This window comes from Henckelia pumila, chromosome 2 (assembly GCF_033568475.1).
Source record: "Henckelia pumila isolate YLH828 chromosome 2, ASM3356847v2, whole genome shotgun sequence".
Taxonomy (NCBI): domain Eukaryota; kingdom Viridiplantae; phylum Streptophyta; class Magnoliopsida; order Lamiales; family Gesneriaceae; genus Henckelia; species Henckelia pumila.
Genome location: NC_133121.1, coordinates 47,342,755 through 47,414,843, shown reverse-complemented (window position 1 = coordinate 47,414,843; position 72,089 = coordinate 47,342,755). Strand labels below are relative to the sequence as shown.

At 38.6% G+C, this 72,089-nt stretch overlaps 2 long non-coding RNA genes across 2 annotated transcripts; both read left to right on the top strand.

Moving 5' to 3' along the window:
• Nucleotides 1-28,734: 28,734 nt before the first annotated feature.
• Nucleotides 28,735-64,890, top strand: LOC140884904 (uncharacterized). Its single transcript, XR_012150756.1, has 3 exons — nucleotides 28,735-28,953; nucleotides 64,244-64,350; nucleotides 64,620-64,890. It is a non-coding gene; the product is annotated as an uncharacterized lncRNA (long non-coding RNA).
• Nucleotides 51,306-53,985, top strand: LOC140882835 (uncharacterized). The gene is made up of 3 exons (XR_012150279.1): nucleotides 51,306-53,564; nucleotides 53,663-53,730; nucleotides 53,825-53,985. It is a non-coding gene; the product is annotated as an uncharacterized lncRNA (long non-coding RNA).
• Nucleotides 64,891-72,089: the final 7,199 nt, after the last annotated feature.

Sequence of the window (72,089 nt, the reverse complement as noted above, 5' to 3'; positions counted from 1 at the left end):
ATATCTGTTTTCAGACGGGACACCTTGCTAGGATTTTTCCTCAGCGTAGTTCTGAGCGACCTCAAAATGTTTATTATTTTCAGCCACCTCAACAGAACTGATTGGAATTAAGCAGGATTTGAATCAACCTCCGAGGCAACAGGCCTTAGTCTCTGCATGAGCGAGAGGATCCTCAGACTCATGCTGTTCTTGACGATGAGTTTGTAGAGGTTTCTTTAATGCTATCTCTACTCTCTGAGCTTCTGAGTATCTTAGGGTTACTTCTTAGCGGTTGAGAGGAGGAATATCTGCGGTAAGGGTAGTTCGGAATTATGAACTTTGTTTTGATGGGTCATTTTTGAACTGGATAGTATTGTACGTTTATTATCGGATTTTGGCATAGTTGTCTGTATATATGCTTTAACCAAGTGCAGGACAACCGTGTTATTGTTTCCAAAAATTTGTTCGATTCAGATCTGAGATATCAGATGAATGGAATCGTTTGGTAGGGATTCTCGATTCAATTTTATTTTGTTATCTATTTTGTCGATGACTTGTTGTTTACAAATCGTGAAGGGAGATTCTTGATGTTTGCAATTGATGTAATAAAATCTAGCCCCGAATTGGTTGTTGTACCAGTGGGTAGAAAGTTGCTGATGTCTTTCCGGAGGATATTCATGGATTGCCTCCGATTCGTGAGATCGAATTCAGCACTGAACTGATGACAAGTACTCAATCCTTATCGAAAGCCCGTATCGTTTGGCACCGGTCAAACGGAAAAGAATTGAACGAACAGCTCGAGGATTTTATTGCCAAGGAATACATCAGACTCAGTGTCTAGCCTTGGGGCACCCTAGTTCTTTTGTGCTCAAGTGGGATGGATCCCTACGACTCGGTATAGATTACCGTCAGTTGAACCAAGTAATGGTAAAGAACAGGCATCCATTGCCAAGGATCTATGAATTGTTTGATCAATTGCAGATTTATTCTGTGTATTCAAGAGATAGATGGATTTTAAATTTTTCAGAATGAGGTATGGCCACTTTGAATCTTACAGCCATGCCGTTTGAATTATCAAACGCTCCTGCAGTGTTTGTAAATCTTATGAACCGAATCTTCCAGAAGTATTTAGTTTAACTTGTAATTATTCTTATCGATGATTTTATTATATATTCAAAGCGTAGTACTAATCTTTCAGAATATTTGAGAGTTTTTTGCAAATTTTTCATGCCAAGCAGTTGTTAACTATTCTAACGAAGTGTGAATCTTGATGGGATCGAGTTGTCCTTGCGAGTATATTATTTCTGGAGATGGAATTTCTGTTGATCACTGCAAGTTTGAGGCTATTATGATTTGGCCGAGGCTGACACCTGTATTGAAATTGGAAGATTATGAGTTCTATCGCAGATTTATTGGGGAATTCTTATCGTTGTGGAGCCGATTACTCAACTAATTCCGAAGAATGCGCTTTTGTCTGGACGGGATCTTTTGAAACAAGTTTTATTGAACTAAAGAGGATATTGACCAGCGCTCCAGTGCCCTTTATATCTTCAAATATTAATGAGCTTTCTTTTATTACGAACTTTCTTATTGAGGTTGGGATTTATTCTTATTTGGAGGAAGCGTGTTAGCTTATGCTTTGTGGCAGCTGAAACCGCAAGAGACTCAGTGTTCGATCCCTAAGTGGAGCTCTCAGTAATCTTATTGCTTGGAAGAGCTAGCATCACAATTTTTTTTACTAGGAATCTTTTCTGATCTTGAGAATCAAAGTATTTGTTTCACCATCTGAATTGATTATGAGACAAAGGAAATGATTTATTTTGTTGAAGGATCTTTTTTTTTTACTGTGAAATCCTTTATATTTGAGGAATTTGGATACCGCAGCTGATGTTTTGAGCCGAAAGATCTATTCTCTATTTTATATACTATCGATGTTTCTCTTTGATCGATGATTGCTACACTTCCTTTTTAGAGTCCAAAGTATATAGGAGGTCTATCAGAATTTTGGCTTTCACGCCGAATCAGAATCGATTGTGAAGATCATAGGAGTACGAAATCTGATTCGATTATTCAGATTTTGATGGAGAAAATTCAGATCTGGTCATAGTTTGAGTTTCAGGTCGGTGTTGATGCCGTATTTGGGAGTAATAGTTTTTTTGTGCCAGATGTTTCTGATAGAGACAAATTATCTTGAGGTTGGCACGTTCCAGTCTTTACAATATTCTTTCAGATGACCAAAAGGAATATGAGGATTGAAGAGTCATTTCTATGTGTAGCAGAATAGAGGAAGACCCCTGGGACTGTTGTACAGTTTATTCTATTCAAAAAGGTAAGGGGATTACTTTTCTATTGATTATGTCCCAAAGTTACCGATCAGTTTGAGTTTGATATGCAATCAGGGTATGATCCACCGATTTCAAAAATCTGCTACTGCGTTCTGTACAGAATGAATTCACACGATCAGATGATTGAAATTTTTTATCGGAAAGTTTGTCAGATAGTATGGCTTTTCGAAGTATGTCATTTCAGAGTGAGATTTTGATCACTTCTCACCATGGAATCAATCTTGAAGAAACTTTTGATCATGTTCAATTTCATTTGAGTTCAGCTTTATATCCTCAGAACGACGGACATCCAGATCAGGCGATTCAGATTTTAAAGGATATTGTCGAGCGGTAGTACTTTATTTTGGTACTAGTTGATGAGTTTTGCAAACTATTTGAAGTTCTTGTACAATGACAGCTATCAGATGATTATCTTGATGGCTTTTTCTTTCGATGAGTTGTACGAACATGAATGTAAATATATATTGTATTGAGATGATTTTCTGGGTTCACTGATTTGGGACAAGATTTGGTTCGAGGTTGGATGGATAGATGTGGATTGTTGAGACGAAAATGGAAATAGCTCAGGACAGATAGACTAAGTATTCAAATTTCAGACGCAAACCTCTAAATCTTGATCGGGGGAAACCAAAAATTTCAAAGGGTTTCGCCTTTCAGAGGCTTTGTCAGATATGAGAAAAGAGAGAATTCACCTCTGAGATCGATCAATTATCACTAGAGATTGGAGATGATAGGCGATCTTGCCTACAGCCTTGCCTTTGTTCCGTCTCTTTCTGGTATTCATGATGTGTGCTTGTCTCTTGTTGCTGAATTACAGATTTTCTCTTGTTCTTTAACTGATGAGACCAAATTAGATGAGTCTTCGTGTTGCTTTGAAAGGCGACCGATTTCGAATTTTTATCGAAAAGAGTAGTAACACCGAACCAACAGTTTTAGTTTGTGAAAGGACAGTGGAACTGATTCGAATTTGAAGAAGTGACTGGGGGGACAGAGTTCGATATGATGCAGCGATTTTCAGAAATATCCTGAGAAGTGAATTCTTATTGCAGTCTTTGATTCTATCTCTATCATATGAGATTGTACCGTATGCGATTTCGAGGACAAAATCTATTCTTAGAGGCGGAGAATTGTAACGTCTGATTTTTATCTTAATTGAGTTTATTTGAGATAATCGGAGATTATAGAATTCGAGAGCCGATTTGAATTTGATCAGGGACTAATTTTCAAATTTTCGGAATTTTCAGGGACTTAAATGAAAAAATAGGATTTGTTATAAAATCTTTGCTTAGGAGTTGACTTGTCTTTATCCTTCTTCTTCCTTCTCTTCCCCTCTCCCACTCCAACCACCATGAAAATGCCCCTCAAGCTCTTCTGATTTCTTTTCGTGCTCGATACGTCCGATATAATTTCAATCTGAAGATATATTAGCAATCACCGTCTTGAGAGCTTCGTTCTGAAGTAAGTTTCTTTGAATTCTACCAAACTTGAATTTTTGGACGTTGTTAGAATCGATTGATTTTCGGAGACGTTGTTCTTGATCTTGCATGTATCGTTATTTCGAAGACGGATCAGAAAAAGAACGTCGTTCGGATTTGTTATGATTTTTGGAGTTTTATTGAAAAATGGAGTTTGGAATTGTGTTGAATTTTGAATTGTTTTGATGGATTATTGATATTAGGCGTGTTGTTGGATCGTTATTACTGATGTCTGTGTTTTCGATTGATCGATTTAAAGTCGTTATGCCATCAGTTTGAGATTTTCGGAATTTTTTTGAAGTTGGAATTGAGTCTTTGAATCGTATTGAGTTGGATTGATTGATATTGAACACTTTTTATATCCGTACAGATGGGACTGAAGTAGATTGAGTTCAGATTTCGTAGGATTGGATGTGTCAAAGAATTGATCGAGAGTGGGTAACGAGTTTACCTTAATCGTCGAATTATGATTGAATGGAATTTTGATTTATAATTCTTGTTTTGTAGCTTGCCGGATTTCAGCTACATCAAATCTTGGAAAGAGGTATAAGATGACATTGGATGGAATGGAACGATTAACTCGAATCCGGATTGATTCGAGTGTCCTAAAGAAATCACATACTTGCATGTTTCGATGAATTATTTGAAATTTATGATTGAATGCATTACAATTTCATATGCATTCATATTGAGCCAATCGATTCATTTCATGATTGATTAGACGTTCTGGGGGTTATAGTCGAGTGGCACTGGTAGGCGATTTACTACAGTGGCCGATAAGCTCTCTATTGAATGCTCCAGAGTCTAGAGGATTAAAGTATACATCATCCACCTCGAAAGGGGAAGTCGGTGAGATGGTTGTGATATTTTTGTATCCTCGGGATCCCAATTTGAGAAAGAAATTCATTTGATTACCTGATTGGATAACTTTGGAAACCAAAGACATGCATTGCATTTTATTGCATTTCGAAATGAGTTATTGTTATTCATTTTATTGATACACTATGTGAAAGTGCATGTTATGTTGTTGATATATTATTTGATATTGTCTGGTTTGTCACTTTTACTGGGAATTGTATTCTTACCGGATTTATCCAGCTGTTGTTGTGACGCCTAAAACACAATCTACTAAATTGCATGCATTAATTTAATAAATATTAGGATTTTATTATTTTTAAGTTTAATCGATTTAAATTACTTATTTGATTTATATGTTAATAAAATATTAAGTGTTTACAGTTTATTCATTTAAAATATTTTATTATACTACTTAATTTTCTTTAAATATTTTAAAGGTTTAATCTTGCATATTTAAATTATTTTAATTCTAATTGTCTTGTTTATTCTTTTAAATGATTTGAACCGTTTAGCTTATTTGTTTAAATATTTTTGAGTGTCCAACTTATTTATTTTAAATAACCTAAGTTTAGCGGTTAGTTATTTTAAATTATTTTAAATGCCTAGATTATTTATTTAAATCCTTTTTAATTGTCCAAATAATTTTAAAAGTTTTTAGTGTTGCTTTTGTTTTTATTTAAATTACTTTTAAACGTTATTTTAGTTTGTTTAAAAATTATTTTAATCGTTCTGCTTGTTATTTAATATTTCACTCATTTCCATGACATTGGAATATTTAAAGTGTTTAATTCCGGGTTTTTCAAACTTGAATATTTGCAGGAATTTGGACCTAACGCTTTTACTCGCACCATTTAAAATATTACCTATTATATATTATACATGATATTTCTTGCCCATTTAAATTTCATGTTTCTCGGCGCAAATCTCTATTTTTCCTAGCCCAATCTTGGCCAATTAAGAACTACCCATACCAATTTCATCGGCCCATTTCTTATTCCCCTTCTCCAACCTTTAGCCGATAAACCCCTTTCATTCCTCCTCTCCATCTCCTCTCAAGAGATCGGCGTTCCCTCATTCTATATCCAGTCTTCGGCCGCCACAACAGAGAATTTTCCCGGTGAAGTTTTCGTCTAGGCGAGCTGAGCAAGCTTCATTCCACTTATTCCATCTCGATTCTCAATCGGCCATGTTTACCCTCCCATTTCTGATTTTTTTCTGTCTGAGGCAAGATTTATTGGTTTCTTTGGCCACCAAGTAGATTAATACGATGTGTGCTTGTTTTTCTTGCTTGCATTTCGATTTTTATTTGGATGTTAAGAACCCACTCGATTTCTTTCTGATGTTCGGGAGGGCTGCGATGTTTCTTCCTCTATTTGTTTTGCTGTTCGATCCTTTCCAGTTTCCTTCATAGTTGTACGTGCTTATGATCCATCTATATCATTTTTCTGGTGTTTGATTGTTGTTGAGAATAAAAGTTATCTGTTGAATGTTCGCATCTGCCTCAGTTCGAGTTTCCATCGTGATTGAGCTTACTTGATTCGATTTCTTGTGCCTCTTGGATAGGTGATTTAGAGGCTGCCATGGTTGAGATGTAGCTCACACGGTAGCGCTTAGGTTGTGTTAGATATGTCTAGGTGAATGGACTGTTGGCTGGGTGCTGGAGAGTTAAAAGGGTCGGCCCTAAAGTAGGGACAGCTTCTCGAACTGAGAATTTGTTCTAGGGCAGGGGCTAAGCTTGAGCTGGGATTTTTTGTTTGTGAGGGGGTCGGTCTCAAGGGTTTTGGTGAAATCAGGAGGTGGTTTAGGCGTAGTGTATAGGTCGTTAATCTGGGTGATCAAGGTGTACGTGCCTTGGAGGGAAGATGAGTGTTGAATAGGAAGATGTCAAGTATCGGGGGCTATCAGGAAACCTGTCATACAAACATTGTTATACTCGGAATTTGGCTAAGGGTACGTGTTTGGGATTTGCCTATGATGCTAAAGAAATGTCGTTCCAAACGGAGTCTAATTCGGCTAAGTTTTGGGTTGAGTTCTAGGCTATGAACATTAAGGGCAAGAATTTAAGTGTTAAGTGCGCTTCCTGAAAACATTATTGTCAGAAATTATTGGGTAAGATTTGTACCTCGAGGATGACTTCCTAGTTAAGTATAGAGTGCATGGGAACCGTGTTTTCAAGCGGAGGTCATTTTGATTAAGAAATGAGTATGTAATAACCATTGCAAGTGTATTGCTCGCGATATATCCTAAGTGCCAGTAAGTAAAGTTTAGATCTTAGCTATGGTTTGCCACCTAAATCACCATCCTTGTCAACCATATTTCATCAATTATTTGCGAGTCGAGTAATCGAGTAATCATTTTCAAAGGAAGTCTTTTCCATAAATTCATGCTAAGTCCCTAAATCACCATCCCGGTCATCCATATTCGAGTCTTTTGCATGATTATCGAGTAAATATTTACAAGTACATTACATCTACATAAGAATGCTTAAGTCCATGAATTAAGAAGAAAAGAAAATATTTTGAACAAAGTGAGATGGTTGTGACAACAAAAAGACATGTATGGACGAGCTGGGAGACGTCCTGACTTACCATACGACCAGACGTGTATGGAAGAGTTTGGGAGAAATCCTGACTTCCCATACCACAGAAAGATGTGTATGGACGAGTTTGGGAGAAATCCTGACTTCCAATACCAGTCAGGGGCAAGGCGAGTTTGGGAGACAACGTGAATTTCTTGCGGCATAGTGCACTGCAGCCATGATCATGATCGAAACCAAAGCCACAATTCAAGGATCTAAGTTCATAGTTACAGATCAAAATTTATATGACTATGTTTTAGTTCAGTTTATTCAGTTCAGTTTATTCAGTTTCAGTTATGCATGAGGTTCAGATTAAGATTAAGAAAGTTTCAAGTTTAAAAGTATGAGTTATGTGTGAGTTTGTTGCATGCATTACATCTCATTCTCATATATCATTCAACTTTTCGTTGCAAGTTTCAAGGTATATTAAGTACAAGTATTTTAAGTATTAAGCATGTACTTTTAAACCCTTGTTATTTCACCCCATATTCTTGATGGGCCCCTAGGCTCACTACATCTATTTGGTGCAGGTATAAACTATCATAGAGATTGAGAGGCAGGACTATCGAGCGGACTGCAATGCGGGCACGGCACATCCCTCCGACCTATGCCAGTCTTCCGCAATAGTTTACTTTAAAAGTTTAAAGTCTTTCATTTTTTTGTGTTGTTTAGATAAATGTTATTGTAAGGATTTATAGAATTATTTGTCGGCATGTAAATATGAAATTGCTTAATCTTTTGTTGTTTGTAATGTCGAATATTTTTCTTTGGTTCTCGTTCCTTTCTCGGTTTAGTTTATTTAGTACTGTTGGTTGTATTTTGTTAGTTGTTGCTGTCTGTGACAGGAGGGTTTAAATATAAACATATAGGTCATGCCGAAATTTTTAATTAATTTTTTTTTTTGAAAATCCGTATTTTATTTAGTTTAATTTAAAGTAGAACTAGGGTCGTTTCAGTTGGTATCAGAGCATGTTTCTGGTTGGGTTGTGCCAACTGCCGGTTGCAAGAAAATCGAGAAATATCGCCTCAAAGTCTGTAAGTTTTAATGAATTTTATATGGTAGTCGTTGTTGATTTATTACTTTAAATGTTTTGATGTCACATTCTTTTTAAAATATTTTCAAAACTAGATGTTTAATTTATTTAATTGTATAGTTTAGTGTTTATTTTTGTTTAAAAACATCTTTTATAGTTTAAAGTGTACTATTTTGACTATTTATTTTTATAGCATGTGGTCCCAAGTTAAACGGAGTTGGTGTATTAATATTTCTTTCAGTTTTGGGCAGTACGTGGTTGTTGTTTGAGTTATTAGGTAGTACTATTAATTTTGATGAGTTTGTAGGAGTTTGCTAGAAAGTATTAAACTTGCGTATTAGGAGATATTAATTGATCTGTCCTTGTTGTAATTTATTCTCTTATGGATGTAATTTAGTCAGATAAAACTAAGTGAATAGTTTGCTTAGAAATTGATAGAGGTATGTTTTTCAGTTAAGTTAGTGAATCGAACTTGTGTGAAGACTTGTGTTACGAACTTGGTTTTATATTATTATGGATAGTTGAATTTTATTTGTTTATTTGGGCAAGTATTATTTTTGAAAAATAGTGAGTCGGTTACTATGAGCCTTTCAATTTTGTGAATTATTATTCCGACCATTAATTTCCTTGTCCTTCAATTGTGCATGCATCCATTGCAACATATACTTTTGAGTATCTGAAATTTCTTTGCACTTCCTTTGAGCATTTATGGATTCATATGACATTAATCATCGTTGAATTCTGCCACTTTGGTATTGGTTGAACTTCTTAGAAAAATCTTGTTAATGTTTCAAACTTCTTGGATTTTCTTCGGTTCTAGAGCCACATATTGATGTGAGTAAGATCTACCTTGACATTATTTATGGTGATCTACTTATGTTGTGGCTGGCATCTGAAGATGCCTTAGGACCGTTGTTTCCCCTTGTGTGGACTTCTCTCGACCGAAGTCACACCGATTGCCTTGATTGTGCTTTTATTGTTTGAAATGATTTCATTACCCATGGATGAAAGATTACGAGATTTGGATCTTGTTGGCTCATGTTCTTCATTCATAGAGCCTTCATTATTATTCATGTAACACCCAGTATTTTTAGTACGTAAATTTGCATGCATAATTAGGGATTTTATTTATTTAGAATTTTAGATTATGGGTTAAATATTTATGTGAAATTATTTGTGCATGTTTTAAGTTATTTTTAAGCATTTAACCCATAATTAGTGATTTTCATGAATTATGGAAATTTAATTATTTTATCGCGTAGACGGGACCGTGGACGGACGAGATGACAAATTTCTACCCAAATTATTTTATGAGTCTTTTAGGAGCCCAAAAATATTATTTTGAGTTTTATTTCCTCAAAATTATCAGTATTTAATTTTATATAATTTTAGGAGTCCATTTTTATCCAAATTTAGCCAAAATATTGACTTTTAATTACCTTTAAAATTCCCTAAAATAAATATTTCGGGATTTTAATTAATTGTTATGTTAGTTAGTATTTTTAAAAGTTAAGATTATTTTATTTATGTTATTTTTAAATCTGTTTATTCTGTGCATATATGTATGGGCATGTATGTACATTTATTTTACTTAGTATTAAAAAAAAAAAATTTCCACATATGTTATTTTAGAATGTTTGGGTCATTTCAATTGGTATCAGAGCCGCGTTTTTGGAGGGGTCATCACTGCTATGCGAGCTCAGAAATCCACGCTACCAGTCTGTAAGTTTTAATTGCTTTTAGTCTGATTTAGTCGTATCATGTTTAAGACTTAAGCATTTATGTTAGCAGAAAATCTTTAAGTACTTAGTTATGAATGTCGATTTATGTAAAGAAATATGTGGTGGTGCAGAATGCCTTCGAGACCAGTGAACAGGCGTGGAAGATCCCCACCTCCGCAAAACCCTCTATCAGCATTGGAATAGGCCAATGCAAACATGATGGCCGAGATTACTGCTCTATTGGAGCAGCAGGCAGTACGTTCGAGACTGTCCCACGATGAGGACTTGGCGGAGAGGTTCCAGAAGAAGGGACCTAAGGAGTTCGCAGGTGCCACAGATCCACTCATTGCTGAGGGGTGGATCCGTTCTTTGGAGAGCATCTTTGCTTACATGGGTTTGACTGATGCAGACAAGGTGAGGTGCGCAGTGTACATGCTGAAGGGTGATGCAGACTTATGGTGGGAGAGTGCATCACGGGGAGTGAATCTGACTACTTTGCGATGGACAGACTTCCGGAGGATGTTTTTCTCCAAGTACTTCACTGAAGACGTGCGCAGTAGCATGATTCGAGATTTCATGAGTCTCCGACAGGGATACAAGACAGTTGTGGAGTACATCCGACAGTTCGAGAGCGGCTGTCACCTTGTGCCGCTGATTGCTGACAGTGCACCTGAGAAGATGAGACAGTTTATTGAGGGGCTCAGGGCAGAGATCAAGCATGACGTTCGTATGGCGGACGTCCCTACTTATGAGACGGCGGTCAGTAGAGCCTTGCGTTCGGAGGATGGTAGGAGATAGATCCACAGGAAGCAGCAGGGTAAGAGGCAGTTTCAGTCTAGATATCAGCAACCATCTTCGCAGCCTCCTGCGAAGAAGCAGTTTACTGAGCCGTCTAAGGGCCCAAACCAGCAGAAGCCACAGCAGTAGAGACAGCAGCCTAGGGGCGGGGCCCCTAATGCTGGAGGATATCCTACTTGCCCGAAGTGCCAGAAGATGCATCCAGGACCATGTCTTCTAGGAGCGGGTGTCTGTTTTCATTGTAAAGAGCCAGGGCACCAGATGGCCAATTTCCCGAGGAAGAAGAACACTACAGGGAGAGTGTTCGTGATGCAGGCTGAGGAGGCAGACCCAGATACCTCCTTGATCACCGGTATATCTTACCCCTAGTATTTTATAATTTCTTCTTTTGGTTAAGAATTTCGATTTTTCTTTGTGGAATAATTTGTTATTTGGGATTTTTCTATCTGCATGTTAGAATAGGAAGCATGTTTTACTTGTGATTAAAATTAAGGGTTATTAGTGACTCATCTTTGGGGGAAAAGTTTAGTAGTGGTATGAAGTTGTTGGGATTCTTCTGCGTGCAGGAAGAATTCTAGTTGGAGGCAACTCCACGTTTGCGTTGCTAGATTCAGGGGCTACGCATTCGTTTATCTCCCTAGAATTTATCAGACGGATAGGCATCACACCTGAGGTTGCCGACAGTGGTTATGATGTCACTATGTCGTCAGGACATATTACTATTACCTCTAGTGTCATTCGAGAGCTGGAGTTGGAGCTGCAGGGGCACTTTATTCGCGCAGATGTAGTGGTTTTGCCGTTGAACGGGTTTGATTTGATATTGGGTATGGACTGGTTGACAGTCAATGGAGCTTCGATTGATTTTCGTCGGAGGACGGTGTCAGTGAAACCGCCGAGAGGCGACCCATTTACTTTTCATGCATCTCAGAGCAGTGATATTCCTCAGGTGATATCTCTTATTCAGGCGAGGAAGCTATTGAAACGGGGTTGCCAAGTTTTCCTAGCAAGTGTTGTCACGGCCTCAGAACCAGCCAGTAGATCATTATCAGAGATAGAGGTGGTTCGTGATTTTCCGGACGTCTTTCCGGAGGATGTTGCATGGATTCCACCAGTGAGATAGGTGGAGTTCAGTATCGACTTACTGCCAGACACTGTGCCTATCTCAAAGGCACCGTACAGACTTGCTCCTACCGAGATGAGAGAGTTGAAGGAGCAGATTCAGGAGTTATTAGAGAAAGGTTTTGTTCGTCCTAGCTTTTCTCCATGGGGAGCTCAAGTGTTATTTGTGAAGAAGAAGGATGGCAGTATGAGACTGTGCATCGATTATCGAGAGCTCAATAGAGTCATGGTGAAGAATAAGTACCCACTGCCGAGGATAGAGGACTTATTTGATCAGTTACAGGGAGCTTCAGTGTTCTCCAAGATCGATTTGCGATCTGGTTATCATCAGCTGCGAGTTAGAGAAGCAGACGTGTCCAAGACTGCTTTTCGGACACGTTATGGGCATTACGAGTTCTTAGTGATGCCATTTGGGATGACCAATGCTCCACCGGTTTTCATGGATCTCATGAACCGGGTATTTCAGCCGTATCTTGATCAATTCATCATAGTCTTCATTGATGATATCTTGATCTACTCTAGGAGCGTTGAGGAGCATAGGCAGCATCTACAAACAGCCTTGCAGACTTTGAGGGAGCATCGTTTGTTTGCCAAGTTCAGCAAGTGCGAGTTTTGGCTTGAGCAGGTGGCATTTCTTGTCCACATTATTTCGAGAGATGAGATTGCAGTGGATCAATCGAAGGTTGAGGCAGTGCAGAAATGGGGTATTCCGAGGAATGCTTCGGAGATTCGCAGTTTCTTGGGTTTGGCAGATATTATAGGAAGGTTATCAAGGGTTTTTCCTCTATTGCAGTACCCTTGAATTCATTAACCAAGAAGAATGCGAAGTTTATTTGGAGTCCAGACTGTCAGAGGAGCTTCGATCAGCTGAAGGAAGCACTCACTACCGCACCGGTTTGGGCGATGGCAGTACCACACGAGGAGTTAGTGGTGTACACCGACGCGTCTAAGCTAGGTTTAGGTGCAGTACTTATGCAGTGTGGTAAGGTTATTGCTTATGCGTCAAGGCAGTTAAAGATTCACGAGCAGAACTACCCGACACATGATTTGGAGTTAGCAGCATTGGTCTTCGCTTTGAAAATCTGGAGGCACTATCTGTATGGCAAAAAGTGCAAGATTTTCACGGATCATAAGAGCCTCAAGTACTTATTCACTCAGAAGGAGTTGAACATGAGGCAACGGAGATGGTTGGAGTTAGTGAAGGATTACGACTGCGACATTAGCTACCATCTAGGTAAGGCTAATGTAGTGGCCGATGCTTTGAGTCGGAAGTCGACAGTGGTATTGTGTTTGACAGTGCAGTTACCACTGCAGAGCAAGATTCAGAGGTTTGATTTGGAGTTTTACTCGAGTGGTCATGCACCCAGCTTGTCAGTGTTGACGGTGCAGCCAGCTCTACGAGATCGGATCAGAGATGGACAGCCTACTGATGAGGAGTTACAGCATTGGAGGCAGAGAGATGAGGCCAAGGGTGGTCTTCTTTATACCGTTGTGGATGGCATTGTTCAGTACCGTGGTAGGATGTTGGTACCGAACTTCGATCAGTTGAGAGCTGAGATTTTAGCAGAGGCTCACATATCTCCGTACTCCATTCACCCCAAAAGTACGAAGATGTACCGAGATTTACAGCTATTGTATTGGTGGCCTGGGATGAAGAGAGACATCGGGAGAGTTGTGTCAGAGTGCTTGACTTGTCAGCAGGTCAAGGCAGAGCATCAGCATCCAGCAGGACTTCTTAGACCTCTTCCTATTCCGAAATGAAAATGGGAGAACATTACAATGGACTTTGTAGTTGGTTTACCGAGGAGTGCCAGAGGTTGCACGGCTATTTGGGTGATCGTGGATAGACTCACCAAGTCAGCACATTTCTTGCCAGTGAGGACTACTTACTCATTGACACAGTATGTGGAGCTGTACATCAAGGAGATTGTTAGACTACATGGCATACCAGTGTCGATTGTGTCAGACAGAGATCCGAGATTTACGTCTGCGTTCTGGAAGAGTCTACATACAGCATTGGGGACTCGACTACTGTTCAGCACAGCTTTTCATCCCCAGACAGATGGTCAGTCTGAGAGGGTGATATAGATTCTTGAGGACTTACTGAGAGCCTGTGTCATCGATTTTCAGGGCTCATGGGAGACGAGATTGCCATTAGTGGAGTTTACCTATAACAACAGCTTTTAGGCTTCTATAGGTATGGCTCCTTATGCAGCTTTGTATGGGAGGAGATGCAGATCTCCTATTCATTGGGATGAGGTTGGAGAGAGGATTCTATTGGGTCCTGAGATAGTTCAGCAGACTGCTGATATTGTGACCCAGATTCGGGATCGCATGAGGACTGCTCAAAGTCGTCAGAAGAGTTTTGCAGATACTCGACGACGAGATTTGGAGTTTGCTGTAGGTGATCACGTATTCCTGAAGGTGTCACCTATGAAGGGAGTAGTGCGATTTGGCCGGAGAGGCAAGCTTAACCCTAGATATATAGGGTCATTCGAGATCTTGGAGAGAGTTGGTACGTTGGCCTACCATTTAGCTCTACCACTAGGGCTAGCGGAAGTGCACAATGTATTCCATGTATCCATGCTTCGGAGATACATCTCGAACCCGTCACATGTGTTGGATTTTGAGCCTCTTCAGTTGACACCGGATTTAGCATTTGAGGAGAGGCCTATACGGATCTTGGCTAGGGAGGAGCGCAGATTGAGGACGCGAGCATACCGATGGTCAGAGTCCAGTGGCTGAATCACTCGGAGGAGGAAGCTACTTGGGAGACCGAGGCAGACATGAGGACTCGCTACCCGGAGTTGTTCGGGTAAGTACTTTAATTTCGAGAACGAAATTCAAATTAAGGGGGGAAGAATTGTAACACCCAGTATTTTTAGTACGTAAATTCGCATGCATAATTAGGGATTTTATTTATTAAGAATTTTAGATTATGGGTTAAATATTTATGTGAAATTATTTGTGCATGTTTTAAGTTATTTTTAAGCATTTAACCCATAATTAGTGATTTTCATGAATTATGGAAATTTAATTATTTTATCGCGTAAACGGGACCGTGGACGGACGAGATGACAACTTTCTACCCAAATTATTTTATGAGTCTTTTAGGAGCCCAAAAATATTATTTTGAGTTTTATTTCCTCAAAATTATCAGTATTTAATTTTATATAATTTTAGGAGTCCATTTTTATTCAAATTTAGCCAAAATATTGACTTTTAATTACCTTTAAAATTCCCTAAAATAAATATTTCGGGATTTTAATTAATTGTTATGTTAGTTAGTATTTTTAAAAGTTAAGATTATCTTATTTATGTTATTATCTCCCTATATTAGTTATTAAAATCCTATCTACCCAAATTAAATCCTAAATCTACCCCAAACCTCACGTTCAATCCCTTTCTCTACAACCTAGCCACCTCCCTCCCCCATTATTCATCTCCTTCATCGAACAAGTAGCCTCCAAGAAGGACTCCATAGCCTCGATATTTTTGAAGCATCAAGAAAGGTTGTTCGTCGTACCGTCGTCCCGAAAACGTTCTATGCACTTTGCCCTATTAATTCTACGATGCAAGGCCTGTTTTCTTTCACTTTTCTTTTACCATATCAGTGTTCTATGTGTGTGTTGGGTAGGCATCTGTTTTTATTCAAGGATTTTCAGAAAATAATAGAGATGGGTTGAATGTATGAACTTGTTCATGTTTTTGTGAATCATGCTCACGTTTTTGGCTAGGGGGCGTGCATGGCTGCTGGTCAGGGCTGTCAAGGGGTTCGTCGGGGTCCTTAGGCTAGCTTGTCTTGGTCGGTTATGGGCTAGGTAGAGGCCTGGGAAAGCTGGTGCAAGAAAAAGCCATGGGGTGCTCAGGTTAGGGTTTCAGGAAGGGGGGTTCGGCCTTGGGCTAGGGTGAAGGGCTGAGGCCGAGAAGGTCTGGCCGGCAGCAGGCCAAGAAGGTCTGGTGCTCACGGCCGCAGCTAAGGTAAGGGAGGGGGTGTTCGGGTGTAGGGTTTTGGGGGATCCGGGTCGGGTTGTTGGGTTTGGGTCGGGTTTAGTAGTCATGGGTCATGTCTAGTGGGTCCGGGTCCGGGTTAAGTGAGTCGGGCTCGGGTATTTTTATTTTTAAGTTTTAAGTTTAATTAAGTGTTAAATGGGCCTAATTAAATCCAAAAATTTAATTGGATTCCATTTAATTATTTGGGTTAAATTTAATTATTATTGAGCTTAAATAAATTTAATTAAGTTATTCGAATAATTTTTATGGGCTTGGGGGCCCATGGAAGTTATTGGGCCAGTCTTTGGGCTTTTGGGCCCATTGGGCCAGATTAAGTTGTTATTGGGCCAAGTATGTGCTAATGGTCTTTAATTGATTTATTGGGCTTAGAAATGTGTTAATGGGCTTAAGAATGTTAATGGGCCAGTCTCAGTGTTAATGGGCCAGAATTTAATAAAATGGGCTTGAGTGTTAGGGCCAGCAGTCCAGCACAAACCATGAGAAATTGCATGTGTCCTAAATATATATTTAATTATTTTATGCATGAATGTTATTTTAGTATTTATATGTTAGTATAAAAATTAAATTAAATATATATGAAGGACACACGTTTTATTTAAGTATATGCATTCATGAAATAATTTTATGGCATGATTTAATGTTTAAGGTTGAGCTAGAAAATAATTTTTATGTTGGAAGTTGAAGTAGTGTAACAATTTAAGGGGGACAAGTCCCCACATGTTAAGGGCAGTTTACTATCAATTTAAGGGTAGTTTATTACCAGTAAGAGGTGATTCGTCACCGCCGCGTACGTTGGTTTTAAGAGACTGATCAGTCGAACTTTTAAGTTTAAGGTTACACTACGGATATGACCATGCGATGTTAGAAAAATTTTATGCTCAACAATGTTTATGTATGTAATATATGATTATATTTAAGATCAAGTTTAAGTAAGATTTTAAATTATAATTCATAATTTTTAAGCATGCTCATTCATGTATATGTTATGTATTAGTATTCCAGTTATTTAAATTATTTTAAACCCTTGTTATGTTAGCATGTTGGGTCTCTTGGCTCACTACACTTATATGGTGCAGGTGAGTACGTAGAGGAAGATGTAGTTCCTACCGGTGGTGAGGACGTATGAGCGGACATGCAGTGATCCCCCGTGACCGTCGGCTGAGTCCTTATGAACATTTTTAAGAATTTTTTAAACTCTGTTTATTATTTATTTCTTTTATGTCTTTTCAGTGGTGAATTTTAGTACTATTTTTATTAAATAATTTTTATTGCATGCAAACTTTTAAGTGGATTGTTTGACAGTATTTTATTTAAGTTTGACTCAGTTATTTAAGTAAAAATGTTGCATTTTATTTATGTTATTTTTAAATCTGTTTATTCTGTGCATATATGTATGAGCATGTATGTATATCTATTTTACTTAGTATTAAAAAAAAAAAATTTCCGCATATGTTATTTTAGAATGTTTGGGTCGTTTCAATTCATTCACCCCTAGAATTGAATTATGAGTGAGTTGTTTTCACTTATCTAGATTTTTATTTTTAGCTCGTTTGTTTGTAATGCTTGCATTATTTCATTTCACATTAAACAACATTACTTATATGTCTGTTTTCTTTCATTAACCATCATGATGAGAATTTGGGTGCATCATAATTTCAATTATCATTTCGATTTCTTGTGAAAAGAATTGACTTGTAACCTCAAGGTAAGTATTTAGACTTTTGGAATTTAGTATTTGTACTAAATAAAATCCTAAGTTATTGTTGTGATCCTAAGGGTGGCGACTACTAATTATATCTAGTTCTAGCGAATAAAATGCCAGGTACTAAATTAAGTGAATGGGGTGTTTCAATTTTGTGACGATCCGAGTTCTAATCTCTCATTAATCAAATCATCATAAATAATAGACAAAGAATCAAAGTCTAAATAAAGTAACAAAAAAATAAAAAAATTTTTTTTTTTTAAAAATGGAGCAACTCGCTCGATCGGTAAAAAGTTACCGATCGAGCGAGCACTTAAGCCCAACTCTCGGGTAAGTTCAAATGTGGCCTCGCTCGATCGGTCAATCTTCACCGATCGAGCGAGCTATCTTTGCTCAAAATTCTGTTCTCAAATCCATGGCCTCGCTCCCAATCTGTCAATGTCATCTCAGACCAGCTCCTGCCCCATCTGTTGAGATGCACACATACAAAACAAAACAACAGCCGGATAAACTCCGGTAAAAAATCATTCTCAGTATAATCGACATATAAATGCATTAAATAAATTCGTATCAGCTCTAAACATATCAACTCAAGAATAGAGTAAAGATAATGCATATATCGACTCAAACTTCAAATCAAAACTCAATTTATATAGCGCGCTTATCTCAAGAATTGATTCTTATCACTTCATTGCCATCAAGATTTGTAACCGATCTTGACATGGATATCCATCTATCGTAGCCATTCCGGGCTAGAAAATAAGGTTAACCGCAACCTTGGCATAGAATCAATTCAACATACAATCTTATCAAAAGCAATAAAGATCCACTACCTGTGATGGATCGACAATAACATAAGTTCTACCTCAAGAACAAATACTTAAACAAGTATGTGGTTTGTTCGGGATAACTCAAGAATAGTCGTTCTTGAGTTTCACAGTCCCTGACTCGCGATGTCGTTATTATACCTTTCATTCTCGAGTTGACGATGTTCCACATCTGGATAGGAAGTACCACAACTCCTATATGAATCTGATCATTCAATCATCAATCATCTTCACTCACATTCGCTTCCATCTTGATCATTTCTTCTTCGGTTTCAAGTTGAGGTTCTTGAGTCAATAGTCTCCTATTAAACTCTGAAACATATCATCAAAAAATGTATATCAAACCTCATTCTATTCAATCATTTCAGAATTGAATCAAAATCATCAATATAGATTCAATCAACATCATTTCAAACTTCAACTTCTTCTTATTCGATATAACTCGGAGTCGTGAATCATTAGCCTTCGAAACTCAACTGAAATCGAGAAATTCAAATGCCATAACATTCATAACATCTAACCAACTATCTCAACTCAGTTATAGGCTATCAAAACGAAGTCAAAACATCAACCGGCGGCATAGCGATTGAAAATCGGGGACCGACTCGGTATCGAATTCATTTCTAACAACTCAATCATTCGTATCACTTATATCAAATGAATTCATCATTCAATTAATCATATCAGCAGCTATAATCACATGTTAAAAAGTCAAAAACATGCTGAAACCATGACAAGTTCGTTTCTTAATTCATTTCCAATCCGACTGCGATATCGAACGGCATACGAACTCAAAAACACAACATAGTTTCATAATCTGATCTCTGCCATATTTCGTTCTTCAAAACATGCCGAAAGAACAAAATACTTGCATCAAATCGAAGGCTTCGTTGCAAGGATTCCAGAACATCTTTCGGAATCGAAATCGAACGAGCGGATCAAAAGTTACGGCGATTTGAAAATCGAAAAGCAAAGGAAATGGAAGAGGGTTCGAACTCCTCTGTTCACTTTCTGAATTCTGAAGTTTCTTAAAAATTATGCACGTGTATATGCTTAAAAATCTGATTAAATCGGATATGTATTGCATAAATTGCAATTTAGTCCCTCAAGTCTTCAGTAATTGCAATTCAGTCCTCGACCTTCTTTTTAATTCAATTTCAATCCAAAATAATTTAAGAATATTAGAATTAAAATCTAAACTCTAAATATTCCCAAATTAAATATACTCAGATTTAAATTAAATAAATTCGGATTAAATCAATAATCCCGGCCTTTTGCACTTTAGCCCTCGAATCTTCGATATTCTCCAATCAACCCCTGGTCGGGTTTCATCTTCAAAATACATATTCTTTAATTTCCAAAATATGGAATTTAATCTCAAATTCCATAAATATTCAAATCAAATATTTATTCTTTTAATTTAAGAATTCTCGGAATTTAATTCTCAAAATCCGTAAATTCTCAAATTAAATATTTTCGGCTCGGAAATTAAATCTATCATTTCCATAAATTCTCAAATCAATATTAGCCCATAATATGGAATTTAATTCTCAAATCCCATAATTAAAAATTTAATATTTTCGGGCCTTACAATTCCTCCCCTCTAAGAAATGATTTCGTCCTCGAAATCGTATTCATCCAGAATATCAAATCTAATAGACTGAATGATTATCTGAAGTGATTCTCACTTCAATCATCCACTCTGTATTTCGTATCTCACTTCATCTTTCAATCTCTTGTCAGATTATTACTTCGAATCTGCTTCTATTCTCTTGTAATCAGTATCTATTCAGTTGTACTTTAAGTCATTGAATCTGAGCTGTTTCTTTCTTCAATCAAGGATTTGTCGAATAATCGACTGAACTCAGAATCTCGTCAATATCTATCTCATCTGAATAAAGTACATACGAAGAATCTACTGATACTTCTTTCACTCTCACTTAGATACTGAACTTATTCAGCTGAAAAGAATACATTCGGTCAATACAATCAACAATTCCGTCTGACATGTCATTCAATGCAATTCAGCTTTGGTGACGACTTGATTCTTTCTCTATATCATTCTATACAGAGTATAGAACATAAATCAAGTCTACACTGTTCTTCAGTTCATCGCTTCAAAATCATTATTCATCATCACATTCTGAATCTGTAAATTAAACTCTGCCCTTTCTCTATTCTGAATTGAATGATGTTTCAAGAATAACTTTTCCACTTAACTAATCAATTTCAGCTTCAAAAGTTATATCTATCATTCAATTACTAATTCTGGTTCATCTTCTCTATTTTCATTCCATACAGATTCATCTTCAACATCTTTGTGTCTCTCAAATCAAATCTGATCTGATATCGATAAATCATGTCTGATCTGATGTCATATACTTAAATAGTATCATTTAAATACAAAGAAATCGGATTTCTTTTCATCATATCATCACAACATTATCTTAAAATCGACTCATTAGCTGTTATAGGAATTGTAATCTTCAAGTGGCAACACATCAAGACAAATAATACCGAATCAGGTATTAAAGTTCTGAGAATATTCTCAACATCTGGAAAATCAACTCAGATAATCCATTAATCGAAGAATGGTATAATGCAATCACATATAACCAACTCTCAGAACATCAGTCAATCAATCAATGCCACATCTGTTGAATAAATCTAAAGTCTTAATCCTGACAATAGATCTTAATCATTCCTGTAATTCATCATATCTCTATCTTCTTCACAGATCTGAATCGATAGCTTTATTCACATTTCATACAGAGTATTCCACAAATCTGATTAGTCTATTCGGATTATTTCGTAATCAGAGTTTATGTTGTATTCACAGATTTCAACGTATTCAGAACTGTTGATAATCGGTATCATATCAGATAAAATTTCATTCTCGAAATTCAATTCATCTTCTCTAATTATTCTTTCAATTCAAGGATAACATATTGTACCTTTACCTCAAAAAGTACTCAAAGTCTTCGAATCATCTGTATTACAATGTAATAGTAAACCCAATGTTTCAATCTGAAACATTATTTCTTGGCTTATTGTTCGTCTTACAACGAATCTAATCACAATTCAGTGATTTGATCATACAGACAAATCATCGTAGACAGTAATTTCAATCAATCTGTTCATAACTACCACCTGTTTACATCATCTATACTGTTTCATCATGGTAGTTTCGCAAAATATTATTTCAAATCACAATCTTGTAACAATTCTAGAGTTTCTAAACTATCACTGAACTCATCTGGTCAATGATTTTCAAATTCATCGGAAACTCTCTATACGTTTAACTTCAAAAACGTACTAATTCTGTTACTTCTATTTGCTTTATCGTCTGATAAAAACAATTATCGGATGAATATTAAATTCATTGTTGTGCAATTCTTCAAATTTTGATATCTCTTTTCAGAAATATCAGGCACAATCAAATACGCAATCATAATAGAATTCATTCATTCTGATCTGAGGCTTCAATTCATATCTCTATATTGCATTCTGTATTGAATTCTCATTGCTTCAGTTTACTTTTTGTGTTTCTTTAATCTTCTAAACAGTTCTAGATTGCTTTCAATCAAAATCATTCTAATTGGTCATATATTCATCTGAATATTCAAACCAAAATACATAAAATCTGAAATCAATTGATCGAATGCCTGTTTCATTCTTCATTTCTATTTCTCAATTGAATTCTAATAACTTGATCTCATCTCAATGTGCTTTAATCCTTTCAAATCAATTCTCACTTAATTTGGATTACAGCAATTCTGACTATTTTAGTATCTATCTCGATACTTCAAGCACATAAATTCAAAAGATCAATCAATCACACATTCATCTCTTCTCTTCGTTCTATTTCCCAAATCTCAATTGAAAATTCTATCAGTGACGAGTCATAAATATTATAATATACTGAATGTATACATCAACCAATCAGTAACTCTTGAAATTCATAATCAGGAAAACTCACTCAAGTCAAGGTCATCCACAGAACAATAATATGAATGACAATATGCTAAGTGAAAACAACTCACTAGCATCTCAACTCAAGACGAGTAGATCAAATCAGACTCTATAAAAAAAATAAGAGTCAATCAAAATCGATTGAGGTCGGTACCAAAACCTCGAAATCAATATCAAGACCATGATTTTATGATGTAATAACTTCAGTAAAATCAAATAAAAGACTCATTTGTAACTGATTTTCATATCATCATCTATTTTGTAAACCTCAAAAGCAGTATTCAATTCATAATCTCATCAATTCTCTGATAAATTCCAGTTCCCAACTTAAACTAAAGTCAAGAATCTTACTGAAATATATCTGCCATCTCTACTCATCGGCATATCTTTCCATTTTGGTTTAGATCATTAACATATCTAGTGCATTGCATATATTTATTTCGGCATACCTCTGTAATCAAACATCATATATCAACCCGAAATCACGGAATCTTAATTCGAGATTCTATATCATCATATTCAATTGCACATTATGTTCTTACGGATCTAATTTTATCGCTTCTTATCATCAATTCTTCTATTAATCTGTATTCGAATATTGCATCATCATCTATCATGCAACATAAACAGATATTTCAATACGAATAAAATCATGTTTAGTTTCAGTTCATCAAAGCAATAATTCCATTCTTCAGTTCAATTCACACAGTCTCTCTTCTGATACAGAGGTGATCATATAATAAGCTTTCAGCTATCATGAATATATTGCACCAATAATAGACAGGTCAAAACAAAATAAATCTGTTACCTGAAATTTCATTCTAAGGTGAAATTTCATTCTGATTCTTTGTATATTTCTGGAATAGAAATTGTAGCTAAATATGTGTTTTTCTCACACACCGTAGCATCTTTACAATTTCAATCCGTTTGCTTCATCATTCAGCTTCAGTTCTATTAAACAAGACTATGTCTTTCATAACATGTTTCAATCATCAACATTTATTCAGACATATTCTTCGAATTCAAGCCATAACTAAACAACTCAATCTTGAGCTTCTGATCATTTACAATTCAGAGAACTATAATAGGCTTGAAATCTAACAAGACATTCTTCAATACTCAAAATATTCAGCTTCTAAAAGGTATATGTTTTTTTTCCCTTCTCATCATTTTTATCTGTTGTGGCAAAGAACTATAAACAAAATCATGTTCTAAGCACTTACCAACAAATTAATATACCTCTGTTCTTTCATCATTTCTTCATCAAAATTCATCAACTGATTGTTAGGTTTCAAAGTTGGTAGACAGTCAATCTAATACATCATTCATCGGTATCTTTCAGGTATCTGAACGATTGATCAAGTTCTTCAAGCCAACTTCCACCTGCAATACATCTAGTCATTCGCTGATATTCTGTTCTGTTCAATTAGAGATACTTCTTTCAGTTGAGCAATAATACAGTTCTGTTCAATCTGACCATACCATTATGTTCAGTCTGGCCATACAACTCTATAAGTCTGGGGTGCTTACATCACCCAAAGAACAATATTCTCTTCGATTCTGGGTGCTTACATCACCCAAGGAAATTCTTATAATAACATCGATAAGAATTTCAAAATTTACAAATCAGTAAATTAATCAAATCATCATAAATAATAGACAAAGAATCAAAGTCTAAAAAAAGTAACAAAAAAATAATTTTTTTTTTTTTTTTTACAAATGGAGCACCTCGCTCGATCGGTAAAAAGTTACCGATCGAGCGAGCACTTAAGCCCAACTCTCGGGTAAGTTCAAATGTGGCCTCGCTCGATCGGTCAATATTCACCGATCGAGCGAGCCATCTTTGCTCAAAATTCTGTTCTCAAATCCATGGCCTCGCTCCCAATCTGTCAATGTCATCTCAGAACAGCTCCTGCCCCATCTGTTGAGATGCACACATACAAAACAAAACAACAACCGGATAAACTCCGGTGAGAAATCATTCTTAGTATAATCGACATATAAATGCGTTAAATAAATTCATATCAACTCTAAACATATCAACTCAAGAATAGAGTAAAGATAATGCATATATCGACTCAAACTTCAAATCAAAACTCAATTTATATAGCGCGCTTATCTCAAGAATTGATTCTTATCACTTCATTGCCATCAAGATTCGTAACCGATCTTGACATTGATATCCATCTATCGTAGACATTTCGGGCTAGAAAATAAGGTTAACCGCAAACCTTGGCATCGAATCAATTCAATATACAATCATATCAAAAGCAATAAAGATCCACTACCTGTGATGGATCGACAATAACATAAGTTCTACCTCAAGAAAAAATACTTAAACAAGTATGTGGTTTGTTTGGGATAACTCAAGAATAGTCGTTCTTGAGTCTCACAGTCCCTGACTCGTGATGTCATTATTATACCTTTCATTCTCAAGCTGACGATGTTCCATATCTGGATAGGAAGTACCACAACTCCTATATGAACCTGATCATTCAATCATCAATCATCTTCACTCACATTCGCTTCCATCTTGATCATTTCTTCTTCGGTTTCAAGTTGAGGTTCTTGAGTCAATAGTCTCCTATTAAACTCTGAAACATATCATCAAAACATGTATATCAAACCTCATTCTATTCAATCATTTCAGAATTGAATCAAAATCATCAATATAGATTCAATCAACATCATTCCAAACTTCAACTTCTTCTTATTTGATATAACTCGGAGTCGTGAATCATTAGCCTTCGAAACTCAATTGAAATCGAGAAATACAAATGCCATAACATTCATAACATCTAACCAACTATCTCAACTCAGTTATAGGCTATCAAAACGAAGTCAAAACATCAACCGGCGGCGTAGCGATTGAAAATCGGGAACCGACTCGGTATCGAATTCATTTATAACAACTCAATCATTTGTATCAATTGTATCAGCTGAATTCATCATTCAATTCATCATATCAGCAGCTATAATCACATGTTAACAAGTCAAAAACATGCTGAAACCATGACAAGTTTGTTTCTTAATTCATTTCCAATCCGACTGCGATATCGAACGGCATACGAACTCAAAAACACAACATAGTTTCATAATCTGATCTCTGCCATATTTAGTTCTTCAAAACATACCGAAAGAACAAAATACTTAATCAAATCGAAGGCTTCGTCGCAAGGATTCCAGAACATCTTTCAGAATCGAAATCGGACGAGCGGATCAAAAGTTACGGCGATTTGAAAATCGAAAAGCAAAGGAAATGGAAGAGGGTTCGAACTCCTCTGTTCACTTTCTGAATTCTGAAGTTTCTTACAAATTATGCACGTGTATATGCTTACAAATCTGATTAAATCGGATATGCATTGCATAAATTACAATTTAGTCCCTCAAGTTTTCAGTAATTGCAATTCAGTCCTCGGCCTTCTTTTTAATTCAATTTCAATCCAAAATAATTTAAGAATATTAGAATTAAAATCAAAACTCTAAATATTCTCAAATTAAATATACTCGGATTAAAATTAAATAAATTTGGATTAAATCAATAATCCCGGCCTTTTGCACTTTAGCCCTCGAATCTTCGATATTCTCCAATCAACCCCTGGTCGAGTTTTATCTTCAAAATACATCTTATTTAATTTCCGAAATATGGAATTTAATCTCAAATTCCATAAATATTCAAATAGAATATTTATTCTTTTAATTTAAGAATTCTCGGAATTTAATTCTCAAAATCCGTAAATTCTCAAATTAAATATTTTCGACTCGAAAATTAAATCTATCATTTTCATAAATTCTCAAATCAAAATTAGCCCATAATATGGGATTTGAGAAAATCGAAAAGCAAAGGAAATGGAAGAGGGTTCGAACTCCTCTGTTCACTTTCTGAATTCTGAAGTTTCTTACAAATTATGCACGTGTATATGCTTACAAATCTGATTAAATCGGATATGTATTGCATAAATTGTAATTTAGTCCCTCAAGTCTTCAGTAATTGCAATTCAGTCCTCGGCCTTCTTTTTAATTCAATTTCAATCCAAAATAATTTAAAAATATTAGAATTAAAATCGAAACTCTAAATATTCCCAAATTAAATATACTCAAATTAAAATTAAATAAATTCGGATTAAATCAATAATCCCGGCCTTTTGCACTTTAGCCCTCGAATCTTCGATATTCTCCAATCAACCCCTGGTCGGGTTTCATCTTCAAAATACATCTTCTTTAATTTCTGAAATATGGAATTTAATCTCAAATTACATAAATATTCAAATCGAATATTTATTCTTTTAATTTAAGAATTCTCGGAATTTAATTCTCAAAATCCGTAAATTCTCAAATTAAATATTTTTGGCTCGAAAATTAAATCTATCATTTCCATAAATTCTCAAATCAATATTAGCCCATAATATGGAATTTAATTCTCAAATCCCATAATTAATAATTTAATATTTTCGGTCCTTACAAATTTTAAATAGGATTGTTAAGAGTAAACATAAGATTTTGGTAAGCTGGATGACTGGTCAGTCGTGAGATAGGGAAATAGAACTATCCCTAGAATATTTTTGAGTACTTTACATTTGCATTCTAAGACTTTGTGATTTTCGACTGGTAAGACTAATGCACCAACTATGGGAATATAATGATGAATAGAACATTCAGGTAATTTTTCTTGATGAGATGTAGGTTTGTGTATTGGGAAATTTTAATTAAGAGTTAAACTTGCGGTAGAATCAAAGACGCTAGAGATGATCACATAAATTGGTGAATGAATATTTGGGATCTGTCTAGTCATCTATTTGGATTCTATATGTTATCGGATAATATCTTGGAATCGAACAACATGTTATGGGTATATTTTCTTATCAAGGATTAGATTAGATTTATTTATAGAAATGTGTTAGACCCATATCATATCTTGAGGTCTAATAAGGTAGAATTGCATAGTTCCTTAGCTGTCCTATTTATAAAGTTTAGTTTTAGTTTCTAAATAAGTTGTGAACTTGTGAGCTTCTTAAGAGCTTAAGTTGTATATTTTATGAGTTAAGTTTAATTGGTAAATAGACATTAAGCATAGTTTCGTTGTTAGGTTGCTTTTAAGTTATGAGTAAGGTTGACATAAATTATTTATTGGTTTTACAAATATTTATTGCTTGGGATTCCGACTTAGGATATAAGGTTAGAAAAATGTAGGTTGTGCAATAACATAAAGGTCTAAGAATTTGTAGGTTGTATAACTTATGAGTGCGGTAGGATGACGTTCTTAAGTTGTTAAATTTAGATCAAAAGTAAATTTGAGGAGTGATAAAATTTAATTGAGGATAATACCACTTGGCAAGAAGTAAGAAATGTGAAATTTTATGTTGCAGTAAGAGTTAGTTAAACCGTTGGTGATATAGGTATCAGTAAGCTTCGGAGTGCGCAGCGAAAGCTGACCTGGATCAACTAATGTGGGTGCAAAGTTGGAAATTTAGTGTTGATCTGGTCTAAGTTATTCGAAACTAGTTAGTAAGTCTTGAATTTCGAGGACAAAATTCCATTTAAGGAGGGGAGGAATTGTGACTCCTAAAACCCAATCTACTAAATTGCATGCATTAATTTAATAAATATTAGGATTTTATTATATTTTAGTTTAATTGATTTAAATTCTTTATTTGATTTATGTGTTAATAAAATATTAATTGTTTACAATTTATTCATTTAAAATATTTTATTATACTACTTAATTTTCTTTAAATATTTTAAAGGTTTAAGCTTGCATATTTGAATGATTTTAATTCTAATTGTCAAGTTTATTCTTTTAAATGATTTTAACCGTTTAGCTTCTTTGCTTAAATATTTTTGAGTGTCCAAATTATTTATTTTAATTAACCTAAGTTTAGTGGTTAGTTATTTTAAATTATTTTAAATTCCTAGATTATTTATTTAAATCCTTTTTAATTGTCCAAATCATTTTAAAAGTTTTTAGTGCTGCTTGTGTGTTTATTTAAATTACTTTAAAACATTAGTTTAGTTTGTTTAAAAATTATTTTAATCGTTCTGCTTGTTATTTAATATTTCACTCGTTTTCGTGACATTAGAATATTTAAAGTGTTTATTTTTGGGATTTTCAAACTTGAATATTTGCAGGAATTTGGACTTAACACTTTTACTCGCACCATTTAAAATATTACCTATTATATATTATACATGATATTTCTTGCCCATTTAAATTTCATGTTGCTCGGCCCAAATCTCTATTTTTCCTAGCCCAATCTCGGCAAGTTAAGAACTACCCATACCAATTTCATCGGCCCATTTCTTTTTCCCCTTCTCCAACCTTTAGCCGATAAACCCCTTTCATTCCTCCTCTACATTTCCTCCCAAGAGATCGGTGTTCCCTCATTCCATATTCAGTCTTCGGCCGCCACAGCAGAGCATTTTCCCGGTGAAGTTTCCATCTAGGCGAGCTGAGCAAGCTTCATTTCACTTATTCCAGCTCGATTCTCAATCGGCCATGTTTCCCCTCCCATTTCTGATTTTTTTCTGTCTAAGGCAAGATTTATGGGTTTCTTTGGCCACCAAGTATATTAATACGACGTGTGCTTGTTTTTATTGCTTGCATTTTGATTTTTATTTGGATGTTAAGAACCAGCTCGATTTCTTTCTGATGTTCGTGAGGGCTGCGATGTTTCTTCCTCTATTTGTTTTGCTGTTCGATCCTTTCCAGTATCCTTCGGAGTTGTACGTGCTTATGATCCATTTATATCATTTTTCTTGTGTTTGATAGTTGTTGAGAATAAAATTTATCAGTTGAATGTTTTCATCTGCCTCATTTCGAGTTTCCATCGTGATTGAGCTTACGTGATTTGATTTCTTGTGCATCTTGGATTGGTGATTTAAAGGCTGCCATGGTTGAGATGTAGCTCACATGGTAGCGCTTAGGTTATGTTAGATATGGCTAGGTTAATGGATTTTTGGCTGGGTGCTGGAGTGTTGAAAAGGTCGGCCCTAGGGCACGGACAGCTTCTCGAGCGGAGAATTTGTTCTAGGGCAGGGGCTAAGCTTGAGCTGGGATTTTTGGTTTTTGAGGGGGTCGGTCTCAGGGGTTTTGCTGAAATCAGAAGGTGGTTTAGGCGTAGTGTAAAGGCTGTTAATCTGGGTGATTAAGGTGTACATGCCTTGGAGGGAATATGAGTGTTGAACAGGAAGATGTCAAGTGTCGAGGGCTGTCAGGAAACCTGTCATACAAACATTGTTATACTTTGAATTTGGCTAAGGGTACGGGTTTGGGATTTTCCTACGATGCTAAGGAAATGTCATTCCAAACGGATTCTAATTCGGCTAAGTTTTGGGTTGAGTTCTAGGATATGAATATTAAGGGCAAGAATTTAGGTGTTAAGTGCGCTGCCCAGAAACATTATTGTCAAAAATTATTGGGTAAGATTTGTACCTCGAGGATGACTTCCTAGTTAAGTATAGAGTGCATGGGAACCGTGTTTTCAAGAGGAGGTCATTTTGATTAAGAAATGAGTATGTTATAAGAATTGCAAGTGTATTGCTCGGGATATATCCTAAGTGCCAGAATGTAAAGTCTACATTCTTAGCTATGGTTTGCTACCTAAATCACCATCTTTGTCAATCATCTTTCATCAATTATTTGTGAGTCGAGTAATCCAGTAATCATTTTCAAAGGAAGTCTTTTCCATAAATTCATGCTAAGTCCCTAAATCACCATCCCGATCATTCATATTTGAGTCTTTTGCATGATTATCGAGTAAATATTTACAAGTACATTACATCTACATAAGCATGCTTAAGTCCATGAATTAAGAAGGAAAGAAAATATTTTGAACAAAGAGAGATGGTTGTGACAACAGAAAGACGTGTATGGACGAGCTAGGAGACGTCGTGACTTCCCATACCACCAGACGTGTATGGACGAGTTTGGGAGAAATCCTGACTTTCCATACCACAGAAAGACGTGTATGGATGAGTTTGGGAGAAATCCTGACTTCCCATACCAAATCAGCGGTAAGACAAGTTTGGGAAACATCCTGACTGTAGTAACCCGCATTTCTGATTAGTGATTCAATGAGTAATTAATCACGTGATCATGTTTAGATTAAGTAAAACATGATTAATTAAGTTCTTGTTGGGATAACGAACTTCAGAAATGGATTCAGAGCACTCGAACTAGTTGAATTGGTTCAGCAGGACCGGACGGTCCGATGAGGAGTTCTGACGATCCGAAGTGGATCGGAAGCTCCGATCGAGATCGGAAGCTCCGTCGGCAAGATCAGAAGCTTCGATCTGACTCGATGAACACGTCATTGCTTACGTCAGCAAGATGATGTCTTGGCTGACGTAATATTGAGCGATCGGACGCTCCAAAGGTGCGATCGGAGGTTCCGATCGTGATCGGACGTTTCGAACGGGGATCGGAGGTTCCGATCGCCGTCTATAAATAAGGGGTCTGAGCCCTCATTCTGTGCACCGATTTTCCCTCCTTTCCTCTGGTTTTCGAACCTTCTTACTTAGATCTACGGAGTTCTAGGCATCCTATTGGGAATCCGGAAGTTTCCTAGCAATCCCAGCGTCGTAACGGAGGTGTGCCTAAGTTTTGTGACGATTCTACACCAGCGGGCTGACGACGGACGAAGGTATAATTTGGATTCCTAAAAATATTTAGGAGTATGCAATAGCTTAGTTAAGGCTTTTAGAGCTTAATTGTTGATGCATGGATATTTGCATTGTAGTAGCTAGTAGACTGGACTAGTAGGCTTGGAGTCTAGACCAGCAGAGCTAGGTTTGACCAGCAGTGTAAGAGGTACGTAAGTACTGACCGAGATAGCCGGCATGATATATTTGCTTATATGTTGCATGAGTATGTGCTATATGTTTTATCATGTTTTAGCATGTTTTACCGCCTTAGCACATACATGATTTTACGTGTGACTGCATCCGGAAAGATGTGAGTCATTGACAGTCTCCATAGGGAACGATGATCTCATTTTGGACTCGAGTCAGGTATGACAGTTTCCATATGGGACTTGTATCCTATTTTGGATTCGGGTCAGGATGGGGTTGGCTCAGCCCTGATATGGAGTATGCGAGTACCCCGCGGAGTAGCTCTCTAGCCGGTACTGTATATTCTCGGCTCCATGAGCAAGTGTTTTCACTTGAGTTTTAAATCATCTGTGTGCGCATATTTGTATTTATATCATTGCTTTGTATTGAGAGTTTTAGCTCACGCCCCTGTGTTTTGGTATTGTGTACCTTGTGGCGGGGCAGGTTTGAGGCTAGACGGTCCAGGCGGCTCTCAGCAGGATTGAGCTTTGGAGAGTGCGAGGTTGTAGAGGGTAGGGATTTATTTATCCTGAACCTTCGATTTGGTTGTATAATAGTATTTATACTTGTGACAGCGTCGGTTGTATTCTGGCGATTGGATTTGTTGTATTTTAATTATCCGCTCTTTACGCTTTAAGCTTTTATTGCGTGCGCTTTTACTATAACTCTGATTAGGTAGTGGATTCGGGTTGGGTCACTACATTTTTGGTATCAGAGCCACGCATTGCACTGGGAATATCATAAAGCGGATTAAGTAATTATCTGTTCTTATGTAACAGATGGCAGATTACGACGAAAGTCACGGTAGCATAGACGGCGATCGTTGGGGCAATCCAGATGATCGTAGACGTCGGGGATAGCCCGAGGAGCGCAGGCGAGTCAGCATGCGTAGGTTTAAGGAAGTTAGCCCGAAGCCTTTGACGGGTGGGGAGACAGCTGAAGAGGCAGAGGATTGGATGGAGAGGATGGAGCAGTGCTTCCAGGAGTTTCGTTGCACGGCTGAGGATAGGATGGAGATTCTTGCCTTTATTCTTGAGGGCAGAGCGAGGAAGTGGTGGAGATCTACTTCCGCACCGTTCATAGAATCCAGAGGTGTAGCTACTTGAGTTGAGTTCCGTACTGCTTATCAGAGATTTTATTTTCCTCCAGCTCTTCGTCAGGCAAAAGCCAGTGAGTTGTTGAGTTTGCGACAGGGGACGATGACGATCGAGGAGTACCAGCAGAAGTTCTTTGATCTGCTACCCTTTTGTCCTCATATTGCCGATAGTTCTTTGGCGAAGTTTGATCATTTCCTTCAGGGTCTGAACCCTGACATTCATCGTATGGTTGTTGTGGGCGGCGATGGGACTTACGAGGATTTGGTGGACCGTTGTCGCCAGGCCGAGGATAGTATTCGAAGGAACAGGGGACTTTATTATTCATCCAGGCCAGCGAGCTCTAGTCCTTTGGGTCCGAAAGGACAGTCCTTCAAGAAGCCAGGAGGTACTTCTTCTTCTTCCTCTGGATCTGGTGGAGTGCATAACTTTGGTGGCCAAAGGCCGAACCGTTGCCGTCAGTGCCGACGCAAACATCCACCAGGGTAGTGTGGTCGATCGACCACTGCATGTTTCCAGTGTGGCCAGGAGGGTCACATGAAGAGATATTGTCTTATGCTGATTGGGGCAGCGAGTGGTTCTGGAGGTTCTCAGGCATCTGTTCAGCCACCTCAGTACCAGCAGCCACCTTTTCAGCAGCAGTATTCGCAGCAGCGCCAGCATCCGCATTAGTCTCAGAGAAAGCCTACTCAGACTCCTTCTCGGGGTCATTCTTCTTTGAGGCCACGTGCCCAGGGTCAGGTCTATGCGCTTAACCAGGAGCAGGCAGAGGCTGACAGCGATCAGATGATTGCAGGTATCTATAGTTTATGTGGTTTTCCTGCATATGTTTTAATTGATACCGGTGCATCGCATTCTTTTGTCTCAGCACGTTTTGCTAAGAAGTATAAGTTGCCATATATTCCTTTAGACGTGTTATTAGTGGTTTCTACACCTATGGGTAGCGAGGTTTTAGCCAAGCGTCTAGTTGTGGGTTGTGTTTTGGATTTCGAGAGACATCAGCTTAGTGCTAACCTAATGATTCTAGCGATGGAGGATTTCGATTGCATCATTGGGATAGATCTATTGACTACCTACCGAACGATAGTGGATTGCTATCAGAGGTTTGTCCAGTTTCGTCCAGAGGATGACGAGTCATGGTATTTCTATGGTGAGGGAGTGCGACCCCCGATGCTAGTGGTTTCAGCTCTGAAGGCCCGGCGTGCATTAGAGTCTGGCGGGGAAGGCTACCTTATCTACGCCATTGACGCTTCCTTAGGAGAGCCAGATATCCAAGAGATACCAGTGGTTCGTGACTTTCCAGATGTGTTTTCGGAAGAGATTCCTGGTTTGCCACCAGTAAGGGAGATTGAGTTTGGCATTGAGTTAGTGCCAGGGACTGCACCGATTTCCAGGACTCCTTACCGATTGGCACCGTCAGAAATAAAAGAGTTGCAGAAGAAATTGAAAGATCTTCTTGATAAGGGTTATATTCGACCTAGTGTTTCGCCATGGGGAGCCCCAGTACTATTTGTCAAGAAGAAGGATGGTTCGATGCGATTGTGTATTGACTACCGTCAATTGAATCAAGCGACAGTGAAGAATAAGTATCATCTTCCGCGGATAGATGATCTCTTTGATCAGTTGCAGGGTACTTCTGTCTATTCGAAGATTGATCTTCGGTCTGGGTATCATCAGTTGCAAGTTCGACAAGAGGACGTTCCTAAGACAATATTTCGTACGCGGTATGGACACTATGAGTTTCTAGTGATGCCGTTTGGTTTAACGAATGCTCCAGCTATTTTTATGGATCTGATGAACCGAGTTTTCCGCGACTTTCTAGATAAGTTCCTGGTGGTGTTCATCGATGACATTTTGGTGTATTCTCGTAGCATGGATGAGCATGCCTACCATCTCTATACTGTACTGCAGGTCTTGAGGGAAAGACAGTTATACGCGAAGCTGAGTAAGTGTGACTTCTGGATTGACCGAGTTGTATTCCTTGGTCACGTCATTTCTCAGGAGGGCGTATCTGTGGATCCTAGCAAGACAGAAGCTATTTTGAATTGGTCATGACCGAATACAGCTTCTGAGATTCGTAGTTTCCTTGGTTTAGCAGGATACTATCGTCGTTTTGTGGAGAATTTCTCTCAGATAGCTAAGCCATTGACTCAGTTGACGAAGAAAGACGTTTCTTTCGTTTGGTCTGATGCTTGTGAAGATAGTTTTTGTGATTTAAGACGTCGTCTGACGACAGCTCCAGTTCTTGCCTTACCGTCTGGATCAGGTGGTTTTGTAGTCTTCACTGATGCTTCTCTTCAGGGTTTGGGATGTGTGTTGACTCAGAATGGACACGTGATTGTCTATGCCTCCAGACAGTTGAAGACTCACGAGGAGAACTATCCCGTACATGATTTAGAGCTTGCAGCCATTGTCTTTGCTTTTAAGATATGGCCTCATTATTTGTACGGAGAACGATTCGAGATCTTCACCGATCATAAGAGTTTGAAGTATCTGTTCACTCAGGCTGAGTTGAACATGCGGCAGCATCGTTGGATGGATCTGTTGAAGGATTACGACTGTAAGATCAAGTACCATCCAGGTTATTCAAATCCCGTTGCTGATGCACTTAGTCGAAAAGTTTATGCGAGTTCCCTTCGTACCAGTTCGATTTCGAAGGCAGTGGAGGAGTGTTGTTCTTTGGGATTCACGTTCCGTCATAAGAAAGAACAACAAGGGATTCATGTCTCTTCTGTGCTTGCAGAGCCAGCGCTATAAAGACGAATCCGGGAAGCTCAGAATTCCGATCTGAAGACTCAGAAGTTGGCCCGGCTGGCTGAGGGTGATAATACTTCTGGTTTTCATCTGCAAGGAGACGGTCTGTTGTGTCTTTCTGGTCGAGTTGTGGTACCCGAGGATTCTACTTTGAGGGATGAGATCTTATCGCAAGCTCATCGCAGTCGATTTTTTGTACATCCAGGCAGCATGAAGATGTATAAGGATCTTCGCACTCGATTTTGGTGGAAAGGGATGAAGCGCAGCGTTTATCAGTTCGTATCCCGATGCCTTGTGTGTCAACAAGTCAAGGCAGAGTTTAGGCGACCCGGAGGGTTACTTCACAGCTTAGAGATTCCTGAATAGAAGTGGGAGCATGTGACGATGGACTTTGTCACCCACTTACCTATGTCTTCAGGAATTGTGATGCTATTTGGGTTGTCGTGGATCGGTTGTCTAAGTCAGCGCATTTTCTTTCCTATAACCGCGATTACACCTTTGATAGGATGGCACAATTGTATGTGCGGGAGATTGTGTGATTGCATGGGATTCCATTGAGCATTGTCAGCGATAGAGATCCGAGATTCACCTCGAGATTTTGGGGTAGTTTCCAGCGAGCCCTTGGTACTACTTTGAGCTTGAGTACGGCTTATCATCCAGAGACGGACGGACAGTCGGAGCGTACTATTCGCACTCTAGAGAATATGCTTCGCGCGGCGGTGATGGATTTTGGTCCAGCGTGGCATGACCATTTACCCTTGGTGGAGTTCGCCTACAATAATAGTTTCCACCGCAGCATTGGCATGACACCATTTGAGGCTCTTTATGGACGCCGTTGTCGTACACCTTTGTTTTGGGACGAGGTTGGCGAGCGTCAGGTTGAGGGTCCTCAGATGATTCAGCAGATGATTGATACAGTAGAGTTTATCCGACGCAGGGTTAAGGAAGCCCAGGATCGACAGGCTAGATACACGAATACTCACCGCAGGCCACTTCATTTTGAGGTAGGGGAATATGTTTTCTTGCATGTGTCACCTTTTCGCAAGGTGATGAGGTTTGGTCGCAAGGGTAAGTTATCACCAAGATTTATTGGTCCTTTCGAGATTCTTGAGAAGGTTGGGGATGTTGCTTATCGTCTGGCCTTGCCACCCGATCTTTCGGAGATCCACGATGTGTTCCACGTATCCTTGTTAAGATAGTATGTGGCAGACGAGTCGCATATTTTGAATCCGACCGATGGATGGGTCCAAGAGAGGACATCTACCCATGTGTCATGGAGTTTCTCTCTCCAAGTCTATGTGTCCCAAGACTGATGAAGAGATAGAGAAAATGACACATGTACCATATGCGTCAGCCATAGGTAGTATCATGTATGGGATGATATCTACCAGACCGGATGTAGCATTTGCTCTGAGTGTCACGAGCAGATATCAAGCTAATCCCGGTCAAATGCATTGGAAAGCCGTGAAGGACATTCTTAAGTACTTACGAAGGACTAAGAATATGTTCATGGTATATGGAGGAAGAGAACTAAAATTGGAAGGCTATACCGACTCTAGCTTCCAAAGTGACGTGGATGACTCGAAGTCAACCTCTGGATTTGTGTTCATGCCCAATGGCGGTGTTGTCTCTTGGAAAAGTTCCAAGCAGGACACCACAGCGGATTCCACCACTGAGGCTGAATACATTGCAGCATCAGCTGCTGCTAAAGAGGCCGTTTGGATGAGGAATTTCGTCCAAGAGTTGGGCGTTATTCCTGAAGTTGTTGGTCCAGTCCCGGTGTACTGTGACAACACGGGTGCCGTTGCTCAGGCAAAGGAACCAAGGTCTCATCAAAAATCCAAACACGTACTGAGGAAATACCACATCATCCGGGAGATTGTGGAAAGAGGAGACATCACTGTCGAAAGAGTGGCCTCTGCAGACAATATCGCTGATCCACTTACTAAGCCCTTGCCAGGACCATTATTTGACAAACATCGCGAAGCAATGGGTCTACGTAGTATGACTAGTTGGCTATAGGGCAAGTGGGAGATTGAAAGAGTGGGTGCCCGGTGAGCCAACTTGTGGCTAAGGGCTTTGATGACTCTTTGTATAAACAATCTTTTGTTTAATATAATTTACACTTTTATTAATGGCAATGACTTTATCTTTCTTCATATTGTTATATTGTGATAAACTATTGTTGTTTTGATAAAGACCTTGAATATACTATAGTGTATGTAAGATGTGGTAGAACATGGAGATGTCTATCATGAAACACATCTTATAGTCACTGTATATTCTAAACTATTCCTAGTCGATTGAGCCGTCCGATAATAAGGATAAGGATCGCTCGAGTTTGAGACTAGCATTTGCGATGCAGAGTACCACGTTTCATTGGTAGGGAACATAGAGATGTTCGAAGCATGCAAATGGATATTCATATGATGAATGATCGAACTACCCTATCCGGACTTTCCAAGTGGTTATCACTTATCGAGTGGATAAAGTCCGCGGTTTTGGTTGTACACCATTAGTCCTTATTACTTGAAACATCATTGAGACTCTATATGCTAGTACTGTGCTTTGACTCGTTTACCGACTCTATTGGGGTCATCAGGTGTCGGGATTGGGTACAGTTACAACACATATAGGAGTCGATGCTTTGTTGTCAAGGATTCACCACATACTTGCGAGTGTGGATATCCTATGCGATCTGAGGAGATATTAGTGTGACGAATCTCTGGCCAGAGTACATGATGTGATTTAAGAAATGGTTTCTTAGTAGCACATGCGATGTCACTATTTGATCTTCAAGATGTATTGCATAGTTATCGAATCTCGAGCGACTCTCGATATACCAATGGTTGTTGATTCGATCGGGATATATGGATGAAGGGACCGTACTGTACGCTAACCAAAATCTATTGGTTCTTGTAGGCACTATCTGTGATACCTAGGGAATCATGGGGCGAAGTTGCTAGACGCTCTTACCATGATTCGATGGGCAAGTCGGAAATTGTTGTTCCGAGTCACAAGGAGTTGTGAGCCCACGGCTAGCTGTATCCCTGAACCATTGAGGGTCACACAGTGTAATGGATTTTTAATCCCCGTTGAGATAGTTAAATTTAAAGAGTTAAATTTAATGAACGAAGAAGTTGGACTTCTTATTTAAGAGTAGAGGAGTAAGATTTCCTAAAATGACATAGGGATGGCCATTTTTGGAAATCACTGAATTCGGATTCAGAAAAATTTATCTTGACTTTAAAAGGTGCAGAAATGGTTTCTGTGCACATTGGTGAAATCGGTTTATCAATCGGAGTCACGATGAATTTTATATTAATTTCTGAACATGCGGGCTTTGCTTGTCGGGCTTGAACTTATGACTAATGGGCCCTAAGCTGTTAGTGGCCTGCATTATAAATAAGTTATTGCAGTACAGAAATTAGACACAACAGGTCACAATTTTCGAAAACCCTAAGTTTTTTTCTCAAAAGTGGCCGCCCCCCCTCCTTCTCTCTGTCGGTAAAATCCAGCCTGTGAATTTTGAATTACAGTCTGGTTTAACGGATCAAATTCGTTAATCTCTTCGTAGAAAACTTCTGATAGATTTTCTAGTGCAATCTATCAGAGGGATTGAATATCCGTTCGTGGACCTGATTGAAGAACAGTTCGTCCATCAGTTCCAGGGATATACAACAAGAGCAGAGAAATCTGTTGGTGTCCAAAATCTCGATTCGAGATTAAAGGTAAAAATTTTATAATTGTTATTTAATTTTTACACACACAATTTAATCGTAAGGTTGATACCTATTATGGAATCGTTCCATACAAAAATTTTAAACTTCCGCTGCACCGGGTATCAATCCTAATTGATCTGATCGCCGCATTTTATCCAACAGTGGTATCAAAGCCAGGTTGCTCAGATCAAGCGATTAAATTAATCGATTGTACAAAAAATTTTTAGGCCTCGGTTTTTGAAACAAAATAAATATTTTAAAAATAAAAATATTTTTTTTCGGGCAAAAACCCGGGCAGCGATTGGATCGCTGCCCGGGGCAGGGGAAGCGATCGTCGCTGCCCCGGGCAGCGCACGGCGCTGCCCTGCGCAACGCTGGGCGCTGCACAGGGCGGCGCACGGCGCTGCCCTAGGGGCAGCTGGGCTGCCCGGCCCGACCCCATTAGGGCGCGGGCAGCCCGGGAATGTCCCGGGCGGCCCGTGGGAAAAATTATTTTTTAATTTTAAATTAAATTTTAATATGTTAAAATTCTATTTTTGGTCCGATCGAAAATTGTTTTGATTGGTCCACGAGGCGTCGGATCGAATTGTTCAAGTCCGGAAATTTTAAAATTGATTTTTGGATAAATTTGAATTTTTTGGAAAATTTTATTATTTTATCCTTAAATTGAATTTTGAAATTAATTATTTTTGGTACAATTGATGATAAGATATGATCTTATGGATATATTGAGTAAAATATGATTTTATGTATAAAATTTGATTTTATAGATAAAATATGATTTTATTTGATAAAAAGATAAAATATGATTTTGTATGTAAAATAAGATTTTATGTATGAAATATGATTTTATCCTTTTAAATTTAAATTGCCATTGCATGTTATCCAATAAATTAATTTTGAATTAAATGTTATTGGATAAGGATGATCGATTGCCATGACCAATTTTGTAGGTGTATGTTAGGAATTTACATTTGTTTTATTGTTGTTGGTTTTATTAATGGGCCTGGTTTATGGCCCATTATGAATGTCATATGTAATAAAAGTGGGCTTGGTTTATGGCCCGTTCCCACCCCTTAAAAATGTATCCCCTACTTGTCATTGTTATTTATTGTAAATACATTAGATTTAGTGGGAGATCAAGATTTGAAGATGGAGGTGGGCCCAGCAGACAATAAAGACAGAAGAAATGTAAATTGGAAGCTAATGTAATAGGATTGCATTGCATACTGCATATTACCTAGGATTGGACTAAGACTCGTGATTGGCAACCACGGGTCGATTAGAAATGGAATCGATCATCCTATATAATATGTGATATTATAGTTGTATGCATGTTTTAGACATAATTGTGTGAATCCGGCAAGCATACAAAAAATTTTTAAAAATGATGAGACAAATTTTTATAATTAAAAATCCCTCATTTTAAATATGATTTAAAATTGATATCAAGATAAATAAAGGAAATTTAAATTTGTTTAAATGTTCCTACCTTCCATCAACGATCAATGTATGAGATGCTACCCGCGGATACGGTCCGGCTCATATTATTGGGGGGGCCCGTTCGTCGAAAAGCTGTACATTGGATCGACACATGTTGTAAGTTGGGTGGAACTCCCATGGGATCGGCTCATATTATTGGGGGATCCACATGGCGACCGTCCATCACAACTTAATATTGATGGGTCATCTTGACATGTCACAATAATCGGCGTCATATTATTGGGCCCTTATTGGACATGAGGTAAAAACGTGGAGGTTGCTTTGGAAGCAATTGGGCTCTACCTTTTGAAAATTATGGTTGGCTGATATTATTCGGGACCATAAGTTTGTCAATTGGACTCCATGTTCTCACTAAGGAAAACAGTTTCCCGTTTTCACTAGAGGGTAGTGAAATCGTTAAAATAGTGGGAGTGAGATTCATAAAATAAATTTCGCCTATTTTATGTCTTAGTAAATTGCTTAAACAATCACTGATATTTGTCTGTTTCTTTTCAGTATTTCATAAGATGAATTCGTGTAATCCACTTTTCTCGATCCTCGAACAAAATAAGTTGACTGGCGCAAACTATACGGAATGGTTCCGTAAGTTGAAGATTGTCTTGACTTCGGAGAAGATGCTCTACGTGTTAGAAAAATCTCCTCCGAAGGAAGCACCAGCTGACGTAAGTCCGGAGGAGTTAGCCAAGCTTGATACATGGTGGGACCATGATATCAAGACCAAATGCTATATGCAAGCCTCGATGTCTGATGAACTCCAGAGGCGATTTGAGGACACCGTGAATGCTGCTGAAATTCACGTTCAACTCAAGGAACTTTTTGGGGCTCAATCGAGGGCTGAAAGGTTCGCTACTGTAAAGGAGCTAATGACGTGTCGCATGCGTGAAGGGACTTCGGTCCGTGATCATGGGGTACGAGTGATTTGGCTCATACAGAAGTTTGTAACCCTTGATTTGGTGTTGGAGCATGAACTCAACGTGGACTTACTACTTCTGTCTCTTCCTTCTTCGTTTGACGGATTTGTGGTAAATTTCAATATGAACAAGATAGAGGCCTCCCTTGAAGAGATGGTCAATATGCTTGTGACATATGAATCCACATTAAAGAAGGATAAACCGGCTTTCTTGGTGGGCTCCTCTTCTTCTGCTAAGAAGGGGCCAAGTACAAAGGGTAAGAAACGTTCTGCCCCACCCAAGAAAATCGAACCCGAGAAGAAGTACAAGACAAAGGCTTCAAACATGGAAAAATCCAAGGATGTTTGCCATTACTACAAGAAGCCCGGTCATTGGAAGCGTAACTGCAAGGAATATCTAGAGCAGTTGCGAACTGCAAAGGGTATGTTCTATATTGAAATAAATGTTTCACTTAATACTACTTCTTGGGTATTGGATACCGGATGTGAATCTCACATTTGCAATGATTTGCAGGTGATGACAAGAAGTCGCAGGCTTAGAATGGGTGGGACCCAGCTGAGGCTCGGAAATGGTTCCAGAGTTGAAGCAAAAGCCGTGGGAGATGTTTATTTAATTTTGCAGAACGGTTTTAAGTTACTTTTAAGAGATGTTTTATTTGTTCCGGATTTGATTAAAAACATTATTTCTGTTTCTATGCTTGATAGAGATGGTTATTCTTGCAATTTTGTGAATGGGATTTGCAATATTTACAAGAATGAATGTTTAATTGGAAATGAACAACTTGAAAACGATCTATACAACTTAAAACTAAAAGACGTTCCAATAAATTATGTTGATAAACCGGCAACAACAAACAAAAGGAAAATCGATAGCCAAAACCCGGCAAACCTTTGGCACGCTAGGCTAGGTCATATTTCCTCAAGGAGGATGAATAAGCTAGTGGGAGAGGGCATGTTTGATATGTCTGATATTAACTCTCTACCTACTTGTGAATCCTACCTAAAAGGAAAAATGACTAAATCTCCTTTTAAGGGGAAACCTGAGCGTAGTCAAAATCTGTTGGATTTGATCCCTACAGATGTTTGTGGTCCATTTAGAGTTGGGACTCAATATGGTCACACCTACTTCATTACCTTTACTGATGATTATTCAAGGTATGGGTATTTATATTTAATGAAATATAAGTCTGAAGCATTTGAAAAGTTCAAAGAATTCAAGGCTGAAGTAGAAAACAAGCTAGGTAAAAGTATTAAAGCACTTCGATCGGATCGAGGTGGAGAATACTTGAGTACCGAGTTTTTGGATTATCTAAAAGAGAATGGGATTCTCTCTCAATGGACTCCTCCTATGACACCACAACTTAATGGTGTATCGGAGCGTCGTAATCGAACTTTGTTGGACATGGTTCGGTCCATGATGAGCTTCACTGAGCTTCCACCTTCGTTTTGGGGCTATGCGCTTGAAACGGCGGTATTGTTGTTGAACAACGTCCACACTAAAGAAGTGGACAAAACACCATACGAGTTATGGAATGGCAAAGCTCCTAAGTATTCGTACTTGAGGATTTGGGGATGTCCTGCTTACGTGAAGCGGACAGTGGGAGATAAGTTGGATAGTCGATCCAGCTTATGTTATTTTGTAGGGTATCCGAAGAATTCAATCGGATATTATTTCTATTATCCTGCTGAAACAAAGGTGTTTCTTTCAAGGAATGCCACCTTCTTGGAGAAGGAGTTCTTATTGGACAAGAAAGGCGAGATGATGGAACTCGAAGAAATTCGAGAAGAACCCGAAATACAAAATAACGATCCTACACCTCAGGAACCATTGCTGGACACGCCTATACCTAGAAGATCCGAGAGGACTTCTAGACCTCCTATTCGATATGGTCTTCTTCTTGAAGGGGATCAAGATGAACCCGATGTTGGATGTGATCCAAGAAACTTCAAGGAAGCAATTTCTGATGCGGATTCAAATTTATGGCTTGAAGCTATGCAGTCGGAAATAGATTCGATGCATACAAACCAAGTTTGGTCTTTAGTAGATCCTCCCGATGGAATTGTTCCAATAGGGTGTAAATGGATCTACAAGAGAAAGCTTGGGCCTGATGGTAAGGTATTGACCTACAAGGCGCGATTGGTAGCAAAAGGTTATACTCAAAGACAAGGAGTTGACTATGATGAAACCTTTTCACCAGTTGCAATGTTCAAGTCCATAAGAATCCTTATTGCCATAGCTGCATGGTATGACTATGAGATATGGCAAATGGATGTGAAGACTGCGTTTCTTAATGGAGACATTAAGGAAGAAATCTATATGAAGCAGCCTGAGGGGTACACATCCATGGGAAGCGAGCATAAGGTATGCAAGCTTCAGAGATCAATTTATGGTCTAAAACAAGCATCAAGAAGTTGGAACCAGAAATTTGATGAAACAATAAAAGATTTTGGTTTCATCAAGAATCCGGAGGAACCATCCGTGTACAAGAAAGTAGTTAAGGATGCTGTGACATTCTTAGTACTTTATGTTGATGACATCCTACTCATTGGGAATGATGTAGGAATATTGCAGTCAACGAAGATATGGTTATCAGGTAGATTCTCGATGAAGGATTTGGGTGAGGCATCCTATATTCTAGGGATACAGATCTATAGAGATAGATCTAAGAGAATGATAGGACTCACTCAATCAACCTACATCGACACCATATTGAAACGGTTTTCAATGGATGGGTCCAAGAGAGGACATCTACCCATGTGTCATGGAGTTTCTCTCTCCAAGTCTATGTGTCCCAAGACTGATGAAGAGATAGAGAAAATGACACATGTACCATATGCGTCAGCCATAGGTAGTATCATGTATGGGATGATATCTACCAGACCGGATGTAGCATTTGCTCTGAGTGTCACGAGCAGATATCAAGCTAATCCCGGTCAAATGCATTGGAAAGCCGTGAAGGACATTCTTAAGTACTTACGAAGGACTAAGAATATGTTCATGGTATATGGAGGAAGAGAACTAAAATTGGAAGGCTATACCGACTCTAGCTTCCAAAGTGACGTGGATGACTCGAAGTCAACCTCTGGATTTGTGTTCATGCTCAATGGCGGTGCTGTCTCTTGGAAAAGTTCCAAGCAGGACACCACAGCGGATTCCACCACTGAGGCTGAATACATTGCAGCATCAGCTGCTGCTAAAGAGGCCGTTTGGATGAGGAATTTCGTCCAAGAGTTGGGCGTTATTCCTGAAGTTGTTGGTCCAGTCCCGGTGTACTGTGACAACACGGGTGCCGTTGCTCAGGCAAAGGAACCAAGGTCTCATCAAAGATCCAAACACGTACTGAGGAAATACCACATCATTCGGGAGATTGTGGAAAGAGGAGACATCACTGTCGAAAGAGTGGCCTCTGCAGACAATATCGCTGATCCACTTACTAAGCCCTTGCCAGGACCATTATTTGACAAACATCGCGAAGCAATGGGTCTACGTAGTATGACTAGTTGGCTATAGGGCAAGTCGGAGATTGAAAGAGTGGGTGCCCGGTGAGCCAACTTGTGGCTAAGGGCTTTGATGACTCTTTGTATAAACAATCTTTTGTTTAATATAATTTACACTTTTATTAATGGCAATGACTTTATCTTTCTTCATATTGTTATATTGTGATATACTATTGTTGTTTAGATAAAGACCTTGAATATACTATAGTGTATGTAAGATGTGGTAGAACATGGAGATGTCTATCATGAAACACATCTTATAGTTACTGTATATTCTAAACTGTTCCTATTCGATTGAGCCGTCCGATAATAAGGATAAGGATCGCTCGAGTTTGAGACTAGCATTTGCGATGCAGAGTACCACGTTTCATTGGTAGGGAACATAGAGATGTTCGAAGCATGCAAATGGATATTCATATGATGAATGATCGAACTACCCTATCCGGACTTTCCAAGTGGTTATCACTTATCGAGTGGATAAAGTCCGCGGTTTTGGTTGTACATCATTAGTCCTTATTACTTGAAACATCATTGAGACTCTATATGCTAGTACTGTGCTTTGACTCGTTTACCGACTCTATTGGGGTCATCAGGTGTCGGGATTGGGTACAGTTACAACACATATAGGAGTCGATGCTTTGTTGTCAAGGATTCACCACATACTTGCGAGTGTGGATATCCTATGCGATCTGAGGAGATATTAGTGTGACGAATCTCTGGCCAGAGTACATGATGTGATTTAAGAAATGGTTTCTTAGTAGCACATGCGATGTCACTATTTGATCTTCAAGATGTATTGAATAGTTATCGAATCTCGAGCGACTCTCGATATACCAATGGTTGTTGATTCGATCGGGATATATGGATGAAGGGACCGTACTGTACGTTAACCAAAATCTATTGGTTCTTGTAGGCACTATCAGTGATACCTAGGGAATCATGGGGCGATGTTGCTAGACGCTCTTACCATGATTCGATGGGCAAGTCGGAAATTGTTGTTCCGAGTCACAAGGAGTTGTGAGCCCATGGCTAGCTGTATCCCTGAACCATTGAGGGTCACACAGTGTAATGGATTTTTAATCCCCGTTGAGATAGTTAAATTTAAAGAGTTAAATTTAATGAACGAAGAAGTTGGACTTCTTATTTAAGAGTAGAGGAGTAAGATTTCCTAAAATGACATAGGGATGGCCATTTTTGGAAATCACTGAATTCGGATTCAGAAAAATTTATCTTGACTTTAAAAGGTGCAGAAATGGTTTCTGTGCACATTGGTGAAATCGGTTTATCAATCGGAGTCACGATGAATTTTATATTAATTTCTGAACATGCGGGCTTTGCTTGTCGGGCTTGAACTTATGACTAATGGGCCCTAAGCTGTTAGTGGCCTGCATTATAAATAAGTTATTGCAGTACAAAAATTAGACACAACAGGTCACAATTTTCGAAAACCCTAAGTTTTTTTCTCAAAAGTGGCCGCCCCCCCTCCCTCTCTCTGTCGGTAAAATCCAGCCTGTGAATTTTGAATTACAGTCTGGTTTAACGGATCAAATTCGTTAATCTCTTCGTAGAAAACTTCTGATAGATTTTCTAGTGCAATCTATCAGAGGGATTGAATATCCGTTCGTGGACCTGATTGAAGAACAGTTCGTCCATCAGTTACAGGGATATACAACAAGAGCAGAGAAATCTGTTGGTGTCCAAAATCTCGATTCGAGATTAAAGGTAAAAATTTTATAATTGTTATTTAATTTTTACACACACAATTTAATCGTAAGGTTGATACCTATTATGGAATCGTTCCATACAAAAATTTTAAACTTCCGCTGCACCGGGTATCAATCCTAATTGATCTGATCGCCGCGTTTTATCCAACATAAATTTCGAGGATGAAATTTCTTAAGTGGGGGAGAATGTAGTAACCCGCATTTCTGATTAGTGATTCAATGAGTAATTAATCACGTGATCATGTTTAGATTAAGTAAAACATGATTAAGTAAGTTCCTGTTGGGATAACGGACTTCAGAAATGGATTCAGAGCACTCGAACTAGTTGAATTGGTTCAGCAGGACCGGACGGTCCGATGAGGAGTTCAGACGATCCGAAGTGGATCGGAAGCTCCATGCCAGGATCGGAAGCTCCGTCGGCAAGATTGGAAGCTCCGATCTGACTCGGTGAACACGTCATCGCTTACATCAGAAGGTGACATCATGGATGACGTAATATTGAGCGATCGGATGCTCCGAAGGTGCGATCGGAGGTTCCGATCGTGATCGGACGTTCCGAACGGGGATCGGAGGTTCCGATCGCCGTCTATAAATAAGGGGTCCGAGCCCTCATTATGTGCACCGATTTTCCCTCATTTCCTCTGGTTTTTGAACCTTCTTACTTAGATCTACGGAGTTCTAGGCATCCTATTAGGAATCCAGAAGTTGCCTAACAATCCCGGCGTCGTAATGGAGGTGTGCCTAAGTTTTGAGGCGATTCTACACCAGCAGGCTGATGACGGACGCAGGTATAATTTGGCTTCCTAAAAATATTTAGGAGTATGCAATAGCTTAGTTAAGGCTTTTAGAGCTTAATTGTTGATGCATGGATATTTGCATTGTAGTAGCTAGTAGACTGGACTAGTAGTCTTGGAGTCTAGACCAGCAGAGCTAGGTTTGACCAGTAGTGTAAGAGGTACGTAAGTACTGACCGAGATAGCCGGCATGATATATTTACTTATATGTTGCATGAGTATGTGCTATATGTTTTATCATGTTTTAGCATGTTTTACCGCATTAGCACATACATGATTTTACGTGTGACTGAATCCGGAGAGATGTGAGTCATTGACAGTCTCCATAGGGAACGATGATCTCATTTTGGACTCGAGTCAGGTATGACAGTTTCCATATGCGACTTGTATCCTGTTTTGGATTCGGGTCAGGATGGGTTGGCTCAGCCCTGATATGGAGTATGCGAGTACCCCGCGGAGTAGCTCTCTAGCCGTTACTGTATATTCTCGGCGCCATGAGCAAATGTTTTCACTTGAGTTTTAAATCATCTGTGTGCGCATATTTGTATTTATATCATTTCTTCGTATTGAGCGTTTTAGCTCACGCCCCTGTGTTTGGGTATTGTGTACGTTGTGGCGGGGCAGGTTTGAGGCTGGACGGTCCAGGCGGCTCTCAGCAGGATTGAGCTTTGGAGAGTGCGAGGTTGTAGAGGGTAGGGATTTATTTACCCTGAACCTTCGATTTGGTTGTATAACAGTATTTTTACTTGTGACAACGTCGGTTGTATTCTGCCGATTGGATTTGTTGTATTTTAATTATCCGCTCTTTACGCTTTAAGCTTTTATTGCGTGCGCTTTTACTATAACTCTGATTAGGTAGTGGATCCGGGTTGGGTCACTGCATTGACTTCCTTGCGGCATAGTGCACTGCAGTCATGATCATGATCGAAACCAGAGTCACAATTCACGGATCTAAGTTCACATTTATAGTTCAAAATTTATATGACTATGTTTCAGTTCAATTTAATCAGTTTAGCTCAGTTTATTCAGTTTCAGTTATGCATGAGGTTCAGATTAAGATTAAGAAAGTTCCAAGTTTAAAAGTATGAGTTATGTGTGAGTTCATTGCATGCATTACATCTCATTCTCATTTATCATTCAACTTTTAGTAGCAAGCTTCAAGGTATATTAAGTACAAATATTTTAAGTATTAAGCATGTACTTTTAAACCCTTGTTATTTCACCCTATATTCTTGCTGGGCCCCTAGGCTCACTACATCTATTTGGTGCAGGTATAAGCAATCATAGAGATTGAGAGGTAGGACTATCGAGCGGACAGCGATGCAGGCACGATACATCCCTCCGACCTATGACAGTCTTCCGCAATAGTTTACTTTCAAAGTTTAAAGTCTTTCATTTTGTTGTGTTGTTTAGATAAATGTTATTGTAAGGATTTATAAAATTATTTGTGGGCATGTAAATATGAAATTACTTAATCTTTTGCTGTTCGTAATGTCGAATATTTTTCTCTGGTTCTCATTCCTTTCTTGGTTTAGTTTATTTAGTACTGTGGGTTGTATTTTGTTAGTTGTTGCTATCTGTGATAGGCGGGTTTAAATATAAACAGATAGGTCATGCCGAAATTTTTAATTAATTTTTTTAAAAAAAATTCTTATTTTATTTAGTTTAATTTAAAGTAGAACTAGGGTCGTTTCAGTTGTCTTGTCTTTTTATGTGTTCTTAGTAACAGGTTGGACAGGTTCGAGTCAAAGGTAGCATGACTATACTGGATTGAGACGATAGAAGTTAGGACATGGTGTTAGAATTCAATTTTGTAGTTCGAACTCTATTGATCGTATTATGTATATTATTGAGTTGAACTAGTTGTATTGATACTTGTACTACCTTCGAGTTTTCGAACAACCTTAGAACTTTTTTTATTGCAGGAGGTTAGATTGATGTTTCTAATGCATGTTGTAGGTTGAGGATTGAGTATTTGTATTGCATGATGAGTTTTATAGCAAATCCAGATTTTTGGTTCAGAACATTGCTCGCTCGAGGATGTTTATTACCGCTCGAGCGAGAGGCTAGGTTTCTTTTTTATTTTAAGAAGGGACTTTCTCACTAGAGCGGGTATTTCTTATTGCTCGAGCAAGAGATTCCCAGGGTGCCGGTCAGAGCTTTGCTTGCTCGAGCGGGCGTTTCTTGCCGCTCGAGCGAGGCCCTATTTCAAAAAAATTTTTTGGTTTCAATCTTGGCGTATGATTTGGGATTATTGTCTGATTAATCTTTGATTATATGTTTAGAACTGAGGTCCTCATACTAGGTGTTTTCCTAGGATGATTTAGTTAGTCGGTTGACTTTGGCTAGTGCCAGGGATGAGATGATTCGTCAAGGGCATGAGTATTGTTCTAGGTTGTTTCCTTAGAACAGTTGGTTTTTTGGACCTTATTAGGTTATTGTCATGTGATAATGGGTTTTCATCAGGGTACCGGGTCAAGTAATATCAAGAGTTTTGGAGTGTGACCAAGACTAGACGTGAGGAGGCACGACCCTATGCCAGTGTTACTCTGAGAGTTTTTCGTGCTTCAAAGGTGTCCTAGAAGCCTTCGTGCTTCAGGAGCGGCTGTACAGAGGAGGCTACTTCAGTCTAGGGGTTGGCAACAGTCACAGCGAGGTATGACCTCGGATTGGACAAATACAATGTTTTGTATCGTGTGGGATTAGTTATCGTTTGACTTTTTTTAGAGATACAGACTTGAATATCTGCTGTCAGAGTTAGTCTTGGAAATGATTTTTCCTTGGCGAGTGATCGTTCTGAGAATATAAGGATTTTACCTTCGATATTGGGATATCACTAGATGGATAGATCTAGTAGATAGATGAAATTCTACCAATGATTATTAAGAGCGTCGTTTGATTTAATTAGAGATCTAGTTGGGATTCTTTAATACAGGATGATCCAGGTTATCGGATGTAAATTTTTTTGGGCATAGCTTGTGTTGGTGTCCATCTTGGAACGGATTAAGGTAGTGTGGTAGTAGGTCCGAAATGGCGCAGGATTTGTTCCAGTGACTACTCTTACAATTGTCTGACTGTGTCAGAGATAGGTGTGTTGAATCCGGTGCGATTCTTATGATTCCAAGTGTTTGTGATTAGCGGACTTGTGACAGTGAGATCAGAGTCGTTGATCGAGCCATATAAATTTTTTAGTGATCATTAATTGGCGAATGATTGCCTAAATTGGTTGATAGTGTCAGGCTAAGTGTGAGCTGCAGTGGATCAACGTGATCATTTAAGTTAGTCCAATCAGTGGTTGACTGGGGATGTAGGGAATCAGGAGGTACTTGGGACGATACAATAAGCTGGTGTGCTTAGGAGGTTGGTCCTTGGGAATGCCATATAGTGTTAAAGCCATTCAGGTGCAATCAGGATTTCTTTGGTCGTTTAGAGATCTCTAGGAATGAAGTTAACGAAACTTTTGGGTTTCAGCTGATCACGGATATTAGTTATGGTTTGACTTTTGTGGTCATGGCTAGCCTAATAATGTTGATGAGGTTATCAGTTATACTTAAGACGAGTATTTCCTTGTTAAGAAGGAACAGATTTGATCCAAGCATTGTTTGGTACTAGTAAGGGTTGACTCAATTTATGAAGATGGGATTAAGTGGTTACCTCGTGTTGATTAGTGGATGATAGTTTTCGTGGATTGTTAGACGAATACTTTGCTTAGGTTATTCCAGCGATAGTCTAAGAGTGTGCCTTTGGGATGAGATCCAACGAGTATGGTGGATTCAAATGAACGTTAGCAGACTAACATCAGTTGTTTGGTCGTGGGATTAGACAAGAGCCAAGACCACGTTTTCGGGGTCTAGCGGGATTGTTGTCACTGATCTCCCAGTTTGTATCCAAGGTGCTATGCCATTGAAATAATAGAAACGATCGGGATCGATCTAGAAGTTAGCTGGATTTCCGAAAGTAGTGAGGATTTCGTGTGGGATCGAGTGAACCAATTTTGTTCACTTCAGTGATGAGTCAAGTTGACAAGGTTTGTTGTTATCCCTTGTAGGATAACCGGTGTTGTGAGTTTAAATGGTATCTCAAGGGACAAGATAGATGTAGTCATTTGATTTAGATTATCAGTGCCAAGGATGGTGTTAGCCATCTAAGGGTGCGACGAGATGGTAGTGTCTTTTCGAGGTGATGAACTGGGAATTTTATAGCAAGATTGTGGACAATGACGTTGCCACAATTTATGTTTGTCGGCGAAGAATTTTGCCATTGGTTTTTGTGGTAGTATTCTTTTGGGAAATATTAGTCAGCATAGAGCGGGATAAGTACAAAAGACACGTATTCTGAGACTCGGAAGTTTTAAGGTTGCTGTTATTCGTGATAGGATGACCAGTGGAAATCTCTTCGAATGCTCTCTAAGGTTGCAAGATTCATATCGTGATGGATTGTGGTCAGTCGGGTGTTTCCCAAGTTCTGATTATACCACTAGATATGTAATCTGAGGTTGTTGGATACAAAGAATGGTATACAGCAATGTTAGCACTTTGCTAGTGAGTGGCAAGGTATTGGTCATTTTTTTTTACAAGAACTATTCCTATTTGGATGTAATAACTCTATCCTTAGTGAAGGGTAGTAACTCGGGTGATTGCTCTGATAATGGATCTTTAGTAATTGACGCTAATATTAGAGTTGTTATACGGTTGGCTAACACTTGCAATAACATCGGGGATGCGATGTCAGTATTAGACCAGTTGGGATACAATGTGTTTGTATCTTGTCTTCTCCTTTAGCAGCGAAAATAGTTCGTGTGTATCTAGAGATAGTAAATGACTAGTTATGGTCTTAGCATAAGTGTTTTCGCTAAGATTCGCAGTCAGTGATGCAGTCAGAATTATTATTCGACAAGTAGTCAGGAGACTACAGTAATCTCGTGATATTCGGGTTAGATATCAGAGGGATTTTGTTGATAGCCAGCTAGTAGCTATTACTACAACATTAGTGACTAAGATCACCTAAGTTAGTTGAATAGTGAGTTCTCGGTAAAATCATGTGTGATCTGATAAGAGTTCAGATTATCTTGAAAAATCGGTAGGACAAATCATAATTTTTATGATTGTGCATACAGTGGTGTATTTTACTCGTGGTTGGAAATGTGTCAAGATTCAATATCATTCGTTAGACATGTTATCTCATGTTAGATAAAGACTAATATCTTGAATTTTAAAGAAGATCCTTTCATGTGTAAGCAGACACAATATTTTGAAGTCAATACCAGTCGATAGTATTGGATCGTTTTCAATGGACGGTGAATTGCTGACGACAGTCAGTGGTGTTTCTCAGTTCCAGAGGAATTGCGGAATGTAAGACAGTTGTCATAAGGTAGGATTCAGCGTTAGCCTGGATTATTGACAATGCATAATAGGTTATAACGGGAAACTGGGTTCTAAGCCGAATTTGGAAGTCTTGATGTGATTAAGTGAGGGTTAGACCATTTCAATTTTTAACGAGGTCTGAATTTTCGAGATTTATTCGACCCGGTGTTTCAAACCTGATCTACCAGTGTAGATAAAGAGTTGGACTTGTATTACGTTCTCGGTTTACCTTATATTTCAATGACAAAATCTTTTAAGGGGGGAGAATGCAGTGACCCATATCCATAATTAATGATTAAATAGTAATTAATCAACTAAACATGTTTTAGAGAGGTAAAAAATTATTAAGGGATTTTCGAATGGGTTTAAGGAGTTGACAAATGAACTCAGAAAGATCGAATTGGTCCAGTTAGAGCTTTGATCATTGAGCAGATTGGAAGTTCCGAACAGAGTTCAGAGGGTCCGAACGGATCGGAGGCAATGCCTCAAGTTCGGAAGCTCTACTGAGTTTGGAAGCTCCAAACTAAGATCGAAGGCTCCGATCAGAGCCAGGGCTAGCTATCTGAAATAATATGTAAGCAGTGACGTCAGAGATTGGACGCTCCGAAGAGGGATCGGAGGCTCCGATCACCTGTCGACAGGAGTCCTCTACAAGCTAGACACGTGGTTGGCAGATAGATTTTGGAAGCAGAGTTCGGAAGCTCCGATCGGATCGGAGGCTCCGAACGTGCGATCGGAGGCTCTGATCTCCGTATATATAAGGGGGTGCCGAGGCTCATTTGAACTTGCTCATTCCTATTATCTCTCTCTTGTTCTTAGCTTCTTCTAGTATATTTTAGGGGTTTCTAGGCGTACTACTGGAGGTCCATGAGTGGCGGAGCGCTACAAAGATAGTAGAAAAGTTGTGCCTAAGTTTTGGGGCTATCTCCATTAGCAGGCTGACGACGGACGCAGGTATAACTATGGATCCCTAAAAATATTAGGGAGTATCTATTAGCTTACTTAAGGATTTTAGAGCATGTGTAGTGATGCATGGTTATTTTGCATTGTAGACTTGTAGTGATGGATGGTAGTCTTGGAACCTAGATGGATGCTTCTAAGATTGCCTTACCTTAGTAAGGTACGTAAGTACTGACCAAGATAGCCGACATGATATATGATGTTATATGTTGAATTTGTATTTTCTTTGTATATGCATGATTTATATCCGATAGCATCTCATGAGATGTGGGTCAGGTGGGGAGGCTCAATCCCGTATGATTTTGTCTATCACCAGAAGATGTCGCGACGGCGAAGACTGACGCTAAGGTGATAGGGGAATATACGAGTACCCCGCGTACTAGCTATCCAGCACGGTACTGTATATTCGTTGGCGCCCCTGTAAGAGTGGGTGCCCAGTGAGCCAACTGTGTGGCTATGGGCTTTGTTGACTCTTTGTATAAACAATCTTTTGTTTAATATTATTTACACTTTTATGGCAATGACTTTATATTACTTCATATTGTTATATTGTGATATACTATTGTTGTTTTGATAAAGACCTTGAATATACTATAGTGTATGTAAGATGTGGTAGAACATGGAGATGTCTATCATGAAATACGTCTTATAGTCACTGTATATTCTAAAACCGTTCCTAGTCGATTGAGCCGTCCGATAATAAGGATAAGGATCGCTCGAGTTTGAGACTAGCATTTGCGATGCGGAGTACCACGTTTCATTGGTAGGGAACATGGAGATGTTCGAAGCATGCAAATGGATATTCATAGGATGAATAGTCGAACTACCCTATCCGGACTTTCCAAGTGGTTATCACTTATCGAGTGGATAAAGTCCGCGGTTTTGGTTGTACACCATTAGTCCTTACGACTTGAAACATCATGGAGACTCTATATGCTAGTACTGTGCTTTGACTCGTTTACCGACTCTGAGGGGGTCATCAGGTGTCGAGATTGGGTACAGTTACGACACATATAGGAGTCAATGCATTGTTGTCAAGGATTCACCACATACTTGCGAGTGTGGATATCCTATGCGATCTGAGGAGATATTAGTGTGACAAATCTCTGGCCAGAGTACTTGATGTGATTTAAGAAATGGTTTCTTAGTAGCACATGCGATGTCACTAATTTGATCTTCAAGATGCATTGCATAGTTATCGAATCTTGAGCGACTCTCGATATACCAATGGTTGTTGATTCGATCGGGATATTTGGATGAAGGGACCGTACTGTACGTTAACCAAAATCTACTGGTTCTTGTAGGCACTATCAGTGATACCTAGGGAATCATGGGGCGATGTTGCTAGGCGCTTTACCATGATTCGTTGGGCAAGTCGGAAAGTGTTGTTCCGAGTCACAAGGAGTTGTGAGCCCACGGCTAGCTGTATCCCTGAACCATTGAGGGTCACACAGTGTAATGGAGTTTTAATCCCCGTTGAGATAGTTAAATTTAAAGAGTTAAATTTAATGAACTAAGGAGTTGGACTTCTTAAATAAGAGTAGGGGAGTAGGATTTCCTAAAATGACATAGGGATGGACATTTTTGGAAACCACTGAATTCGGATTCAGGAAAATTTATTTTGACTTTAAAACGTGCAGAAATAGTTTCTGTGCACATTGGTGAAATCGTTTCATCAATCGGAGTCACGATGAATTTTATATTAATTTCTGAACGAGCGGGCTTTGCTTGTCGGGCCCCAGCTTATGACTAATGGGCCCTAAGGTGTTAGTGGCCTGCATTATAAATAAGTTATTTCAGTACAGAAATTAGACACAATAGGTCATAATTTTTGAGAGCAAAAATCGAAAAACCCTAGCTCTCTCAAATAATATTTCGGCCGCCCCTTGCTCTGTCACCGAGAAAATTCCGGTCTGTGATTTTGAATCGCAGTAAGGAATAACGAATCAAATTCGTGTATTCTCTTCGCAGAAAACTTCTGATAGATTTTCTAGTGCAATCTATCAGAGGGATTAAACCTCTGTTCGTGGACCTGATTGAAGGCGTTCATCGGTTCCAGGGAGAGACAACAAGAGCAGAATTGTTCTGTTGGTGTCCATTAATCTCGTTGCGAGATTTGAGGTAAAATTTATTCAATTGTTATTTAAATTTTACACACACGTAATTCAATCGTTGTATGGTTGATACCCACACCATGGAATCGTTCCATGAGAAAAAATTTTAAACTTCCGCTGCACCGGGTATCAATCGTAATTGGTCTGGGAACTCGCCAGTTTTCCAACAGTGGTATCAGAGCCAGGTTGCTCAGATCAATCGATTGAATAATCAATTGTACAAAATTTTTGAGTCTCGGTTTATGAAACAAAATAAATATTTTTAATAAAAAAAAAAAAAAAATTTTTCGGGGCAAAACCCGGGCAGCGATTGGATCGCTGCCCGGTGGGGCAGCAATTGTTGCTGCCCCGGGCGGCGCACGGCGCCGCCCAAAGGGGGCGCACAGCGCCGCCCAAGGCGGCGACCGTCGCCGCCCAGGGCGGCGCACGGCGCCGCCCAGGGCAGCGCTGTGCGCTGCCCAGCGCAGCGCTGGGCGCTGCGCAGGGCAGCGCTCGGCGCTGCCCAGGGGCGGCGCTCGGCGCTGCCCAGCGCAGCGCTGGGCGCTGCGCAGGGCGGCGCTCGGCGCCGCCCAGGGCAGCGCCAGGCGCTGCCCTAAGGGGGCAGCCGGGCTGCCCCCGGCCCGCGCCCCGGGTGCGGGCCGGCCCGGGAGTGTCCCGGGCGGCCCGCGGGAAAAATTATATTTTTATTAATTTTAATATTTAAAATTTTATTTTTGGTCCGGTCAAAAATTGTTTTTGATTGGTTCACGAGATTTCGGATCGAATTGTTCGAGTCCGTAAATTTTAAAATTGATTTTGGATAAATTTGAATTTTTGGAAAATTTTAATATTTTATCCGTAAATTGAATTTTGAAATCAATTATTTTGGTACAATTGATGATAAGATATGATCTTATGATATATTAGATAAAATATGATTTTATTTGTAAAATTGGATTTTATAGATAAAATATGATTTTATTTGATATGGAGATAAAATATGATTTTATATGTGAAATGTGATTTTATATATAAAATATGATTTTATCTTGTTTAAATTTGAATTGCCACAGCATGTTATCCAATAAATTAATTTTGAATTAAATGTTATTGGATAAGGATGATCGATTGCCATGACCAATTTTGTAGGTGTATGTTAGGAATTTACATTTTGTCTTTATTGTTGTTGGTTTTATTAATGGGCCTGGTTTATGGCCCGATATGAATGTCATATGTAATAAAAGTGGGCTTGGTTTATAGCCCGTTCCCACCCCCTAAAAATGTATCCCCTACTTGTCATTGTTATTTAATTGTAAATACATTAGATTTAGTGGGAGATCAAGATTTGAAGATGGTGGGTCCAGCAGACAATGAAGACTGAAGAAATGTAAATTGGAAGCATATGTAATAGGATTGCATTTGCATACTGCATATTACCTAGGATTGGACTAAGACCCGTGATTGGCAACCACGGGTCAATTAGAAATGGAATCGATCATCCTATATAATATGTGATATTATGATTGTATGCATGTTTAGACATAAATTGCGTGAATCCGGCAATGCATGCAATAAATTAAAAATGATGAGACAAATATTTTTTATAAATAAAATCCCTCATTTTAAATATGATTTAAAATTTATATCAAGATAAATAAAGGAAATTTAAATATTGTTTAAATGTTCCTACCTTCCATCAACGGTCAATGTATGTGATGCTACCCGCGGATACGGTCCGGCTCATATTATTGGGGGGGCCCGTCCGTCGGAAAGCTGTACATTGGATCGACAAATGTTGTAAGTTGGGTGGAACTCCCATGGGATCGGCTCATATTATTGGGGGATCCACATGGCGACCGTCCATCACAACTTAATATTGATGGGTCATCTTGACATGTCACTTTAAACGGCGTCATATTATTGGGCCCTTATTGGACATGAGGTAAATACATGGGGGTTGCTTTGGAAGCAATTGGGCTCTACCTTTTGAGAATTATGGTTGGCTGATATTATTCGGGACCATAAGTTTGTCAATTGGACTCCATGTTCTCACTAAGGAAAAAGTTTCCCGTTTTCACTAGAGGGTGGTGAAATCGTTAAAATAGTGGGAGTGAGATTCATAAAATTAAATTCGCCTATTTTATGTCTTAGTAAATTGTTAAACAATCATTGATATATGTCTGTTTTTCCTTTTCAGTATTTCACACAATGAATTCGCGAAATCCTTTATTCTCGATCCTCGAACAAAACAAGCTGACTGGCGCCAACTATACGGAATGGTTCCGGAAGTTGAAGATTGTCTTAACTTCGGAGAAAATGCTCTACGTGTTAGAGAAAGCACCTCCGAAGGAAGCACCAGCTGACATAAGTCCGGAGGAATTGGCCAAACTTGATGCATGGTGTGACCATGACATCAAGACCAAATGCTATATGCAAGCCTCGATGTCTGATGAACTCCAGAGGCGATTTGAGGACACGGTGAATGCTGCTGACATTCACACGCAACTCAAGGAACTTTTTGGGGCTCAGTCGAGGGCTGAAAGGTTCTCTACTGTTAAGGAGTTGATGACGTGCCGCATGCGTGAAGGGACTTCGGTCCGTGATCATGGGGTACGAGTGATTTGGCTCATACAGAAGTTAGCGACCCTTGATTTGGTGTTGGAGCATGAACTCAATGTGGACTTGCTGCTTCTATCTCTTCCTTCTTCATTTGATGGATTCGTGATAAATTTTAATATGAACAAGATAGAGGCCACCCTTGAAGAGATGGTCAATATGCTCGTTACATATGAATCCACACTTAAGAAGGATAAGCCAGCTTTCTTGGTGGGCTCCTCATCTTCTGCTAAGAAGGGGCCAAGTATGAAGGGCAAGAAACGTTCTGCCCCACCCAAGAAAGTGGAACCCGAGAAGAAGCAAAAGACAAAGGCTTCAAACGATGAAAAATCCAAGGATGTTTGCCATTACTGCAAGAAGCCGGGTCATTGGAAGCGCAACTGCAAGGAGTATCTTGAGCAGTTGGGAACTGCAAAGGGTATGTTCTATATCGAAATAAACATGTCACTTAATACAACTTCTTGGGTATTGGATACCGGATGTGGTTCTCACATTTGCAATGATTTGCAGGTGATGACAAGAAGTCGCAGGCTTAGAATGGGTGAGACCCAGCTGAGGCTCGGGAATGGTTCCAGAGTTGAAGCTACGGCCATTGGAGATGTTTGTTTGATTTTGCAGAATGGTTTTAAATTATTGTTGAGAGATGTTTTATTTGTGCCAGATTTAATTAAAAACATTATTTCTATTTCTATGCTTGATAGAGATGGTTATTCTTGTAATTTTGTGAATGGGATTTGCAGTATTTACAAGAATGAATGTTTAATTGGAAATGGACAACTTGAAAACGATCTATATAATTTAAAACTAAAAGACGTTCCAGTGAATTGTATTGACAAACCGGCGACAACAAACAAAAGGAAAATCGATAGTCAAAACCCGGCAAACCTTTGGCACGCTAGACTAGGTCATATTTCCTCAAGGAGGATGAACAAGCTAGTGGGAGAGGGCATGTTTGATATGTCTGATATTAACTCTCTACCTACTTGTGAATCCTGCCTAAAAGGGAAAATGACTAAATCTCCTTTTAAGGGGAAGCCTGAGCGTAGTCAAAATCTGTTGGATTTGATCCATACAGATGTTTGTGGTCCATTTAGAGTAGGGACTCAACATGGCCACATCTACTTCATTACCTTTACTGATGATTATTCAAGGTATGGGTATTTATATTTAATGAAATATAAGTCTGAAGCATTTGAAAAGTTCAAAGAATTCAGGGCTGAAGTAGAAAACAAGCTAGGTAAAAGTATTAAAGCACTTCGATCGGATCGAGGTGGAGAATACTTGAGTACCGAGTTTTTGGACTATCTAAAAGAGAATGGGATTCTCTCTCAGTGGACTCCTCCTATGACACCACAGCTTAATGGTGTATCGGAGCGTCGTAATCGAACTTTGTTGGACATGGTTCGATCCATGATGAGCTTCACTGAGCTTCCACCTTCGTTTTGGGGCTATGCGCTTGAAACGGCGGTATTGTTGTTGAACAACGTCCACACTAAAGCAGTGGACAAAACACCATACGAGTTATGGAATGGCAAAGCTCCTAAGTATTCGTACTTGAGGATTTGGGGATGTCCAGCTTACGTGAAGCGGACAGTGGGAGATAAGTTGGATAGTTGATCCAGCCTGTGTTATTTTGTGGGGTATCCGAAGAATTCAATCGGATATTATTTCTATTATCCTGCTGAAACAAAGGTGTTTGTTTCGCGGAATGCCACCTTCTTGGAGAAGGAGTTCTTATTGGATAAGAAAGGCGAGATGATGGAACTCGAAGAAGTTCGAGAAGAACCCGAAATACAAAATAACGATCCCACACCTCAGGAACCATTGCTGGACACGCCTGCACCTAGAAGATCCGAGAGGACTTCTAGACCTCCAGTTCGATATGGTCTTCTTCTTGAAGAGGGTCAAGATGAACCCGACATTGGATGTGATCCAAGAAGCTTCAAGGAAGCAATTTCTGATGCGGATTCGAATTTATGGCTTGAAGCTATGCAATCAGAATTGGATTCGATGCATACTAACCAAGTCTGGACTTTAGTGGATCCTCCCGATGGAATTGTTCCAATAGGGTGTAAATGGATCTACAAAAGAAAGCTTGGGCCTGATGGTAAGGTATTGACCTACAAGGCGCGATTGGTGGCGAAAGGTTATACTCAAAGGCAAGGAGTTGACTATGATGAAACCTTTTCACCAGTTGCTATGTTCAAGTCCATAAGAATCCTTATTGCCATAGCTGCATGGTATGACTATGAGATATGGCAAATGGATGTGAAGACTGCTTTTCTTAATGGAGACATTAAGGAAGAAATCTATATGAAGCAGCCTGAGGGGTTCACATCCATGGGAAGCGAGCATAAGGTATGCAAGCTTCAGAGATCAATTTATGGTCTAAAACAAGCATCAAGAAGTTGGAACCAGAAATTTGATGAAACAATTAAAGACTTTGGTTTCATCAAGAACCCGGAGGAACCTTGCGTATACAAGAAAGTAGTTAAGGATGCGGTGACATTCTTAGTACTTTATGTTGATGACATCCTACTCATTGGGAATGATGTAGGGATGTTGCAGTCAACAAAGATATGGTTATCAGGTAGATTTTCGATGAAGGATTTGGGTGAGGCATCCTACATTCTTGGGATACAGATCTATAGGGATAGATCTAAGAGAATGATAGGACTCACTCAATCAACCTACATCGATACCATATTGAAACGGTTTTCAATGGATGGGTCCAAGAGAGGACATCTACCCATGTGTCATGGAGTTTCTCTATCCAAGTCTATGTGTCCCAAGACTGAAGCAGAGATAGAGAATATGACACATGTACCATATGCGTCAGCTATAGGTAGTATCATGTATGGGATGATATCTACCAGACCGGATGTAGCATTTGCTCTGAGTGTCACGAGCAGATATCAGTCTAATCCTGGTCAGATGCATTGGAAAGCCGTGAAGGACATTCTTAAGTACTTGCGAAGGACTAAGAATATGTTCATGGTTTATGGAGGACGAGAACTCAAACTGGAAGGCTATACCGACTCTAGCTTCCAAAGTGATGTGGATGACTCGAAGTCAACCTCTGGATTTGTGTTCATGCTCAATGGCGGTGCTGTCTCTTGGAAGAGTTCCAAGCAGGACACCACAGCGGATTCCACCACTGAGGCTGAATACATTGCAGCATCAGCTGCTGCTAAAGAGGCCGTTTGGATGAGGAATTTCGTCCAAGAGTTGGGCGTCATTCCTGAATTTGTTGGTCCAGTCCCGGTGTACTGCGACAACACGGGTGCCGTTGCTCAAGCAAAGGAACCAAGGTCTCATCAAAGATCCAAACACGTACTGAGGAAATACCACATAATCCGGGAGATTGTGGAAAGAGGAGACATCAGTGTCGAACGAGTGGCCTCTGCAGACAATATCGCTGATCCACTTACTAAGCCTTTGCCAGGACCATTGTTTGACAAACATCGCGAAGCAATGGGTCTACGTAGTATGACTAGTTGGCTATAGGGCAAGTGGGAGATTGTAAGAGTGGGTGCCCAGTGAGCCAACTGTGTGGCTATGGGCTTTGTTGACTCTTTGTATAAACAATCTTTTGTTTAATATTATTTACACTTTTATGGCAATGACTTTATATTACTTCATATTGTTATATTGTGATATACTATTGTTGTTTTGATAAAGACCTTGAATATACTATAGTGTATGTAAGATGTGGTAGAACATGGAGATGTCTATCATGAAATACGTCTTATAGTCACTGTATATTCTAAAACCGTTCCTAGTCGATTGAGCCGTCCGATAATAAGGATAAGGATCGCTCGAGTTTGAGACTAGCATTTGCGATGCGGAGTACCACGTTTCATTGGTAGGGAACATGGAGATGTTCGAAGCATGCAAATGGATATTCATAGGATGAATAGTCGAACTACCCTATCCGGACTTTCCAAGTGGTTATCACTTATCGAGTGGATAAAGTCCGCGGTTTTGGTTGTACACCATTAGTCCTTACGACTTGAAACATCATGGAGACTCTATATGCTAGTACTGTGCTTTGACTCGTTTACCGACTCTGAGGGGGTCATCAGGTGTCGAGATTGGGTACAGTTACGACACATATAGGAGTCAATGCATTGTTGTCAAGGATTCACCACATACTTGCGAGTGTGGATATCCTATGCGATCTGAGGAGATATTAGTGTGACAAATCTCTGGCCAGAGTACTTGATGTGATTTAAGAAATGGTTTCTTAGTAGCACATGCGATGTCACTAATTTGATCTTCAAGATGCATTGCATAGTTATCGAATCTTGAGCGACTCTCGATATACCAATGGTTGTTGATTCGATCGGGATATTTGGATGAAGGGACCGTACTGTACGTTAACCAAAATCTACTGGTTCTTGTAGGCACTATCAGTGATACCTAGGGAATCATGGGGCGATGTTGCTAGGCGCTTTACCATGATTCGTTGGGCAAGTCGGAAAGTGTTGTTCCGAGTCACAAGGAGTTGTGAGCCCACGGCTAGCTGTATCCCTGAACCATTGAGGGTCACACAGTGTAATGGAGTTTTAATCCCCGTTGAGATAGTTAAATTTAAAGAGTTAAATTTAATGAACTAAGGAGTTGGACTTCTTAAATAAGAGTAGGGGAGTAGGATTTCCTAAAATGACATAGGGATGGACATTTTTGGAAACCACTGAATTCGGATTCAGGAAAATTTATTTTGACTTTAAAACGTGCAGAAATAGTTTCTGTGCACATTGGTGAAATCGTTTCATCAATCGGAGTCACGATGAATTTTATATTAATTTCTGAACGAGCGGGCTTTGCTTGTCGGGCCCCAGCTTATGACTAATGGGCCCTAAGGTGTTAGTGGCCTGCATTATAAATAAGTTATTTCAGTACAGAAATTAGACACAATAGGTCATAATTTTTGAGAGCAAAAATCGAAAAACCCTAGCTCTCTCAAATAATATTTCGGCCGCCCCCTTGCTCTGTCACCGAGAAAATTCCGGTCTGTGATTTTGAATCGCAGTAAGGAATAACGAATCAAATTCGTGTATTCTCTTCGCAGAAAACTTCTGATAGATTTTCTAGTGCAATCTATCAGAGGGATTAAACCTCTGTTCGTGGACCTGATTGAAGGCGTTCATCGGTTCCAGGGAGAGACAACAAGAGCAGAATTGTTCTGTTGGTGTCCATTAATCTCGTTGCGAGATTTGAGGTAAAATTTATTCAATTGTTATTTAAATTTTACACACACGTAATTCAATCGTTGTATGGTTGATACCCACACCATGGAATCGTTCCATGAGAAAAAATTTTAAACTTCCGCTGCACCGGGTATCAATCGTAATTGGTCTGGGAACTCGCCAGTTTTACAACAGCCCCTAAGCAGACTGATTTTACCTGGTATTAAATTCATATGTATGAATCATATTTGTTTATATGGCATTGCTTCCGTATTGAGCGTAGTTGCTCACGTCCAATATTTCTGTTTTCTGTACACCCCATTCGACGGGGAAGTTGCAGTAGTCTTTCAGGGATTTGGGAGTGGTGACCAGATGTGACAGCAGGAGTAGCTCTTAGGTTTTATTTTATTATTATGTCTCATTCGATTGGGTTGTATTTATTGAATTTATTTAGCCGGTTGTATTCTGCCGGTCCAGTATATGTTTGGGTTTCCGTAGCATATCTCTGATTATGTTAAATTGCATGCTTAATTAAGCTTTATCCTCTGATTAGTAGTATATCTGGGTTGAGTCGCTAAAGTTATATTCATTATGATAGCATGAAATTTTTTGAATGTAATGATGATCAATGTAAAGATGATGTATTTATTTTTCTTTAGTTAGCATACATGATTTAAAGCACTAACGAAAAAGCTATGTTTCATAGATTATGTTGATGCTTATAAAAGAATGTTGTTATGTATGCTTGTAAATATTTTGTTGTCTTGTGTAGACTTGTGGTGGCAGCACGGGATTAGAGTCCCGGGATGATCTCCGAGGAGGTCCTTTCAAAAAGAACGAATGTTTAATATGAATATCGACAACGGTCAGTATGAGAAGGTATGCATGTTGTCACAAGTATAGTATGGACTGCACCAAATTATATGCTTGTTATACAACGACCATGATCATGGGACCCAATAGGTCTAATGATTGCCACACTTAGCCATATTTCATCAACCCAAAATGAAGTAGTTGATTTTATTTGCTATGCATGATTATGTATGGTGGACACGTACAATGCTTGTTATAATATTTTGATTATGAATACTTTTATCACATAAGTATGCTTGTTGAGTTTTTAGACTCACTATGATTGAATGGTGCAGGCGAGAAAGATATGATTAATGAGTATGATGTTAGACAAGATGAGGGGTGATTGAGGAAGCAAGGAGTTGCATGCCAAGACAGTTAGGAACCTTGTCAAGCAAAGATTTTATGTTTTTCCAAACAATTTTATTATTATTAGTATTTTGAAAAGTGTTTTATACATTGTAGTCCCTTTGCTCCTTTTTGGGTTAGTACGTGAATACTTGGGATTGCACAATGTTTTTGTTTGCAAGTTGGCACGTGTTTTCTTTTCAAGTTTATGAAAATTATTTTCCGCAAATTTTTATTTCTTGCTTTTTTTAAATTTATTAGTATGTAATTCGGTGCTGTCAAGAGGGACGTCACACATGTAGGAGTCAGTGTATTATAGTTGGAGATTCACCGCTACCCATTCATATGCATTTGTATTTTAATTCATAGCATGTGTATACTTATGCCTCTGTTTTGAGAATTATTTTCTCATGTCCGTGTGTTTTATTGGACACCCCATTCGACGGGGCAATTTCCGGTTTCCCAAGTTCGGGGACCAGTGAGTAGTTGGCAACCAAAGAGTTGGAAACTGAGTTGGTGCAACGGTATTAGTTAGGCTTGACCCTATTGTATTGGATTTTCAATTTGGTTGTATTATTATTATGGGTTTCAGTTATTTATCGGTTGTATTCTGTTGAGTTAGTATTTGATTTAAGTTTCCACAGTTTTTTCTTTGATTTTGTTATTTAAGTTTTAATTGCATGCTTAAGGTTTGGTTACTAAGTGATTCCAGGATGGGTCACAACTTGAAGGGACCGTAGTGTACTATAACCGTATTCGATTGGTTTTTGCAGGCACTATCAGTGATATCTAAGGAATAATGGGACGATGCTACTAGAAACTCTTACCATGATTCGATGAGTCCGATCAGAAATGAATTCTGTTATTTTGTGATCAAATAATTTGATGCATAGAATGCGGCTAAATAAGGTAACCCCGCATAAAGGACGATGTCCTGAATCACAAGAAGTTGTGAACCCACAATTACTTGTATCACTGAACCACTTAGGGTAATACAAGTATTGATTCTCTTGTTTCTGTTGACAATTCAAGGATTTGAAGTTGGCGAAAATAATTTGTTAGGATCAAATATAATAAACCTACAAAAGGGTTTTTAAGTAAATTACACTTTGGAATTTTTCAGTGGAAATGATCAAATTAGGAAGTTGTCTAATTTAGATCAATGATTTCAAAATTTTGAACTTTGTGTCATAATAAAGAGTAAGTTAAACTCGTCACATCGGTGATAGTGGATCATCGATCGAGATTATGATGATATTTTATTTATGGATTAGAAGTAAGTGGGCTTAGATAGTCAAATCTCATTGGAATATAATTAATTTTAGTTGGACTACAATTAATTGTAGTAAGACCATTTAAAAAATTCCTAGTAGGACTAAGATAATCTTCAATCTATAAACATGTGAAGGCATGTGTTTCAAAACTCACTATTCCAAGCATTGAAATTTTTGCGTCTCTCGATTTTTCAATCTCTATGAAATATATCCTTTTGATTTCTAATGCGATAGAGGAGGAACAAGATTATTAATCGTGGACTTGATTGATTTAAAGACACATGTTGATCGTTTGTAGAGAATAACAAGACGATATATATCCACTACAAACTTGGAATAGTAGGTGTCAAGCGATTATCGCTAAACATAAATAAGTTATAAACACCCTATATATGAATTGATTATTAGGAGATATTTTTATGATAAATATCCAATAAAAATTTTAAATTTCTATGTGTTCTTGAATGCGAGGATAACGATTTCCAACAATGCTCGCAAGCCTTGAGCTCAGGATCATATTTTATAACATGCAAGCATAAACAGAATATTGATCAGGTCGAAAAAATCCATAAATTGGAATCTTTTTACATATAAAATGTTGCCACAACAATGTTAATTCTCCATAGACCTTGTTTCAATCTTGTCAAAAAGATAGGCAACTATGTGTTGGAGGATTAGGCCAACCCCTATTAACATATGGGCTTCATAACATCATGGTCACAATCAAATATATCTTCAAAAAAAAACGTCATTATTATCCTAAGATAAAGAACATTCAAATTCTACGTGCTATGGCTATGACTGTGTATGATCACAAGTTTGACGAAATATGCTGGCAACTAAGTTTTGATAGTGGAGACAAATTCATGATGTTCTTGGCCATATTTAAGTTGACTTAACTTTTGACAAAACCATTCTAGATTTTTCATATTTAAAAAAAAAACCCCCGAAATTTGAATCAATGTTACAATGATTGCTAATTAGCACTAACAAGTTAAAGATGAGCAATATTTACAACTCATGCCATGAATAGGACGGTATATTCCTCGAATAAACTTGTCCACTTCAGGCACACCAAAAAGGAAAGTGCAACTGAACATTTCCAAGATTCTTAACCATTTGTACATTGGTAAATATTGGCATAATGGAAATCTTTCCCTCCACTTGTTGTATGATATTTTATGCTACACAAATTTATTTTGGCATAATTTGCCATTATTCATCAATTTTTAGCAAGTAAATCTCGTATATAATTCGAATCGTATTTGTGTAACATGAAATGGTGCACAAAATAGAGCAAATGATCTCATTCCAATCTCAACATGAGATGACCGCGATTACCCTAACCATAAGAACGTGCACGAATAACCTCTTTTGCATTTTGATTTGGCCCTTTGTTCTTTTTGGAAATTTGAAGCCATTGTAGTGAGTGATCATGCGTATTATTCATGACATGTTTGAGAGGTCAAATTGGGAGGGTGTTTAGAGATCAATCATCATGGGCAATTATGTGAACATCGACTGATGTGATATTCATATATTGGTTGTACAAGATGTATCTCTATCAGTGCGACGTAGTTGTCCGGTAGATCAAAACTATGACTGTATTTACTTAGTGAGATTAATTATATATAGATAAAAAAAATATTAAGACTATTAAACTAATTTTATAGGATGTTGAATAATGATGGATAAATAATCACATGTTTACTTTGATTGATCAATTTTGTTATTCATATTATGATTAAGTAACGAGTTACAATTTTGTCATTTGCTTATAATATATAATCTTATTTTTAGTTTTTATTTATAAAAATTGAGATTGGATTTTTATTTAAGAATGTAAATTATTGTTAATCCACATGTAAATTATTTTAATTGACCAAAATTATTGAGTATAAATATAATTTTTTTAAAACAAAAATTAATAAATTGAGTTATAAAAAAGTTTCCACGAATAAGGATAAAATCCAATAAAATGTATTAATCATATCTTAAATTATTAGAATTTTTATTCATGTTTTATAATTTTTAAATAGATCTTCCATATATTAAAATCAAATGAAATTTATTAATATATCTTAAAGTATTTGAAATTTATATTCATGTTATATAATTTTTTTTAATGGAATTTTTATATATTATTAATTATTCTGAGAAGTAAAGGATATTAGTGTAATTTTTTTCAATTGAAAACATAATTAGTTAAAAATGATTATTTATGAATTAATACGGGCCCTCAAAAAGCAAGTAAACATGAGATTGATAAGATTATTAATATAATCTTATACTTATCATACCAAGTAAACGCAGCCTATATATATATATATATATATATATATATATATATATGTATAGAGAGAGTTTTGTTATGCTGCACACCAACTATGCCCATCTCTGTGCCCACCATGTCCAATAGGTGAGTGTCACCTCAATTGTGGGCACAGAGTTAGACACAATTGTCTTAATTAAATATTAAAATCTTGTCCTTTAAAAATTTTGCATACAATTTTTTTATATATTTCGACAAATAAACTTTATTAAAACCTTAAAATTTAATTGTAGTGACTAGTCCCGTAATCACTAGATAATCAAAGCTTAGGCATGCAAAATAACTTAAGTGCAATAATCAGATAATGCAGCGAAAACTTAAATATTACCACTAAAACCACCGGCAGGATACAACCGGTCCAAAGCAAAATATTGTAAATGTTATACAAACTAATCGAAACATATTAGTAAATCCCACAATAGAAAACCTGGTACAATATTGTCGCTCAACGACTGCTATCACCCGGTCCGTCCAACCTGAGTCCTGCTCCGTGAAATGGGGTGACCAGAACAAAAACAGAGGATGTGAGCTAACAACGCTTAGTATAGAAGTATTATTATACACATGCTATGAATGCTAAATGCAAGTGAAGGTACCGAAAACCTATGTAGAATACTACTCAGACAAAGGATCTATGGTATGTAGCACATTGGGCCGTCACATCAGGAAGCACTCCCATACCATAAATCTATGGACTTATCCAGATCCAAAACTATGGTATCCATCTACAAAATATAATGGAACTGAGCGAACCCTCTACTGGTTATATCAATGATAAAAGCTCAACGCCATAATGCATGCATCATAATATTCGTGACATAATCAATGCACATAAAATAATTCCACATAAAACATACAATCATAGAACATTCATACTCAACAAGAATATCTCGGATAGTACATTCGTACCTCAAAATAAGCAACTTAGTGATGCTGGCTCTCTAGTCCAAGCCTATAAACAGATAATCACCGTATCACTAAAAGTTCATTAAATGCCTGAACTATACTAATAACTAATCACTGAAGATAAACAGAGTCTAGTGATATGCATGCGTCCGTAGTCAGCCTTTTGATGGTGATGCACTCAAAACTTAGGCACAACTCTGCGGTAGTGCCCCACTATCGACTGGCCTCCGAAATAATGCCAAAAACCTACTAAAAACTAGCTAGAATCGAGAGGGGAAATCTGGAAATGACCAAGGAAAAAATGAGCTCGGCTGCCTTATTTATAGACCACGTTTGGAACTACCAAACTCGCGATCGGAACTTCTGATCCTACTTCGGAGCTTCCGATCCTACTTCGGAGCTTTCGATCGTGCTTCCGAACGTTCTCTACCAAACACGTGTCTCTGATTTGAAAAATCGGATAATGACAGCAGTTCAGAACTACCGATCCTAGTTCGGAGCTTCCGAACACTTTCTTTTCCAATCACCCAATCAAAGCCCATACCATGTCCAACTGTCACTAGATCGAAACTACTCTTCGGAACTTCCAAACTACTTGGACTTTCCGAACTACTCAGACCTTCCAATCAGCAATGCTAGCTTCCGAACCTATTCGGAGCTTCCGATCCCTCTTTTAGAGCTTCCGAACTGTCCCAGTACTTGAATTCATAGAATCCATTTTTTATCGTTCTGAATCCGATTATTAAATCTTTAATCATGTTTAAGCAATAGATTAGCTTAAAGATACAATGCTCAAAGGGACTCAATGAAATCGCACAATTTGTTGGAAGTATAACCTTGTCATGCAATCAAAAGTGAAATCATGGTTATACAGATAAAAATGAGAAGACTTTGACAATCTGTCCACAACAACCCAAATAGCATCACACTGCTTGGAGCTCATTGGCAAGTGGGTGACAAAATGCATCTTCACATGTTCCCACTTCCATTTCGGAATCTCCAAGCTCTGTATCAGACCACCTGGTCATCGATGCTCTGCCTTAACCTGCTGACAAACAAGACATCAGGAGACAAACTGAAAAATGCTATGCTTCATACATTTCCACCAAAATCTTGTACGTAGATCCTTATACATCTTGGCACTGCCTAGGTGCACGGTGAATATACTACGATGATCTTGAGACAAAATCTCATCTCTCAAAGTCGAATCATCAGGTAACATCACTCTACCAGGCAAAACAATAATCCGTCCATTTTAAAATGGAAAGCGGATGTGTTGTCTCCCTGAGCAAGTCTCGCTAACTTCTGTATCTTTGGATCAGAAAACTGCACTTCTCGAATACGAGCAAAAAAAAGATCGCTCAGTTAACACTGAAAACACTCGGATCCCCTGTTGTACTTTCTTATGCTGGAACATAAAGTCTATGGAACAACACTATTGAATGGTACTAGTCCTTGCACTAGTGCGAAGAGCACTAATACTCACCTTACAGCTAATTGTGTCTTCCACTTGATTTGCAGTACTCGGATGGTACTTAATCTAACAATCATAATCCTTGAGAAAATCCATTCAACGACGCTGCCGCTTGTTCAACTCTGCCTGAGTGACCAAATACTTCAAACTCTTGTGGTCCGAAAAGATCTCGAACCGCTCGCCATACAAATAATGACGTTAGATCTTCAATGCAAACACGATCACTGCAAGATCTAGATCATGCACATGGTAATTTACTTCGTGGGACTTCAAATGTCTAGAAACATAAGTAATCACATTCCCATTATGTGTCAACACACGGACCAAACCTTTAGAGATGCATCTGCATAGACCACATAGCCTCCGGGTCCTGATGGCAATGCAAGTACAGGCGCGATAGTCACTCGATTCCTCAATTTTTCAAAGCTCTGTTCACACTCACTCGCCCAGTCAAAAAGAACATCCTTCCTTGTTAGGTGCGTCAATGGTCTACAAATTTTTGAGAAATTCTCGATGAATCACCTATAGTAGCGTGCTAATCCCAAAAATCTACGAATCTCTGAAACTGTCATAGGATGCGACCAATTCAAAATAGCTTTAGTCTTACTACACCTTCCCGTGAAGTGACATGTCCAAGGAATATCACTCGGTCAATACAAAACTAGCACTTATTAAACATGGCACATAACATCTTCTCATGGAGAATTTGTTGTACTGGCCTCAAGTGCTGCTCATGTTCGTCAATACTACAAGAGTAGACTCAAATTTCATCGATAAAGACTACGACAAACTTGTCCAAATAATCGCGGAAGACTCGGTTCATGAAATCCATGAATACCGCTGGTGCGTTCGTCAGCCAAAAAGGAATCACTAAAAAATCGTAATGACCATACCTGGTATGAGACGCTGTCTTTGAAATATCCGCATCTCGAACACGCAACTGACGATACCCTGACATCATAACAATCTTGGAATACATGAAGGTTGTAATGGGCTAGGTGCGTCCCTCTGCTTTGGCCCATTCTACTAGCTCAAGTGGTACCAGGGATCAGAAGAATTTGTACTTAAGCCTTGTGGTACAAGTTTGATCCCTGGGGAGGGAAAAAACTCCCCTAACCAAGTGGGGAGAAGACCATGAGTATGGGCCTGAGCCCCCAAGGAAGAGGCCAGAGGGCCAGAGCAGAGGGACTGTAGTAGCCCGTAACCAAAATAAATGATTAAGGGATTAAGCAATGCTAATTAAATAGATTGGGTACCGGACGGATCGGAAGCTCCGATGCAGGATCGGAAGCTCCGATGGTATTACGTCAGGCATGACGTGTGGCAGGATCGGAAGCCCCGATCACCCCTATCCGAAGTAAACCAGTGATAGTTTGACACGTGGAAGATGAGGATCTTCGGAAGTTCCGATGACAGGATCGAACGTTCCGAT